Source organism: Rhinolophus sinicus, chromosome 2 (genome assembly GCF_057876585.1).
Source record: "Rhinolophus sinicus isolate RSI-liver-muscle chromosome 2, RSI-T2T, whole genome shotgun sequence".
Classification (NCBI taxonomy): domain Eukaryota; kingdom Metazoa; phylum Chordata; class Mammalia; order Chiroptera; family Rhinolophidae; genus Rhinolophus; species Rhinolophus sinicus.
Genome location: NC_142502.1, coordinates 107,253,763 through 107,325,851, shown reverse-complemented (window position 1 = coordinate 107,325,851; position 72,089 = coordinate 107,253,763). Strand labels below are relative to the sequence as shown.

Sequence of the window (72,089 nt, the reverse complement as noted above, 5' to 3'; positions counted from 1 at the left end):
TAATCCTTTCTATTTCTGAAAGGTCAGTAGTAATATTCCCTATTTTATTCTTGATTTTAGGAATTTGAGCTCTCTCTTTCTCTCTCTCTCTCTCTCTCTCTCTCTCTCTCTCTCTCTCTCTCTCTCTCCCTCTCTCGACTAGCCAAAGGTTTGTCAATATTATTAATCTTTTCAAAGAACAATCTTTTGGTTTCATTGGTTTTCTCCATTGTTTTTCTGTTTTCTATTTCATTAATTTTTATCCTAATCTTTACTATTTTTTCCCTCTGCTTACTTTTGGTTCAGCTTGCTCTTCTTTTTTCTAGTTTCTTAATGTGGGAGATTAAGTTATTAATTTCAGATCTTTCTTCTTTTCTAATATAGGCATTTATGTCTCTAAATTTCACTGTAACATTGCTTTAAATTGATACTATAAATTTTGATATGTTGTCATTTGTATTTCATTGAGTTAAAATATTTTAAGATATACATTGTGATTTACTATTTGACCAATGGACTATTTAGAAATGCATTATTATTATTATTATTATTATTATTATTTTAAGATTTTATTGGGGAAGGGGAACAGGACTTTATTGGGGAACAGTGTGTACTTCCAAGCCTTTTTCCCAAGTCAAGTTGTTCTCCTTTCAATCTCAGTTGTGGAGGGTGCTGTTCAGCTTCAAGTTGTTGTTCTTTCAGTCTTAGTTGTGGAGGGCACAGCTCAGCTCCAGGTCCAGTTGCCGTTGCTAGTTGCAGGGGGCACAGCCCACCATCCCTTGCAGGAGTCGAACCGGCAACCTTGTGGTTGAGAGGACGCGCTCCAACCAACTGAGCCATCCGGGAGCTCAGCGGCAGCTCAGCTCAAGGTGCCGTGTTCAAGCTTAGTTGCAGGGGGCGGAGCCCACCATCCCTTGCGGGAGTCGAGGAATTGAACTGGCAACCTTGTGGTGGCAACCTAGTGGTTGAGAGCCCACTGGCCCATGTGGGAATCGAACCGGCAGCCTTCAGAGTTAGGAGCATGGAGCTCTAACCGCCTGAGCCACTGGGCCGGCCCAGTATTGTTCTTTTTTCTTAAGATTGCTTTGGCTATTCGGGGTCTTTTTTGGTTCCAAACAAATCTGATGATTTTTTGTTCTATTTCTTTAAAATATGCCATTGGGATTTTGATGTCATTAAATCTGTATATTGCTTTGGGTAATATGGCCATTTTAACTATGTTGATTCTTCCAATCAATGGGCACGGAATGCCTTTCCATTTCTTTGTGTCTCCTTCAATTTCTTTCAAAAATGTCTTATAGTTTTCAGCATATAGGTCTTTCACATCCTTGATTAAGTTTATTCCTAGGTATTTTATTCTTTTTGCTGCAATTGCAAAAGGAATTGTTTTTTTAATTTCTTTTTCTGAGATTTCATTGTTAGTTTATAGGAATGCAATGGACTTTTGTATGTTGATTTTGTAGACAGCAAATTTACTGTATTCGTTGATTGTTTCTAATAGCTTTTTGGTGGAATCTTTAGGGTTTTCTATATATAGCATCATGTCATCTGCAAAGAGTGATAATTTAACTTCTTCATTCCCAATTTGGATGCCTTTTATTTCTTTCTCTTGCCTGATTGCTCTGGCGAGGACTTCCAACACTGTATTGAAAAGCAGAGGTGATAGGGGACAGCCCTGTCGTGTTCCTGAACGTAAAGCAAAGGGCTTCAGTTTTTCACCATTAATTATGAGATTAGCTGAGGGTTTGTCATATATGGCCTTTATTATGTTAAGGTATTTTCCTTTTATACTTATTTTATTAAGTGTTTTAATCATAAATGGATGTTGTATCTTGTCAAATGCTTTTTCTGCATCAATTGATATAATCATATGATTTTTGTCCTTTATTTTGTTTATGTGATGTATCACAATCATGGTTTTGCATATATTGAACCAGCCTGTGCCCCTGAGATGAACCCCACATGGTCGTGATGAATAATCTTTTTAATGCATTGTTGCATTCGATTTGCTAGAATATTTTTTAGGATTTTTGCATCTATATTCATCAGAGATATTGGTCTGTAGTTTTCTTTTTTTGTGTTGTCCTTACCAGGTTTTGGTATCAGGGTAATGCTGGCCTCATAAAATGAGTTAGGGAGTACTGTCTCTTCTTCAAGTTTTTGGAAGAGGTTGAGCAGGATTGGTATTAGATCCTCTTTGACAGTTTGGTAGAATTCACTAGTGAAGCCATCTGGTCCTGGACTTTTGCTTTTGGGAAGGTTTTGGATGACTGATTGAATTTTCTAACTAATGATTGGTCTATTTAGATTTTCCAATTCTTCATGATTCAGCCTAGAAAGGCTATATGTTTCTAAAAACGTGTCCATTTCTTCTAGGTTATTGAATTTGGTGGCATATAGTCCTTCATAGTATTCTTGGATGATCCTTTGTATTTCTGTGACATCCATGACAACTTCCCCTCTTTTATTTCTGATTTTGTTTATTAGTGTCTTTTCCTCTTTTTATCTTAGTAAATTAATTATTGATAGGTAAGGACTTAGTGTTACTATTTTGTTAATTGTTTTCTGCCTATTTTCTAGTTCCTTTGTTCTTTTAGTCCTCTCTATCTTCCAGTGTAATTTGATGATTTTATGTATTTCTATGCTTTGATTTACTTCTCTTCATCTTTTATATATCTGCTGTAAGTTTTTTGTTTTGTGGTTGCCATGAGGTTTACATAAAACTTCTGATAGTTATAACAGTCTATGTTAAACTGATAACAATATACCTTTGATCACATATAAAATCTCTAACTTTTTGCTTCCCTTCTCAACCTGGTATGTTTCTGAGGACATAATTTACTTCTTTTTATATAGTGTGTCTATTAACAAATTATTTTAGCTATAATTATTTTTAATACTTCTGTCTTTCAAACTTTATACTAGAGTTGAGTGACTTATTATATACCACAGTTACAGTATTAGAATATTGTGAATTTGACTATATACTTACCTTTACTAGAGTGTTTTATACCTTCATATGTTTTCATGTTATTAATTAGTATCACTTCAGCTAAGTACCTCCTTTCAGAATTTCTTGTAAGGCAGGCCTAGTGGTGATGCACTCCCTTAGCTCTTTTTTAAATTAAATTTATTGGGGTGACAATTGTTAGTAAAGTTACATAGATTTCAGGTGTACAATTCTGTACTACATCATCTATAAATCCCATTGTGCGTTCACCACCCAAAGTCAATTCTCTTTCTATCACTATATGTTTGATTCTCTTTACCCTCTTCTACCTCCCATCTCCCCCCTTACCCTCTGGTAACCACTAAACTGTTGTCTGTGTCTATGAGTGTTTGTTTCTTGTTCATTTGCTGCTTTCAGTTTTATATCCCACATATGTGTGAAATCATATGGTTCTCGACTCTCTCTGTCTGACTTATTTAACTTAGCATCATAATCTCAAGATCCATCTATGTTGCAAATGGCGGTATTTCATCTTTTCTTATGGCTGAGTAGTATTCCATTGTGTATATATATATCACATCTTCTTTATCCAGTCATCTATCAAAGGACACTTTGTTTCCATGTCTTGACTGTGAATAATGCTGCAATGAGCAAAGGGGTACATATATCTTCATGGATAAATGTTTTCAGATATTTTGGGTAGATATCCAGAAAGAGGTATTGCTGGGTCATATGGTAATTGTATTCTTAACTTTTTGAGGAAACGCCATACTGTTTTCTGTAATGGTTGTACCAGTTTACATTCCTACCAGCAGTGTACTTTTCTCCACAGCTTCTCCAACACTTGTTATTAATTGTCTTGATGATAGCCATTCTAACAGGTGTGAGGTAATATCTTATTGCGGTTTTGATTTATATTTCCCTAATAGCTAGTGAAGTTAAGCATCTTTTCACATCTGTTGGCCGTTTGTATGTCATCTTGGGAGAAGTGCCTATTCAGGTCCTCTGCCCATTTTTTAATTGGATTGCTTGTTTTTTGTTGTTGTTGGTGTTGAGTTGTATGAGTTCTTTACATATTTTTGATATTAGCCCTGTCTCAGAGGTATTGTTTGCAAATGTCTTCTCCCATTTTGTTGGTTGCTTCTTTGTTTTGTTGATGGTTTCTTTTGACGTGCAGAAGCTTTTTAGTTTGATATAGTCCCATTCATTTATTCTTGGTTTTTCTTCCCTTGCCTTTCAGGTCAAATTAATAAAATCTTCTTTAAACCCAAGGTCCATAAGTTTAGTACCTACACTTTCTTTTATACAATTTATTGTTTCAGGTCTTATGTTTAGGTCTTTGATGCATTTTGAGTTAATTTTGTTGTATGGTGAGAGCAGTCTAATTTCATCCTTTTGCACGTGGCTTTCCAATTTTTTCAGCACCATTTACTGAAGCGGCTTCCTTTTCTCCATTGTGTGTTTGTGGCTCCTTTGTCAAGAATTATCTGCCCATATATATGTAGGTTTATTTCTGGGTTCTCATTTCTGCTCCATTGATCTGTATGTCTGTTTTTCTGCCAATACCATGCTGTTTTGATTATTGTCGTTTTGTAGTATAAATTGAAGTCAGAAAGTGTGATACCTCCAGCCTTGTTCTTTTTTCTCAGGAGTGCTTTGGCTGTTCGGGGTCTTTTGTGATGCCATACAAATCTGATGATTTTTTGGTTCTATTTTCTTTAAAAATGCCATTGGGATTTTGAAGGGGATTGCATTATATCTGTATATTGCTCTGGGTAATATGGCCATTTTAACTATGTTGATTATTCCAATCCATGAACAAGGAATATCCATTTATTTTTCTCTTCTCCAATTTTTAAAAATAATGTCTTGTAGTTTTCAGTGTATAGGTACTTCACATCCTTTGTTAAATTTATTCCTAGGTATTTTATTCTTTTTGTTGAAATTGCAAAAGGAATTGTTTTTTTCATTTCTCTGAAATTTTATTGTCAGTATATAGGAACACAGTGGATTTTTGTACACTGATTTTGTATCCTGAAACTTTACTGTATTTGTTTATTGTTTTTAATAGTTTTTTTGTGGAATCTTTAGGGTTTTCCATATAAAGAATCATGTCATCTGCAAAAAGTGACAATTTGACTTCTTCATTCCCAATCTGGATGCCTTTTATTTCTATCTCTTGCCCGATGGCTCTGGTTAGGACTTCCAACACCATGTTGAATAACATTGGTGAGAGGGGCATCCCTGTCTTGTTCCTGATCTTAGAGGAAAAGTTTTCAGTTTTTCACTATTAAGTATGAATTTCATCATTAAGTATGATGTTAGCTGACGGTTTGTCATGTATGGCCTTTATTATGCTGAGGTGCTTTCCTCCTATACCCATTTTATTAAGTGTTTTAGTCATAAATCGGTGTTGTATCTTGTCAAATGCATTTTCTGCTTCTATTGATATAATCATATAATTTTTATCCTTTATTTTGTTCATTTGGATATCACATTGACCGATTTGTGTATGTTGAACCATACTTGTGCTAGTGGAATGAACTCCACTTGATTATGATGAATAATCTTTTAATGTATTGTTATATTTGATTTGCTAGTATTTTGCTTATGATTTTTGCATCTGTGTTCATCAGAGATATTGGTCTGTAGTTTTCTTTTTTTGTGTTTTATCCTTATCAGGTTTCCATATCAGGGTAATGTTGGCCTCATAAAATGAGTTCAGAAATGCTGCCTTGTCTTCAATTTTTGGAAGAGTGTGTGAAGGGCAGGTATTAAATCATCCCTGACTGTTTGGTAGAATTCTCTAGTGAAGCCTTCTGGTCTTTTGCTTTTCAGGAGGTTTGGATGATTGTTTCAATTTCCTTACTATTGATCGGTCTATTTAGATTTTCTAGATCTTCATGGTTCAGCGTAGGAAGGCTATATGTTTCTAAGAACTTGTCCATTTCTTCTAGGTTATTGAATTTGGTGGCAGGCCTATTGTCATTCATAGTTATGTTGTATGATCGTTTGTATTTCTGTGGTGTCCGTTGTAACTTCTTTCATTTCTGATTTTGTTTATTTATGTCTTTTCGTTTTTTCCTTAGTGAGTCTAGCCAGCGGTTTGTCAATTTTACTGATCTTTTCAAAGAACCAGCTGTTTGTTGCATTAATTTTTTCTATTGTCTTTCTGTTTCTATTTTATTTAGTTCTGCTCTGATTTTTATTATTTCCTTCCTTCTGCTGACTTTGAGTTTCATTTGTTCTTCTTTTTCTAGTTTTTAAGGTGTAATGTGAGGTTATTTATCTGGTATTTTTCTTCTTTCTTGAGATAGATCTGTAATGATATAAGTTTCCCTCTTAAAGCTGTTTTCACAGCATCCCCCAAATTTTGGTAGGATGTATTTTCATTCTCATTTGTTTCTATGTATCTTTGATCTCTCCTCTTATTTCTTCTTTGACCTTGTTGTTCTATTAAAAGTATGTTGTTTAATCTCCACACATTTGTGTTTTTTCCTGCTTTCTTTTTGCAGTTGATATCCAATTTCAAAGCCTTGTGATCAGAGAATATGCTTGGTATGATTTCAATCTTCTTAAATTTGCTGAGGCTAGTTTTATGTCCCAATATATGGTCTATCCTTGAGAATGTTACATGTACACTAGAAAAAAAAAATGTATAGTCTGATGTTCTAGGATGAAGTGCTCTATAAATGTCAATTATGTCCATTTCATCTATTGTGTCATTTAGGGCTGCTATCTCATTATTTATTTTCTGGTTGGATGATCTATCCATAGTTGTCAATGATGTATTTAGGTCCCCTGCTATTATTGTGTTTTGGTCAATTTCTCCCTTTAGTTCTGTTAGTAGTTGCTTGGTATATTTCGGTGCTCCCTGCTTGGAGGCATAAATATTGATAACTGTTATATCTTCTTGTTGTATAGTCCCCTTTACCTTTATGAAATGTCCATCTTTGTCTCTTGTTATCTTTTTCACCCTGAAGTCTGTTTCATCTGATATCATTATGGCTACACCTGATTTTCTCTGGGTACCATTTGCTTGGAGTGTCAATTTCCACCCTTTCACTTTGAGCCTATACTTGTCCTTGTAGCTGACATGTGTCTCTTGGAGGCAGCATTTGGTTGGGTTTAGTTTTTTGATCCAATCTGCTACTCTGTGCCTTTTTATTGGTGAGTTCAGTCCATTTACGTTTATGGTGATTATTGATAGGTGAGGATTTCCTATCATTCTATCTTTAGTTTTCTGGTAGGATGGTGTCTCCATTGTTTCTTTGCCTTTGTTGCTGTCTAGTATTTCAGTGTGGTGGTACTCTATGATTTCCCCTCTGTTTCTTCTTTATGCCTGTTCAGACATTTACTCTCTCCCTTTTTATGTTTTTGTTGTCACAAATTATCCTCATTTATGCTGTGAGTTGATTTCTGCAGTAGCAAGTTGTCTTTTTCCTTTCTTTTATTTCCCCAGTGTTTTTTTTTTCTTCTTTACCTTAGATGGCATAAGTGTATAGTGTCCTATTTGGTGTGGGGGTTGTCATTTTCTGATATTGTCTCTCAGTACATAATATTACTCATGGTCTTGTATGTTTTTGCTTTTTAGTTTCAGATCGAATAGCTTCCTTCAGTATTTCTTGTAGTGCAGGTTGTGTGTTAGAAAATTCCCTCAACTTCTATATATATGGAAGGGTCTTTACTCCTCCTTCATACCTAAAGGATATCTTTGCTATATATATTATTCTTGGCTCATAATTTCTCTTTCAATAGTTTGAATATTTGATTCCACTCCTTTCTGGCTTGTAGAGTCTCTGCTGAAAAATCTGATGATAATCTAATGGGCTTTCCTTTGTAGGTTACTGTCTTCTTTTCCCTGGCTGCCTTGAGGAGTCTTTCTTTGTCATTAATTTTTTTTTATTGGGGGAAGGGGAACAGGACTTTATTGGGGAACAGGGTGTACTTGCAGGATTTTTCCCAAGTCAAGTTGTTCTTTCAGTCTTAGTTGTGTAGGGCGCAGCTCAGCTCCAGGTCCAGTTGCTGTTGCTAGTTGCAGGGGGCGCAGCCCACCATCCCTTGCGGGAGTCGAACCGGCAACCTTGTGGTTGAGAGGACGCGCTCCAACCAACTGAGCCATCTGGGAGCTCAGCGGCAGCTCAGCTCAAGGTGCTGTGTTCAATCTTAGTTGCAGGGGGCGGAGCCCACCATCCTTTGGGGGACTTGAGGAGTTGAACCAGCAACCTTGTGGTTGAGAGCCCACTGGTCCATGTGGGAATCAAATCGGCAGCCTTCGGAATTAGGAGCACGGAGCTCCAACTGTCTGAGCCACCAGGCCGGCCCTCTTTGTCGTTAATTTTTGACAGCTTCAAAACTATGTGCCTTGTAGAAGGCCTGTTGGAATTGAGGTAATTAGGTGTTCTATTTGCGTCTTGGATTTGAAGATTCAGTTCTTTCCATAAGTCTGGGAAATTCTCGTCAACTATTTGTTTGAATATACTCTGTGTTCCCTTCTCCCTTTCCTCTCCTTCTGGTATGCCCATTATTCTTATACTGCTCTTTCTGATGGAGTCAGAAATTTTTTATAGAATTCTTTCATTTCTTTTAAGTCTCAAGTCTCGCTCTTCTTCATTTGTGTCACTTCCAGATTTCTGTCTTCAATGTCACTAATTCTTTCCTCCATCTGGTCAACTCTATTACCTAAGCTGTCTATTCATTCTTCATTTCTTTTATTGAGTTCTTCATCTCCAGATTTTCAATTTGGTTCCTTTTAAAAATTTCAATCTCTTAGGTAAAATGTTCATTTTGTTCTTTGAGTTCATTAAACTGTCTGTCTTTGTTTTCTTGCATCTTGCAGAGATTTTTTCAGAACAGCAATCTTAAATTCTCTGTCATTTAAGTCACATATCTCCATGTGTTTAAGTTCATTTTCTGGAGGCTTTTCATTTTCTTTCTTTGCTGCCTTGTTACCTTGGTTATGCATGGCAATTAATGAACTATTATTTCTGATTTTAGGCATCTACAGGAGTGGGTTCTGCAACAGGTTGGTAGGAAGAAGTCTTTCTTTTGCTTTTCAGGCAGTGTTGATGGAATGTTTTATATACTGTCCCACTGCAGCCTTTTATTCTCTCTCATGCTTTAATGTTATATTTTCTCCTCACTGTTCCAGCTTCTCACACAATGGGAGGATTCACTGGAAGGTGGGCTTCTCTCCTGTGACCAGGTCACCTGGGTCAGTGTACCACCTCTGTGGGGGGATGTGGAGAGCTTCTGAAGTTCTGAAGCTCTTCCTGGACCAGATTCAGGGCCGTGTGTTTCAGCAGCTGTTTTCCCCTGCAGGGATTCACCCAGATAGGTGGGGGCAGGGGTGGAGTAGTTTGTGAGAGGTGGTTCTGAGCAATGGCGGTGACCACCAGCACAGCCCGTCCTGCACCCAAAGCTCCCCCCCTTTGCTGGAGCTAATTGGGCTGCGAGTCCGTGGTTACAGGGCCACAGTTCTCAGAACTGCAAATATTCTGTTCTTTTGATCTGACACTGTTACTGTTCCGCTTCTAGCACTGGGCAGGTGGGCGCAGGGCGAGCTCTGGGAGGGTGGGGAGAGGTTGGCTAGGCTCTGTGCCTATGCCTTCCATTCTCTGCTTGGCAGTGAGGGCTTAAACTACTGCTCTCACCCTTCTTCCTTAAGTCTTTGCTCTGAGGTCTCTGCCATGAGCGTTGGGTTCAGTCGTGTTATATGCTGCTTCTTCAGGCGGGACTGTGGGCCATCAGGGGAGTGCTAGCAGTCAGAGTTCTTTCCTCCCATGGCTGTGGTAGCTTCGGAATGCAGGGAGCTCGGAGCTCCTGTCTGTGTCCTGCGCCAACGTGGCCCGTGTCTCTGCACTTCCCGCTTCCCTCCTCCTACCCTGCTTGCCCATTTGCCCACCTCTAGAAGATCTTAATTGCGCATCTCTTAGTCTTGCCTGTTTGCTGCACAGGGAGTCCTTTGTGCAATTATAGTTGTTCAATTTGTTGTAAGTTCCAGGGGAGATTTCAAGAGGCTCTCCTCATGCTGCCATTTCTATGATGTCCACAGGTTTTCATAACCAGAGTTTAGGGGGACTTCTCTCCCCAGAACTGGAACCCTGGTCTGGGACCCCTGGCTCCTCTGGGGGGACCTCGGTAGCCGAGATACTCCTCCTGATTTTTAACCACCACAGAGGGTTGTGGGACCAACCTATTCTGCATCTCTGCCCCTCCTCCCAGTCTCAAGGTGGCTTCTTCTGTATGTCCTTAGTAATATTTAGCGGCAGGACTTTGGTTTAGGTAGACTTCAGGCAATTCTCGATGATGGTTGTTCTGTAGGTTAGCTGTAGTTTTGATGTGATGTGACAGAAGGCCAGCACAATGTTTACCTACGGCCATCATGACTGGAAATTGACGTATCCACAATTATAGCTGGAGATTTCAACATCCCTCTCACAACAACTAGAGAAAATGAAAAAGGGTTTAAAAGAATTCAGCAACACTATCAACCAATAGGATCTAATCAATATTTATAGAACAATATTTATCGATCAATATTTATAAATAATCTATGGATCAATGTTGAAGTCTCAAAGGAAATTTAAAAAAATACACTGCCTGAATGAATATGTAAATACAACATATCGAAATTAGTGGATGTAGCAAAAACAGTGTTTAGAAGTAAATTTACAGTACTGTTTAATATAGAAGAGATGACAGATCTCAAATTAGTAAACTAAACTTTCATTCAAAGTAGCTAGAAAAATGGAAACAAAATAAACCCAAAGCATGCAGAAGAAGGAAGTAATACATATGTGAACTGAAATCAACGAAATTGAAAACAGATGAACAACAGAAAAATCTATAAGACAAAGAAGTGGTTTTTGGAAAAGATCAACAAAAATGGCAAAATCTTTAGTAAGTCTCATAAAGAAAATAAAATTTACCAATATTAGGAATAAAACAGGAGCTAACCACTGCAGATGTACAGACACCAAAAGGATAATAAGTAATACTACAAACAACTTTTCACACAAACTTTGATAACTTAGATAAAACGAACCAATTCCTCAACAAGATAAAGTATCAAAATTCTCCCAAGCTGAAATGAATAATCTGTACACCCCTATAACTATTTAAAAAGTTGAATTCTTTATATATAAATCTCAAGCAAAAGACATCTCCAGGCCCAGACGGTTTCATTGATAATTCTATATAACATTTAAAGAGAAATTACACTACCTCTCACAGAAAATTAAAAAGAAAACACGTTTCCAGACTAATATGAGGCCAGTATAATCCTGATGCTCAAACCAGGGAAAAATAGTACGAAGAAAAGTATAGGCCAATAACTCTCATGAATATAAACATAAAATCATTAACAAAATATTAGCAAACAGCATTCAACAATATATTTTAAAATTATATATCATGACCTTGTAGGGTTTATTCCAGATATCCAAGGCTGGTTACACACTCAAACTCTAATCTACCACACTAACAGGTTAAAAAAAAAAAAAAAGAAAAATCACACTATTAATGATTCATAAAAATTGACAAAATTCAACACCCATTCATTATTAAAAACAAAACAAAACAAAAAAACCCTCTCAATTCTGGGAATGGGTAGTGGGGACAGCTGCAGGACAGTGTTTTTACCAATGAGGTATAGATTGAAAACAGATTAAGATGGTCAGTTTTATGTTAAAAAAAAAAACAAAACTCTCAGAAAACTGGGATTAGAGGGGAATTTCCTCAACATGATAAAATATTCACAAAACACATGTAGCTATCATACTTAATGGTGAAAGATTGAATGCTTTTCCTTTAATACAAGGAACAGAGTAAAGGTACATGCTCTTACCACTTTTATTCAAACAGCACTGAAAGTCTTATCCATTACAATAAGGCAAGAGAGGGAAATAAAAATCATACAGTTTAAAGGAAGAAATAAAACTGTCTCTATTGTTAGTAAACACAATCATTTATGTAAAAAAATTCAAGAAATCTGAAAAAAATACTCAGACTAATAAGTAAGTTTAGCAGGTTCACAGGATACAGGATAAACATACAAAAACCAATTCTATTTCTGTGTATTTGCAATGAACACATTGGAGTCAAACTTAACAACATATTATGTACAATAGTTCAAAAACTAAATAATTAGGTATAAACCCTACAGACATATACAGGATTTGTGTGCTGAAAGTTACAAAATGCTTATGAAAGTAATCAAAGAAGATGTAAATAGTTGGAGAGACAAACTCTATCCACATATTGGAAGACTCAATGTAGAAAAGATGTCAGCATTTCCCAAAGTGATATGTAGGTTTAATGTAATTTCTATGAAAATCCTAGAATTTTTTTTATAGAAATAGAGAAGCTTATTCTAAACTTTATATGATAAGACTATGGATCTAAAATAGTTAAAACATTTTTGATAAAGAAGAATAAAATGAAAGATATCACTTAACCTAATTTTAAGTCTTCGTGTATAGCTGTAGTAATCAAGACTGTGTGGTTTTGTAGAGGGATGGACATATAGATCAATTTAACAACTTTTATGGAAGAGGATATATGAATGGCAAAAAACACATAAAAAGGTGTTTAATTGTTGCCTTACAGCTGCCAGACCGTTTGTCCCCCTCCCTGCTGCGCTCTTCCCAGGACTTCACAAGGGAGTGCCTCAGCAAACTGAGGCCTGATGGAGAGATATCGGAAAAGCTCCTTTGAGGGGAAGTCTCAGCAAACTGAGGCCCGATGGAATTATATCCGTCCCTCCCCTTCAATGGATTCCTTGGAGTTATGCATGTGTGAAGGCAAATTTCAGGCTGGAACACAATGGGAACTTTCAGAAAGACAGCCAGCAGGCTACCAACACACAGATATTGAGATTAACAATCATTACCTCTTTAGAAATTTACCCATAAAAACTACACGTTGGCTCAATTGGGGTTCAGTCCCTGAGACTGCTCCCCTTGGCCCGTGCTTGCACTCTATTCTTGGCTACTGTCTTTTCTTAACCCTGCGCCGCCCTTCTCCTTCCCCACAACCCATGTCGTGCTCGATGCGACATTTAATATCACTAAATAAAGGAATGCAAATTAAGACTGTGATGAGCAATCACTAAACTCATTAAAACAGCTAAAGTAAAAAAATCATGAAAATACAAAATGCTGGCAAAGATGTGATGAAAATAGATCTCTCATATGTGTCTGGTAGGAATGAAAAATTGTAGCGCCACTCTGGAGAATACATTGGCTATTTCTTAAAATACTAAATGTATACTTACCATATGTCTAGAAACTGCAGTCCAGAGCATTTACCCCAGAGAAATGAACGTCTGCATCCATACTAAAACCTATATATATATAAATGTTTATAGCAACTTTATAGTAATAGCCAAAAACTAGAAATGGCCATAATTTTCTAAATGGGTGAATGATTATGTAAATTGTAGTATATTCATAGCATGAAATAACTCAACAAGCAAAAAAGGAAGAAAATATTGATAGTGTATACAAAATCTTGAATGGATCTCAAGGGTATTTTTACTGAGTACAAATGCCAATACCAAAAGGTCATATACTGTATGATTTCAACTAGATAGCATTTTGAAATGATGAAATTTTAGAGATAGAAAATAGTGGCTGATGCTTGTTAGAGATGGTGTGTATGGGGGTTGGTGTGAGTATAAAGAAGTAAAATGAGGACAGCTTTGTAGTCATGAACTATAGCCCCGTAATTTGATCACAATGGTGGTTTCATGATTCTAAACATGTGATAAAAGAAAACTATACAAACACATTGTATCAATTTCCTGGTTTTGATATTAACTATAATTATATAAGGTGTAATTATAGGGGGAAACTGGATGAAATAAAAAAGACCTTTCTGTTTCACAATTTCCTGTGAATATGTCATTAGTTTAAAATTAACATTAAAAAAGTATGATGCCCAGAAGTGGAACTGCTAGGTCATGAGATAGTTCTATTATTAATTTTTTGAGGAAACTCCATACTGTTTTCCATAGTGGCTGCACCAAATTTGCAATCTCACCAAGAGTGCACGAGGGTTTCCTTTTATCCAATCCTCCACAAAACTTGTTGTTTGTTGATTTATTGATGATAAATCAGATGTGAGGTGATATCTCATTGTGGTTTTTATTTGCATTTCTCTGATAATTAGTGATGTTGAGCATCTTTTCATATGTCTATTGACCATCTGTATGTCCTCTTTGGAGAAATGTCTATTCATGTTCTCTGACCATTTTTTAATTGGATTTTTTTTTTGTGTGTGTTCAGTTGCATGAGTTCTTTATAAATTTTGGATATTAACCCCTTAACAGCTGTATCACTGGTGAATATCTTCTCTCATTCAGTGGGTTGTCTATTTGTCTTATTGATAGTTTCCTTTGCTTTGCAAAGAACTTTTTAGTATGATGTAGTCCCATTTGTTTATTTTTTTTGTTTCCCTTTCCCAAGGAGATATATCAGAAAAATATTATGAAGAGCAACGTCAGAGAATTTACTGCCTATGTTTTCTTCTAGGAGTTTTATGGTTTCAGGTCTTACATTTAATTCTTTATTTGTTGCAAAATGATCCCCACTGTTAGTCTAGTTGACATCACCACACAAAGCTATAAAGTTTTTTTTCTTGTGATGAGAACTTTTAAGATCTTCTCTCTTAGCTGTACATTACACCCTCATGACATTTATTTTATAGCTGGAAGCCTGTACCTTTTGGTCATTCATCCATTTCACCCACTAAATTTTAGTCATTTTTACTGCAGCATGATGAGTATTCTGTCACTAGAGATATAAAGGCACACGAACGACTGCTTATCAGAACTGGAGGACTGCTTATCCAGTAGTGGAGTGTGAAGTAATGCAGAACTTTAGATACATAGTTGTCCTTTAAAGTTCATTTGGTTTGGACAGTTGGCTCTATCACATTGTTAGTTTAAGTGAGATACAGAGGTACTTTCAAGACCCTCCATTCTATATAGATCACCATCTCTAGTCCCCTTTCTCTATGTGTGTTCTGGAGGTGCCACTAACTCAGCGACAGCAACAGGAGACAAACCTGGAAAACCCTTTCACTCAGGTCAATTTATTGACCAACTTTGAATACCCTTCAGTTGATCAGAGACCTCCCTTCCCGTGAGGAGGTGCAGACTACACTCTCCAATCCACAGCTGTAAGTCTGTCACATCATCAGTTACGAGGGGAGGCTGCTCCGCCAGGTGTCCACAGAATCACAGAATGTTCCACTATTGAAATACCTGAGAGACTGCAGTGCCTTCATTTAATCTGAGAGGTTAAGTATTTCCCCAAACCTACAGCACTAAGTTATGGTGCAATAAGGACCAGATTAAAGGTCTCCTGACTTGCAATCATCTTCCCTCCACCCTCTTAACTCCTAACACTCACTCATACATTTGTCAGAACAGCTCTGTCTTCAGGTGAGAGATGAACGCTCCTAAAAGGCTCGAGCTTGTGTGCACATCACGGACCAGCGCAGAGCTGGCTCACAACAGTAGGCCAATGCTTCAGATACAACTGGATCAAGCCTTTAACGCACTGAGCTTAAGCGATGCTTTTAATGCAGGGAATTCTAAGTTTCAGAAGAGGACCTTCCCACTGAATCTCTGACCAGCAACTGATGATGCTATTTGGTGCTGATTGGTTCTGCAACACTGAAGTTACTCAATTCAGGAACAGAGAAATGAGGGCCTTGGTTTCTATTATTTGGGGTGATGCTGGAGGAAGGCCACAGTCCCCTCTGACTGAGACTCGCCTGCTCCCTGTGCCCTGTCCTCTCCGTTAACCAGCATGGTGTGTCTGTGGTTCCCCGGCGGCTCCTGGACAGCAGCTCTGACCGTGATGCTGATGGGGCTGAGTCCTCCCCTGGCCTGGGCCAGGGACCCCCCACGTAAGTGCACAGCTTGGGGGGTGAGCTATTGGGTGGTGGGGGAAGGGAGGGAGTTAGCTTTGTCACTGTGTCCAGGCCACATCCCTTAGGAAACTGTGCACTTTCTTCAGTGACCACATATATTTATCATATGGATCCCCAGTTCGTTCCACAACCAAAGGAACCTGGCTGCTTGTCCTCTACCAGAACTGTGTTAGGGCCTGTGTGTGTGGGTGTGTTTCTCATCTCTCTTCCAATAAAACCTCTGTAGCCTTTCATCCCATTCCCTTGGGACCTTGAGAAGATTTAGCAACAATGATGTCAAGATAATTGCCCATCCAGTGATTCCCTTTATTATGCTGAGTTATGCCAGAAAAAAAGGAAAGTTTCTCTGCACATTTGATGGGAAGTCAAAAGGAATCAGAAGGGCTTCTCCTCGAAGATCCTGTGTTGTGGCCTCAGCAGGACTGTGACGTTGGTGCCTCTCCCTAATACGGGGGATGGGTCAAGAGGCCTCCCCAATATCTTTCCTTTCTCCCTGAACCCCAATGTTTACAAGGCCTGTGTCCCTTATAAGGGAGGCTCTCGGACAGAAGGTGGGGTTAGTGCCCTCTGTTCCTCCATGGAAAGCACCGTGCAGCGGAAGCAGAGACCCTTACGACGTGGGCTGAGCCTGTAGGTGAGGAGCATCTGGGGGCTGTCCTCTGAAGCCTTACAGGACTTCAGGCACCTTCTGAAAGCCTGGCAGGTTCGGGGTCATTAGGAATCTTTTGAACCTTTCTATACTATCAGTTTCTCCTACATCTCCCCATTCTCTTGCCTCAGCTCACAAGAAGGGATTAATAAAATAGGTTATATGAAATTATATTTTCACAAGCCAAAAAAAGTGAAACAGAAGCAATTTCATGTGGTTTAAACTCCACACCCTGAGCAGTAGTACAGAGAGAATGTGAAGTTTCCTTCCGTCCCACAGGCTGAAAGCCAGTAAGCAAGTCAAGGGACCTCATTGGCCATCTGGGGTCTTGGCCCCAAGTTCCATAGTTCACTTGTCCTGTCCTCTGTTTCCCTTAATTAGCCAAACTTGGTTACTTCTGCTTCCAGCTCCTCCCTATTCTTTCCCCAGCTATGTCCTCACCATTCCTGAGAATCCCTAAAGTTTGCACAGCTCTCAGCACTATAACAGGTATATTGGATAAGATGAAACTTAATGAAATTTTCTCTCTTTCTTAAAACATCATTTACTTACCTGTGATGTTTCTTTCAACTAGTAGGAGGAGAAAGAGGAAGTTTGTCTGAATTTCTCACAGGAAGTGGAAAGGATATAAAGTGTCATCAGAGTAAAGACGGTTGGGGCTTGAGCCCCTTCTCGCTTTCCAGGATCCCCACAATGACCAAGTCCCAGCACCCCAGGTTTACTCACGTGGACCACAGGTACCCATCTGAGCACAATTCTGTACTGGGCTGTTCTAGGCTCAGAGAATTCTATGTGAATAAGAGAGAAAAGTCCCCTATCATGGAAATTACCTAAAGTCAGAGAACATGTACCATAAACATTTAACAAAAATATTTCAGAGAATAATATGTGCTCTGAAAAAAAAATCAGGATGATGGGACAGAGAGAACTGGATTCACCTGACGTCAGTTCAAGTGGCTGGGGAGCTCTGCCTGAGAAAGTGACATTTAGAGACATTTGGCACATGAATGATGAGAAGCCAGCCAAGTGAAGACCTAAGGGACAAGTGTTCCAGAGAGAGGGACTAGGGGAAAGGGCAAAGTGTGGAAGATGTGTGCTGTGTCTAAGGGACAGGAAGGCTGAGGCGGCTGAAGGGGAGCGAGCCCGGTCTTCACTCCCCTGTTTCCACAACTTGGAATCCCCCACAGAAGCATCACTGTCAGTGCTCAGGATATACAGTGGTACCTCTGTTTTCAAACATAATCCGTTCTGGAAGACCATTCGAGTTCTGAAATGTTTGAAAACCAAGGCACAGTTTCCCCATAGAAAGTAATGCAAAATGGATTAATCCGTTCCAGACCTTTGAAATCAACCCCTAAGAAAGCAAATTTAGCATGAATTTTACTATCTAATGATACCATAAATGCATAAAATTTACAGCGTTCGTGAACCAAAATGTTCGTCAATGGAGACGTTAGAAAACCGAGGTACCACTGTATATATTTTGTCAGCAGCCTCTGCCTTATTTAGATTTTTAGCTGATAATGTTTTGAAGTTTGATATAATTTTTTCTCATAATGAAATGATAGTTTCCAAAGTCTTCATCTGCTAGGCCATTTGAAAAGATGGATATAGCCTAAAGTCTGTGCCAAACATTTGTTCAAGTTGATTTATTAATTGTTAGCTTCATAATAAACACTAGCAGCTGACCTCCTTCAGAAAGCCATGGATTTGTAGGCATCTATAAACCTCAGTAAGAACAGAGTTTAAAAGTTGTTTATAACTGCTTTTCATGGGATAAGAGTTTCCTTGGTTCTAAAATTTCAACACAGCTGTCATACCGGGGGAAATGAAAACCCAGAACTGTACTTGTTACAAGATGCTCATGAGAGCTGTATGTGGAGCAATTGTACGGGGACAGTCGCGTTTTACAGTTTTCTCACAGCCCAGCTCGCCTGCACTGAACATAAGCCACTGACACAGGCGGTTACTGAGCCAGCTAGAAAATATCTGTATGGTTATTCATGTTTCCTTCTTTGTACATAATGCACAGGTAAAATGCTTACCCCTTTCAGGTATCCTGGACTTGGGCTTTTTCCAGTCATGGCCCACTGTGTTTTGGGGGAGCCTGCAGCGTGAGCACAGTCAAGAACAGTCATCTTTTGGTTGGAATCAGAATAGCTTTCATACTCTCTTGTTAGGCACTGTGGGTGGTTTCGTAGGGTCTAGTCCCAGTGCAGAGCTATTTTTCCAGCAAAATGTATGTTCAGGACCAAGGTTTTTATCAGGTACAATATTGGCAAATTTTTCAATGTAATTCTCAGTTGCTTCATAATTAACAGCAGCTTTTTCAATCACAGATTTTTCAGATGGTGTAAGTCATAAGTTGTGAGCACCACGACTTTTTTTCAATAACATGTATCCATCTTCTTCAGGAATTCTACATTGTATTCTATTGATAAAGTCAGATGGTCCTATTTATTTGTCTCACTTTTAACCACAGAATTTTTTTTTTTATCACTTTCTGAAATCTTCTTAGTTCAATTGAACATAAATTGCGGAAGCACACGTGGCCAATTGACCAATAAGAGCTCTGAGATGTGTCTGACTCTCTTTACCTCATCAGGTCAGACTTACCACGTGAGGTTGGCACCCCAGATTGGAGTTTCTCAGATTTCTGGATTTGGAAATTCAAATAGGGGATTGTGGGCCTGTATTGTATCACGGTTCTAGTCTCCTTATAAGTCGTTAACCCCATCCCCTCTTACCAGCTGGTAACCACTAAACTATTGTCTGTGTCTGTGAGTTTTGTTTCTTCATTTGGTAGATGAGGGTAAAAGGGATCAAATATATGGTGATGGAAGGAGAACTGACAGTGGATGGTGAACACACAGTGTGATATACAGATGATGTATTACAGAATCGTACACCTGAAATCTATGTAACTTTGCTAAAGTTGTTGCCCCAATAAACTTTAATGAAAAAAAAAAAAAAAAAACGAAAAAAGAAAAAACACTCATCAGTAGCTTCCTGCTACATTCTGTGTCAAGTTACACCTAATGCCACCCACAGACTTTTCAGGGCCCATTCCTGCTTCTCCAGTCTAAGCTTTCCCCTCCTTCCTCCCACTGCCTGTGCTTCAGAGAACTGTTTTCTTCCCGTTTCTGGAGGAAGTTGATCAGTTCTTTCAGGCTTTTGCACATGGTATTACCTTTATCAGAAATGTGCCTCCCTTTTCCACACACACACACACACACACACACACACACACACACACACACGATTCTCCAGCTCACACCAATTTACCTGTTCATGTCACATCTTAAATGTCACTCAGGGACCCCTTCCTTGCACCCTAATGTAATTTAGATCGTCCTACTATTCTCTGTTCTAGAACTTTTCCTCTGACATTTCTCCCTCCTGTATGAATTCTGTGTGGTGGGTTTTGTTCCTCACTTGCACTGAATGTTAAGCTGCAGGAGTAGAGACGTCGGGTTTCCTCCCTCGGGTTCCCAGGAGCAGCACAGGCCTGTCACCAGGTCGGCGACAATGATATATTTACAGAACGAAGGAGGCGGTACATGTACAAGGACCCGGTGTGGGATGAGAGGAGGGTGCGGTGTGTTTACTGTGGAGGCTTCTAGAAGGAGGTGTCGCAGGAGGCGGTGATGGGACACATCCCTGCCCCGCTCCCCCATGGGCGTCAGCAGCGCAGCACGGAGCCAGTGGATCCCAAAGGCTCCGGGTCCGAGGGGTTTTCTCAGCCCCGCCGGCCCCCCTCCCGCACCGCGCACCGCGGGCGGATTAAAGATGAAGCGGCGGGTGCTGGTGTGGGGGCGCCGCGGGGCCAAAAACGGGGGCGTCCTCGTGTCCCCACCCGACCTGGGCGCCCCGCTTTGGGGGACGTCGTCGTCAGTGTGTAACCAGTGTGACCGGACCCTTCCTGTCCCCACAGCACATTTCTTGGAGTACGTTAAGTCCGAGTGTCATTTCACCGACGGGACGCAGCGGGTGCAGTTGGTGGTCAGATGGATCTCTAACGGAGAGGAGAACGTGCGCTTCGACAGCGACGTGGGGGAGTTCGTGGCGGTGACCGAGCTGGGGCGGCGGGACGCCGAGTATTGGAACAGCCAGAAGGACTTCCTGGAGCAGACGCGGGAGGCGGTGGACACGGTGTGCAGACGCAACTACGGGGTGTTAGATAACTTCTTGGTGCATCGGCGAGGTGAGCGCGGCGGGGGCGTGTGTGTGTGTGTGTGTGTGTGTGTGTGTGTGTGTGTGTGGTCACTGGGGTGAGTGTCGGGCTGTGAACCTGCACAAGTTCTGAGGGGACATGTGAGGGCGTGATGTCCAGGACAGTGAGTGTAATGTTGTCCGTGTGTGTGATTGTGAGGCGAGTGTGTGAGGGGTGCGTGTGCGCTGAGGTCGGACAGAGTGTGTGTGGTGGGGGGGTGGCCTGGGGTGCGAGGACCCGGAGGGAAGGTGGGGGGGGGTGAGGACCAGGGGGGTGAGTGGGGGTGCGAGGAACCGGAGGGAGGGTGGGGCTGTGATGGAGGGAGCCTTCAGGGGACCACGGTGGCCACTGTGGACAGGTGACAAGGGGGAGAGCGGCAGTGCGGGGACAGGAGGTGGAGGAAGCATTGATGGGGGGTCAGAGGTGAGGGAAGGGAAATTTACGGTGGTGTCTGTGGTTGGGTGGAGGTTTAGGGGAGCAGAGATGAGGAATGTGAAAGGTTGGGGGGAATGTGAGGCGGCGAGTCACCGTCTGTCTTGGATACACGCTTCTTAATTCTGAAACCGTTGGAATAGGGTGATGTGTTTGTGCATAAATGTTTCATTGAGAAAAAGTATTAGACTAGGGGCCGGCCTGGTGGCTCAGGTGGTTGGAGCTCCATGCTCCTGGCTCCGAGGGCTGCCGGTTCGGTTCCCACATGGGCAGGTGGGCTCTCAACCACAAGGTTGCCAGTTCAATTCCTCGAGTCCTGCAGGGGATGGTGGGCTCTGCCCCCTGCAGCTAAGATTGAACACGGCACCTTGAGCTGAGCTGCCGCTCAGCTCCTGGGTGGCTCAGTTGGTTGGAGCCTGTCCTCTCAACCACAAGGTTGCCGTTCGACTCCCGCAGGGGATGTTGGGCTGTGCCCCCTGCGGCTGGCGACGGCGGCTGGACCTGGGGCTGAGCTGCGCCCTCCACAACTAGGACTGAAAGGACAACAACTTGAAGCTGAACAGAACCCTCCACAACTAAGATTGAAAGGACAACAATTTGACCATTGTTCCCCAATAAAGTCCTGTTCCCCTTCCCCAATAAAAAAAAATCTTTAAAAAAAAAAAAAAAAAAAAAAAAGAAAATGTATTAGACTAATTTTGAGGGGTGGGGGGAACCTCTGAGCGATCTCTGATCTTTCTGAGGCTTCTTTTAGTTCTAAATTTCCTGGGGTTTTTTTCTTAGTGTATATATTTTTACACAGTTGAAATAATTGTGAAACCAGCTTTTTGAATTATAATTTTGTTATTTAACATACTGATATTACTATTTATATAATGCTAGTAGTTTTTAAATAGTTACATATTATTTCTTCATATAGTTGTAACAATTTACCTCACATTGCCTTTAGTTAGATCTTGTTTCAATGTTGCCACTCAGCTGAAAATTAACAGACTTTTTATTTTTAATTTATGTTTCTTTGATATCTAAAGTTCCTAAACATTTTGCACATATTTTTGGCTAATTGTTGTTATTGCCTTATGAATTATCTATTGTCTTTTATCTCTGACGTCCTCCTGTTTTTTTTGGCAATTTTATGGGTTTCCTATCCAGCAATGATTAACACTCTACTGATATTTGATTCACCATTTTGTCCAGTTTGTGATTTATATTTTGATTTGGTTCATTATTTTTCATGTTATGAATTTAAACATTTTTATTTAATGAAATATACTGCAATCTTGTTAGCAATGATTGACTACCAATCTAAATGTATCATTTCGTGGTACTGTAAAAATGTTTTTACCCAGGTTTATCCATCTTTTTTTATTTATTTTTTAATTAGTTTCAGGTGTACAAAAAAATGTAATAGACACTTATCATTTATATCCCTCTCACAGTGATAACCCCCTTCCCCCATCTACTAGCCCTCTGACATCTCATACAGCCATTACATTTCCACTGTCTCTGTTCCTAATGTTGTACTCCACTTCTTATAAGTGCATATATATATATATGTATATATGTGTGTATATATACATACACATACATATACATATACATACATGTATATAAAATTGTAGTTGACATTCATTATTATTCAGCTTCAGCTTCAGGTGTACAGTGCAGTGATCAGGCATCTACATCATCCCTGAGGTGGTCTCCCTAATAAGACAAGTGTCCATCGGATACCCTACAAAATCTTTACAACATTATTGATTACATTCCCAAAATTGACTTTCGTATCCCTGCGGCAATCTCATGGTTACCCACTGTTCTTTCTAATCCCTTCACCTTCTCCCCTTATCTCCACCCCTCCTCCCATCTAGCAACGCTCAGTTTTTCCTCTATGTCTCTGAGATTGTTTCTGATTAGTTCATTCATTTATTCTTTTCTTTAGATTCCGCATATAAGTGAGATCCTATGGTATTTGTCTTTCTCTGCCTGACTTATTTCACTTAACATAATGTTCTCTAGTTCCATCCATATTGTTGCAAATGGTAAGATTTCATTCTTCTTTATGGCTGCATAATACTCCATTGTATATATCCCTCTTTTTTATTAAAACAAATTGTATTTATTGAGGCTGGTAGTGCCAGGGATTGTCGAGGACACTAAGCACACATATTAATGAGTTCCAGGCTCTGTCCTGAACTCAAATGTTAGCTGAAAATGAGAGACAATTGTAAAATGATAACAATTTCAGTAATAGATCTGCTTGTTTGCAAAGAAGAGATTGATCAGCTGAGTGTAAATACAGGAACTTTTTAAATGAATGACTTCCCTTGCTCCTTTCCCTCTCCTCCAGGACTCAGGCTTTTTGGGCACTGAGCTCACAGAGAATCACCTGTGTCCTTCCTGCTTCCCAGGGTAGAACCATTTCTAGGAGTTCTAAAGTGTGCGTGTAGCATTCCCAGAATGTCATGTTCTATCTAACCATCTACCTGCAGCTGTCCCTGTTCATCCACATTGCTTTGACTGATATTTTCTCTCCAAATAAACCAGGATAATAAATAGCTAACATATATTGAAGGCTAAATTTCAGTTATTGCTTTACATATTTGGGGTGCATTGATTCTCACATAACCCTAAGCAGTAAGTTAGTATTAACCCCCTTTATAGGTGAGAAAGCTGAGGGAGAGAGGAATGTAAAAATTCTCCCAGGATCAGCCAGTAAGAGGCAGAGCCTGGATCTGGACCCAGGCAACCCTGCTCCAGAAAGCACTTGGAATTAATGCGTTATATACCTTGCAAAGATTTGTAAACACTTCAATTCAACAATGAATAACTACTTCACACTAGGAACAACATACCCACAAGTCCTCAACATCTCTCAAATCTAATGGCCCATGCTGTAAAGATTAGACCCAAGGCTCATGCTGACTCCTGGGGGCCACATGGCCAGCTGTGAGGGAGGCCTGCCTGACACCTGATCTGGGACTGGAGCCTGGAGGCCGGATGGCAGCCACCCAAGCAGACGTCCTCTGTCTTCCTCACGCACTCCCCCCACCCCTTTTCTCTCCCAGCAGAGCCTACAGTGACCGTGTATCCTGCAAAGACCCAGCGCCTGCAGCACCACAACCTCCTGGTCTGCTCCGTGAATGGTTTCTATCCAGGCCACATTGAAGTCAGCTGGTGGCGGAATGGCCAGCAAGAGGAGGCTGGGGTCGTCTCCACGGGCCTGATCCGTAATGGAGACTGGACCTTCCAGACCCTGGTGATGCTGGAAACAGTTCCTCAGCGTGGAGAGGTCTACACCTGCCAAGTGCAGCACCCAAGCCGGACGAGCCCCATCACAGTGGAATGGAGTGAGAAGCTTTCTGACCTCACAAGTGCCTCACCCACCATGAGGGGACTTTCTTATCCCTGGGTGTCAGGGTTCTCTTCTCCATCCACCATGTTTTCATTGGCTCATGTTCCCCTGTCCTTCAGTACAGGTCACAGGGTGTGTGGGGGGGCAGTGATAGTTTCTATAAATCCTGTAGTTCCTGGGGAGGCCCGATGGAAGGCCAGGGAGGACGTGGCCCCTGCTGAGTCCTCTCATGATGTCGCAGCTCATGGTTCTCCCTTGGCCCTGGGCACCCGTCCCTGCCTCAGGCTGGGGTGGCACTTCTGCTCTGTTGCTCTGAGTTGTTCACTGTGACCTGAGAAGAGGTGCATCCTCTACAACGTGGGGACCTTCCTGACACGAGGACAGTCCAGTCTCCGTGCTGCCTTCTATGAGCTCTGTCACGCTAGACCAGCGACTCAACCTCCCTGAGTCCCGGGCTCCTCGTCCCTCAGATGCTGCAGTAGTGACCCATGTTGGGGCTCATGTTTCAGTGAGTTCAGTGCCTGGTCCTTGTATCTGCTCAGTGATTTTTAAATCTCTTTCCCAGAAATGGCCAATTATTCTAGTTCTTCCAGGGCAGCCTTCTTCCCCATTCTCAAAGCTCCCAATCCCAGAAGTCTCAATGAGAGAAGTTGCATTTGGGATAAAAATCACTAAAAGGAGCTTCTTGTCTCAGGGGCACAGCCTGACTCTGCACAGAGCAAGATGCTGAGTGGCATCGGGGGCTTCGTGCTGGGGCTGCTCTTCCTCGGGGCGGGGCTGTTCACCTACTTCAGGAATCAGAAAGGTAAGGAACCTGTTGGCAGCTGACACTCCCCATCGGCTTTATGGGGGAGGAAATGGGACTTTGCTCAAGTTAGTTCTCTGTGTATCAGAGGCCTTGTATGAGGACTTTCTTCCCCCAATTGACCTCAGATTCCCTGGCAATTCAGAAATCAACAGCCCATGGTTGGTATATGGAAGCATAAGAAGTGATGGCCTGTAGAAATGAGAAAATGGTTAACATGCATGGAGCGCTTGGCTGAGGATACGGGGGCAAATGAAGGAAGAGCCGTTAGGCTGATGAATTACATGGGATCTGGGCTTGGGACAGAAACTCCATGGGCTCAGGCTCTCGTTTCTGCTCTCCTCTTTATTCTGGTATCAGGCAACGTGGGTTGTGATGTTGGACAAATTTTAGGAGGGGTTTCGGGGGCTGGGAACATTGTGTTTGGGGACAGATTTACCTTCATATCTTTTAAGTATATATTCTGCCTTCTCTTTCTCAGGACACTCTGGACTTCAGCCAACAGGTAACTCTGTTTAATCCTCTTTTAGAGACATAATCAGTTTCCCAAGAATAGAAGTTGGAGGTGGCAGACAGGAGACAGAAATTATGGGAGGCATTTGGATCTGACTTCTGGTCAGGCCGTTTACACTAAAGCATCTTCTCCACTTAGTAAAAGGCTCAGGGAGACCTAGGAATCTCCCCTCCTTGCTGCAGTGTTACAACACGAGGCCCTGAGAGGGGAAAGGGAGCTGCTTGTAGAGTTAAGTCTGAAAACGACACTGACCTCTGTCTGCAGGACTCCTGAGCTGAAGTGAAGGAGAGGACACAGAGAAGAGCCTTCTTTCTGGCCCCGCTTCTTTGCAGCATGAAAAGGTTTCCTGCTTGACTCTGATTCCACGAAGAGAGGGCTTCCTCACAGTCTGGTTTGCTCCTGGTTCAGTGACTCTGCAGAACACGTGCCCCCTCTCGGCTCCCTCAGTCCCCACCCTTGACCTGGACGTCCCCAGTACTGAGTGCAGTACCTTCTCCTCATTCTTTCCTGGTCCCCTTTGTATTCAGCCTCACTGTCCCCTGTGCATCTGATCTCTCCTTCCGCGCACATTACTTTAAACATTTTTCTGAAATAAATATGGAGTGAAAATCACCTGCTTCATACAGCTTTAAGGATAAGAAGTACAAAGGAACAAACAAAGGATTTCATCACAATTCAGTAATGGTTTTCATTTGTATTCCTGAATTTTGGTCACGTGATACGGAAGTTTTCTTTGCTTCCCCGTTTTTTCTTGGGGTTTTGCCTCCTGTAATTAGGCATATTGAGCTGAGCTGGGAGAAAGCCCTTAATGACCCCATATCATGGTGGCCTCTGTCTTTGCATTCTCAAAGCCAAACACACAGGTCCATTGTCCCATGGGATAAGAAATGCAGGTAACTTGTAAGGATGTGATGCCTTCAAATTTTTATAATCACGTTCTTTTGTCTCTGTTCCTGATTTTTAAAAAAGTGTATCCCTGAGTACTTCTTGAACACCCTTTTGTTAGATTAAGGGTGGGTTTCAACCTTTCAATCTTTTTTCTGTCTCTCAGATGAAAATCAGTAATTAGGTGTTCTGTATGCTTCTTGGATTTGAGGATCCAGTTCTTTCCATATGTTTGGGAAATTCTTTCTTTTCCCCCGCTTTTTCCAGCTTCCCCCCCCAACTCAGGTTCCAGCCGTTGTTTCTCAGTCTAGTTGTGTAGGACACAGCTCCCTGGCCCATGCTCATGTTATGAGTCTTGCGCTCCCTGCAGACTGGTTGCCAGTCGACGGCCGGCCGCTCACAGCAGCCCGCGGCAGCTCTCACAGGCTGGCTGCCGGCCGCTCACACTGGCTGCCGGCCACTCATGGCAGCACATGACAGCTTATGCTAACCTCCGGCTGCTCACGGCAGCTCAGCTCCAGGGAGAGCTGTTGTTCACAATTTTAATTGTAGAGGGTGCAACTCACTGGACCATGTGGGAATCGATCCAGTGACCTCAGCATTAGGAGCACTGTGCTCCAACCACCTGAACCACTGGCTCGGCCCAGGAAATTCTTGTTGACTCTTTGAATGGGATCACTGTCCCCTTCTCCCTCTCTTCTCCTTCTCGTATATCCATTATTCTTTATTTTTTTCAAATTAATTTTTTTATTAGTTTCAAGTGCACAAAACAATGTAATAGTTAGACATTTATCATTTATATCCCTCACAAAGTGATAACGTCCCTCCCCCAATCTACCAACCCTTTGACTTTGCACACAGCCATTACATTTCCACTATCTCTATTCCAAATTCTGTACTCCACTTCTTGTGACCATATATATAAAATTATACTTGGCATTCATTATTGTTCAGCTTCAGCTTCAGGTGTACAGTGCAGTGACCAGGCATCTACACCATCCCTGAAGTGGTCTCCCTAATAAGACAAGTGTCCATTGGATACCCTACAAAATTTTTACAACGTTATTGGTTATATTCCCCAAGGTTACTTTCATATCCCGGTGGCAATCTTGTGATTACTGATTGTGCTTTCTAATCCCCTCACCTTCTCCATCGTCCCCAACCCCCCTTTCATCTAGCAACCCTCAGTTTTTCCTCTATGTCTCTGAGGCTGTTTCTGATTAGTTCGTTCATTTATTCTTTTCTTAGATTCCACAAATAAATGAGATCATATGATATTTGTCTTTCTCTGTCTGACTTATTTCACTTAGCATGATGTTCTCTAGGTTCATCCATATTGTTTCAAATGGTAAGATTTCATTCTTCTTAATGGCTGTGTAATGCTCCATTGTATAAATGTACCACAATTTCTTAATCCAGTCATCTACCGATGGGCATTTCAGTTGTTTCCATGTCTTGGCTATTGTGTATTGTGCTGCAATAAACATAGGGGTGCATAAATTTTTGCGAATTAGACTTTTGGATTTCTCTGGATAGATACCTAGGAGTGGAATTGCTGGGTCATAAGCCAGTTCCATTTTCAGTTTTTTGAGATACCTCTATACTGATTTCCATAGGGGCTGCACCAATCTGCACTCCCACCAACAGTGCACAAGGGTTCCCTTTTCTCCACATCCTCATCAATACTTGTTGTTTGTTGATTTATTGATGATAGCCATTTTGACTGGGGTGAGCTGGTATCTCAATGTGGTTTTTATTTGCATTTCTCTAATGATTAGTGAGTTTGAACATTTCTTTCATGTGTCTGTTTGCCATCTGTATGTCCTCTCTACAAAAATGTCTCTTCATGTCCTCTGCCCATTTTTTAATTGGATTGTTTGCTTTTTTGGAGTTGAGTTAAGTGAATTTTTTATAAATTTTGAATGTTAATCCCTTATCGGATATCATTGACAAATATCTTCTACCACTCAGTAGGATCCCTTTTTGTTTTATTAATGGTTTCCTTTGCTGTGAAATACCTTTTAGTTTGACGTAATCCCCATGTTTAGTTTTTCTCTTACTTCCCTCGCACGCGAGGGGATATATCAGTAAAAATCTTACTCTGGGTAATGTCTGTAAACTTTCTTCCTATATTTTCTTCTAGCAGTTTTATGGTTTCAGGTCTTACATTTAAGTCTTTAATCCATTTTGAATTTATTCTTGTATATGGTGTAAGGAGGTGGTCCAGCTTCATTTTTTTGCATGTGTCTGTCCAGGTTTCCCAGCACCATTTATTGAATAGACTATCTTTACCCCACTGTACATTCTTGCTTCCATTGTCATAGATTAAATGGCCATATAGGTATGGATTTATTTCTGGGCTCTCTATTCTGTTCCATTGATCTATGTGTCTGTTTTTATGCCAGTACCATGCTGTTTGATTACTGTAGACTTGTAGAATAATTTGATGTCAGATATCGTTATACTTCCCACTTTGTTCTTATTTCTCAAGATTGCCGAAGCTATCTGGGGTCTTTTATGGTGTCATATAAATTTTAGGATTATATGTTCTATTTCTGTGAAAAATGTTCTTGGTAGCTTGATAGGAATTGCGTTGAACATGTATATTGCCTTAGGCAGTATGGACATTTTAATGATATTAATTCTTCCTATCCATGAACATGGTATGTGTTTCCATCTATTTCTATCTTCTTTAATTTCTCTCCTCAGTGTCTTATCATTTTCTGAGTACAGATCTTTCACTTCTTTGGTGAAATTTATTCCTACGTATTTTATAGTCTTTGAATCATTTGTAAATAGGACTGTTTTCTTAATTTCTCCTTCTGATATTTTATTATTGGCATATACAAATGCAACTGATTTCTGAATATTAATTTTGTATCCTGCTACTTTACTAAATTCATTTATCAGTTCTAATAGTTTTTTTGGTGGAGTCTTTAGGGTTCTCTCTATATAGTATCATGTCATCTGCATATAATGACAATTTTACCTCCTCCTTACCAATTTAGATACCTTTTATTTCTTTTCCTTGCCTGATTGCTGTGGCTAGAACTTCCAGAACTATGTTGAATAGAAGTGGTGAAAGAGGGCCACTTTGCCTTTTTCCTGATCTTAAGGGGAATGGTTTTAGCTTTTCCCTATTGAGTATGATGTTTGCCGTTGGGCTTATCATATATGGCCTTTATTATGTTGAGATATGGTCCTTCTATTCCCACTTTCTTAAGGGTTTCTATCATAAATTGTTGCTGGATTTTGTCAAATGCTTTTTCTGCATCTATTGATATGATCATATGATTTTTATTTTTCATTTTGTTAATGTGGTGTATCACATTAATTGATTGTAGATGTTGAACCACCTTTGCATACCAAGAATGAATCCCACTTGATCATGGTGTATGCTCTTTTTAATGTATTGCTGAATTCTGTTCGCTAATATTTTGTTGAGATTTTTGCATCTGTGTTCATTAGGGATATCAGCCTGTAGCTTTCTTTTTTTGTGATGTCTTTGTCTGATTTTGGGATCAGGGTGATAGTGGCCTTGTAAAAAGTGTTTGGGAGGCTTCCCTCTTTCTGGATTTTTTGGAATAGTTTGAGGAGAATGGGTGATAATTCTTTTTTGAATGTTTTATAAAATTCACCTATAAAGCCATCTGGTCCAGGGCTTTTGTTTGTTGGGAGCTTCTTGAGCTTCTTGATTACTGATTCAATTTCCCTGGTGGTAATCAGTCTATTCAGGTTTTCTGTTTCTTCTCAAGTTAGCCTTGGAAGGTTGTATGCTTCTAGAAAATTGTCCATTTCTTCCAGATTGTCTAATTTGTTGGCATATAGTTGCTCATAGCAGTTTCTTAAAATTTTTTGTATTTCTGTGATGTCTGTTGTCACTTCTCCTCTTTCATTTCTGATTTTATTAATTTGTGTCCTCTCTTTTTTTTGGTGAGTCTGACTAAAGGTTTGTTGATTTTGTTTATCTTCTCTAAAATCCAACTCTTGGATTCATTGATCTTTTGTATTGTTGTTTTTTTTTGGGGGGGTCTCTATTTCATTTATTTCCGCTCTGGTCTTTATTATCTCCTTCCTTGTACTCCCTTTCAGCTTATTTTGCTATTCTTTTTCCAGACCCCTTAAGTGTAAGGATAAACTGTTGATTTGTGATTTTTGTTGTTTCTTTAGGTAAGCCTGCATTGCTATGAATTTCACTCTTAGGACTGCTTTTGTTGCATCCCATAGATTTTGGGTCATCATGTTTTCATTTTCGTTTGTCTCAAGATATCTTTTGATTTCTTTCTTGATCTCATTGTTGACCCATTCATTATTTAGTAACATGTTGTTTATCCTCCATGTATTTGTTTGTCTTCAAGTTTTTTCCTGTAGTTGATTTCTAATTTCATAGCTCTGTGGTCAGAGAAGACAATTGGTATGATTTCAATTTTCTTAAATTTATCAAGACTTGTTTTGTGGCCTATCTTGGAAAATGTTCCATGTGCGCTTGAGAAGAACGTGTATTCTGCAGCTTTGGGGTGAAATGCTCTGAAATGTGGCATTTAAGGCTGTTGTTTACATATTGATTTTCTGTCTGGAAGACCTGTCCCTTGTTGTCAAAGGTGTGTTGAAGTCCCCTACTATAATAGTGTTACTGTTGATCTCTGTCCTTATGTCAGTCAATATCTGCTTTATATATTTAGGTGCTCCTATGTTGGGTGCATAGATGTTTACTAGGGTTATGTCCTCTTGTTGGATCAATCCCTTTATTATTATATAGTGCCCATCTTTGTCTTTTAATATTTTCTTCATTTTAAAGTCTATTTGTCAGATATAAGTATTGCAACACCAGCTTTTTTCTCATTTCCATTTGCGTGAAATATCTTACTCCAACCCTTCACTTTCAGCCTGTGTGTGTCTTTTGATCTGAGGTGAGTCTCTTGTATACAGCATATACAAGGGTCTTGCTTTCTTATCCACTCAGACACCATATGTCTTTTGATTGGAGCATTTACATTTCAAGTGATTATTGATAGGTACATAGTTATTGCCATTTTTTTATTTGTAGTTAGACTGTTTTCATCTTTCTTCTTTTTACAGAAGCCCTTTCAATATTTCCTGCAATACTGGCTTGGTGGAATTTAGCATATTCTTTTCTGGGAAGCTCTTTATCTCTCCTTCAATTTTAAAGGATAGCCTTGCTAGATAAAGCTATCTAGGTTGTAGGCCTTTGTTTTTCATCACTTTGAGTATCTCCTGTCACTCCCTCCTGGCCTTCAATGTTTCTGTAGAAAAGTCATTTGATAGTCTTATGGGAGTTCCCTTGTATGTAACCAGCTGTCTTTCTCTTGCTACTGTTAGGATTCTCTCTTTAACTTTAACCTTTGCTGTTTTAACTATAACGTGTCTTGGTGTGGGCCTGTTTGGGTTCATCCTGGTTGGAACTCTCTGCACTTCCTGGGCTTGTATGTTGGTTTCCTTCACCAGGTTAGTGAAGTTTTCGGGCATTATTACTTCAAATATGTTCTTGATCATTTGCTCCCTCTGTTCACCTTCTGGTATTCCTATGACGTGCATGTTGTTGCGCTTTATGTTATCCCAGAGGTCTCTTAAACCATCTTCATTGTTTTTTATTCTTTTTTCTTTCTGTTGTTCTGTTTGGGTGATCTCTGCTAACTTGTCTTCTAAGTCGCTGATTCGATCCTCTGCTTCATCTAACCTGCTGTTAATTCCTTCAAGTGAGTTCTTTATTTCGGTAATTGTGTTCTTTAGTTCTAATTGGTTGTTCATTATGATTTCTCTATCCTTCTTTATGTCATCACTAAGCTCCTTAAACATTCTTTTTTTTTTTTTTAATAAGATTTTTTTTTTTTTTTTTAGATTTTATTGGGGAAGGGGAACAGGACTTTATTGGGGAACAATGGTCGAATTGTTGTCCTTTCAATCTTAGTTGTAGAGGGTTCTGTTCAGCTTCAAGTTGTTGTTCTTTCAGTCTTAGTTGTGGAGGGCGCAGCTCAGCTCCAGGTCCAGTTGCCGTTGCTAGCTGCAGGGGGCACAGCCCACCATCCCTTGCGGGAGTCGAACCGGCAACCTTGTGGTTGAGAGGACAAGCTCCAACCAACTGAGCCATCTGGGAGCTCAGCGGCAGCTCAGCTCAAGGTGCCGTGTTCAATTTTAGTTGCAGGGGGCGCTGCCCACCATCCCTTGCGGGACTCAAGGAATTGAACTGGCAACCTTGTGGTTGAGAGCCTGCGCTCCAACCAACAACTGAGCCATCCGGGAGGCAGCTCAGCTCAAGGTGCTGTGTTCAATCTTAGTTGCAGGGGGCAGAGCCCACCATCCCTTGCGGGACTCGAGGAATTGAACTGGCAACCTTGTGGTTGAGAGCCCACTGGCCCATGTGGGAATCGAACCGGCAGCCTTCGGAGTCAGGAGCACGGAGCTCTAACCGCCTGAGCCACCGGGCCGGCCCCCAAACATTCTTATTATCAGTGTTCTGAACTCTGTCTCTGATAGGTTGGTTACCTCTATTTCATTTTGTTCCAATTCTGAAAGTTTCTTCTGTTCTTTTATTTGGGACATGTTTCTTTGTGTCCCCATACTGGCTGACTCTCTGTGTTTGCTTCGATGTATTAGGTAGATCCCCTAGGGTTCTTCGTTTTGCTTGGTTATCTTATGTAGTATGTATCCTTTATATTTGACTTGCACCACTTCCCTCCTCTGCGTGTGCTCCAAAGGTGACCCTTGTGTTGTGTATATTGTCCTGTTAAAGTTGAACTTTAATTGCTTTTGGCTTGTCAGTAGGTGGGATTGACTCCTAGGCTGACTAGTTGTGAGACTTGGCTCTACCTGCAGTGGATGATGTGCTGCATGAAGGTTGACCGCTCCCTATGGGGTCTTGTGCCTGTAGAGAATTCCCTCTGGGTGTGTCACTTGTAGGTCAAACCCGATAATACTCTGGTTTGGTCTGGAGTTGGTGTCTCGGTGTGTTGAATCTTGTGCCTCTTGGGCTGGGCCCTGGTGTAGGGCAATTTCAGAACAAAGCAAATCACCAAGCACAACAACAACAACAAAGAAAAAGTCAAATACACTCACATGTAAAAACAATTGATAACCCTTACTCAACACAGGCAAGAATATAAAAAATACAAAAAAAAAAAAAAAAAAAAAAAAAAAAAAGCAGTGCCAGTCTTGGCTTAAGCCCACCAAGTAATCTCCAGGTTGTCCTCTGCTGTACCAAAGAGTTCTCTGTGTATTGTTCAGGCAGAGCTGGTCACCTGGTGCCCAGAGTGACCCTGGGACTGCAGTTCTAGATGAGTGGGGCTATGGGGTCTGGATGGTAGTTTCTACAAAGTCAGTGCAGTTTCTGTTCTTGCCTGCATATATGCGCACTGAGAGTAACACAGGAAGCCCTGTGCCCAGGTCTCCTGAGTCTTAGGCCACTTCTTTCGTGTGTGTGCGCGCGTGCGTGCGCGTGTGTTTGTGTGGAGGGCGTGAGATTTCTGAGCTGCTGAAAGCCCCGAGCTGCCTCTACCACTTGCTGCTTACCTCTGGGTGTGTCACCGCAGTTATAATTAATTGCTCTGCCCCAGGCAGGCCAGGAAAGGTGGGGGCTGGAGATGGAGGAGTCTTCTCTCTCCCAGCCCAGCAGTGCCACACTCTTCCCAGCCGCTTTCCTGGGTCAAGCTGGGTCTTCCCAGATCCTGGGCCCTATGGCTCCTCTGTAATCTGACACTACTCCTCAGTTCAGGGGCCAGCTTGAGTTTCTGGAAGGGCAAGCATAGGAGGGAGGGGCCCAGGTATGGTGTTTACTTCCTTTGTCTGACCTAGGGCCCAGCTGGAGGTCTCAGCTGAGGTTACTGCCTCAAATGCTAGACATGCGGCTCTCTTGGGAGGAGAGATCAGCTGTGGGACACAGGGAAAGAGCCCACCTCCTGGCTCTTGTGGTCTCTGTTCTGTTCTGGGACCACCTGCACCTCTGCAGTCACAATTGTGGGCCACGTCTCCCATCCCACTTCCCCTGCTCGCCCAGTTCGCCCACCTTCAAGTAATCCTCTTATGAGTCTCGTAGCTGTTCTGTGTGATGAGCAGAGAGTCCTTTGATGGGTTATAGATGTTCAATTCGTGGTAAGTTCCGGAGGAGAACTCAAGAAGACCACCTCGCTGTTGCCATTCCTATGACCCCATTATTCTTATATTGCTCTTTCTGATGGAGTCACAGAGTTCTTGTAGATTTCTTCATTTCTTTTTATTTTCAAGTCTCTCTTCCATTTGTGTCATCCAGATTTCTATCTTCAATGTTCTAATTCTTTTCTCCATCTGGTCAGCTTTATTTCCTAAGCTCGCTACTTCATTCTTCATCTCTTTTATTGAGTTCTTCACCTTCAGAATTTCTATTTGGTTCTTTTTTAAAATTTCAATTTCTTCAATAAAGTGTTCATTTAGTTTGTTGATTTTTATTCCTGAATTCATTGAGCTGCCTATGTGAGTTTTCTTGCATGTTGTTTTTTCATAACTGCAATCTTGAATTCTCTGTCATTTAAGTCACATATTTCCGTGTCTTTAAGTTTATCTTCTGGAGAGTTTTCGTTTTGTTTCTGAGCTGCCTTGTTACCTTGGTAATGCATAGTAATTGATGGATTATTTCTCTTTCTGGGCATACATGGGAATGAATTTTGCAGCAGGTTGATATGAAGAGGTCTTTCTTTTGTTTTACCGTAGGTAGTACTGGAGCGTTTTATTTTCTCTTGCGTTGCTCTGGCTGGCTTTTTGAATCTCTGCTGGGTGGTAGTAGTTACCTTGTATTCCCTGAGGAGGTAGTGGCTCTGCTGTAGCCAGGTCACCTTGGTCTCAGGGCACCAATCCCATGGGAGAATGTGGCTGGTGATGGGGTTCTGAGTCCCTGAAATCCCAGTGCTGCCCCTGCAGCCAATGCAGTTCTGTACTGCCTGAGCTGCCCCACGTACCCCTGCTGGGATCAGGTGGAAAGGGTTGGCGCAGGGTAGGCTGGGAGAGGTAGCGGGTGTGTTTGTGGCTTTGTTCTCTTCCCAGTAAAGCTAGACCTCAGCTGCCTCACCTCTGTATCTCTACCCTTGTCACTGGGAGTAACCGCAGGGTGCATCTGCCTCTCAGGAACTGTCTCTCCATTTCTCAGGGCTGTAGCTATTCTGCTTTGTAACTAGATCCTTATTGCCACAGTTTCTTCTGGGGCCTGCTACCTGCTCTGGGAGGGTATGAGCAGGTGACTGTGGGAGGGTGGGAGGAGGCAGCCAGGCTCCGTGGCTTTATCTTCTGCTTGGCATGGCGGCTGGTAGAACACAACTGTCGCATTTCTTTATTTGGTCTCTGCCCCAAAGTCTATGCCCTGAGCGCTGGGTTCAGCCATATTTTATGCTGATCACTCAGGCCGGCATGCTTGGGACCACAATGAGTGCACCTGCAGCCTTTGTCTTCCCCTCTCCCAGACCTCCTCAGGGCTGCATCCAGGGCACCCATCTCTGCTCTTCTTCCCTGCGTCCTCCCGTTTGTCCTGATTTGCCCACCTTCAGATGTTGCGTTGCGTGGTTATCTCAGACCTGTTTGTGTGTTGTGCAGGGAATCCTTTGTTGAATTAGAGCTGTCTAATTTGTTGTAACTTCAAGGGGCGAGACCAAGTGGACCCCTCACACCACCATGCTTCTGACATCATTTCCCTTAGCTTTTGTTTGGCTTTATTTCTTCTTCATTTCTAAAGAACAGAATTGCCGGATAAAATATTTTTGGTTGGCATTTTTTCTTTCTTTCAGCACTTTGACTATATCATCCTAGTCTCTCCTGGCCTGCAAAGTTCCTGCACAAAAATCCTCTGATAGCCTTATGGGGTGGGGGGTGGGGGGCGGTTCCCTCGTATGTGAAGAGTTTCTTTCCTCTTGCTGCTTTCAAAGTTCTCTTTGTTTTTGATTTTAGACAGTTGTATTATGATGTGGCTGGGAGCAGATCTCTTTGAGTTGAATCTATTTGGGGAGTTATAAGTGTCACGTACTTGGATGCCATCATCTCTCCCCAGATTTGTGCAGTTTTCAGCTATTATTTCTTTCATGTAATCTTTCTGTCACTTTTTCTCTCTCATCTCCTCCTGGGACTCCCATAATGTATACATTATTTTGCTGATAGTATATTATCATTCCTGTAGGCTTTTTTCCACTCTCACAGTCTTTTTTATTTATTCTCCTCTTACTGTATAAGTTCAAATGACTCATCTTCAAGTTCATAGATTCTTTCTTGTGCTTGATTCATTGTGTTGTTTTTGTTCTCTTTTGCATTAAAAAAAATTTCATTCTTTATATTCCTCAGGTCTAGAACTTTTTTTTTCTAAATGATTTCTCTTTGTTTAGCTTCTTGTTTTGTTTTTCTGATTTCATGGAGTTGTCTGTCTGTGTTATCTTGTAATTTGCTGAGCTTCCATAAGACACTTATTATTTTAAAATTTTCAGGGTTGACATATAGTATTATATTAGTTTCAGGTGTATAACACCCTGTTTCCCCAAAAATAAGACCTACCTGGACAATCAGCTCTAATGCGTCTTTTGGAGCAAAAATCAATATAAGACCCAATCTTATTTTAATATAATACAATATAATATAATATAACAATATAATACCAATCTTACATTAATTTTTATTCCAAAAGACACATTAGAGCTGATTGTCTGGCTAGGTCTTATTTTTTTGGAAACACAGTAGTGATTAGATATTTATACAACTTACAAAGTGATCACCCTAATAAGTCTAGTACCCATCTGACACCATATCTAGTTATTACAATATTATTGACTCTATTCCCTATATTGTACTTTACATCCCTGTGATTGTTTTTATAACTGGCAATTTGTGCATCTTATTCCCTTCCCATTTTTCACACATCACCCAACCCAATCATTAAAACATTCACAAGGAGGGCCGGTCCGATGGCTCAGGCAGTTAGAGCTCTATGCTCCTAACTCCGAAGGCTGTCGGTTCGATTCCCACATGGGCCAGTGGGCTCTCAACCACAAGGTTGCTGGTTCAACTTCTCGAGTCCCTCAAGGGATGGTGGGTTCCGCCCCCTGCAACTAAGATTGAACACGGCACCTTGAGCTGAGCTGCCTCCTGGATGGCTCAGTTGGTTGGAGTGCGTCCTCTCAACCACAAGGTTGCCGGTTCGACTCCCGCAAGGGATGGTGGGCTGTGCCCCCTGAAACTAGCAACGGCAACTGGACCTGGAGCTGAGCTGCGCCCTCCACAGCTAAGACTGACAGGACAACAACTTGAAGCTGAACAGCACCCTCCACAACTAAGATTGAAAGGACAACTTGACTTGGAAAACAAGGCCTGGAAGTACACACTGTTCCCCAATAAAGTCCTGACCCCTTCCCCAATAAAATCTTAAAAAAAAAAAAAAAAGAAAGATATTGCCTGGATAAAAATCACCAATGGATAAGAAAATCATAAGGCAAAAAGTTTAAAAAAAAATTTTAATATCACAAATGCAGTATGATCTGTATATGTATTTTATGAATATACTGCGTATCTGCCTATGGACTTTATGAATATCTATGATTTGTACATAAAGAGAATATAATGTTTTGACTCTCAAGACCCAATTTTGCCTCCTGGTGTGCAACATGGCTCCTGTTGAGAATGCATGATTTAGTGGAAAAAAGGATGGCTTATTTTACAAAAGCTGCTGCTGAGAGATTTGATCTGTATTTGAAAGATAAGAAAACTAAGTCCCTAATTTATACCATAAACAAATGGATTAAGTGAGTGTGAAAGAGAAATAAAATTTTTAGAAAAAGACGCAATACACATACCACAGTAGTGGTGGAGACCCTTTCGAAAGCCCAGAAGCTATCAAAGATAAGGTAGACACGTGTGACTAAATGTAATAAAGTTAATCATAGTAAAAGATCTTTATTTTATTTCATTTTACTTAACAGGTATTTGTTGAGCATCTCCTCTGTGTGAGACACGTTCTAAGCACTGGAGATTCAGCAGTGAACAAAACAAAGTCCCTGGCTTCTTACAGTGTATATTCTAGTGGGGCAGAAAGTCAATAAACAATCAAATATTTTAGCTGAAATCTTACAGAATTGTGGAAATGAGTTGTGTGAATATTTGAGGGCGAGTGTTCCAGGCAGATTCTCAAGTAGGAACATGCTGGGCAGGTGTGAAGAACAATAGGCCACCACAGTGACTGTGGCAATGGGAGGGACCCAGGAGGGGAGAGGAGGCCTGCGGGGGAGCAGAAGCTGGACCCTGGAAGGCCTGAAGTCCACAAGACTCTGGGTTTTTACAGGGGACTGGGAAGCCTTTGGAGGGTCTCGAGTAGAGAAGTAACATGATCTAATTTACATGATAAAAGTATGGTTCTGACTGCAGTGGGGGAAATAGGCTGGTAGTGGGGAGTGGAGTCAAGAAGTTCAGTGTGGAGGCTGTCAGAGCAGTATAGGTGAGAGACGCTGAAGGCTTGGATTACCCAGTGAGGGAGCTGAGACGCAGTCAGGTTCAAGATATAATTGTAGGGACAGGTTGAACGAATTGGGTGCAGAGAAAGGACAAGGCGATTGGGAGAACATTTTTTCAACACAAATGGCAGATAGAACATTAACATACAAAAAACACCTACAAACTGATTAAGAAAAGGACAAACCACCAGTTTGAAAAACAAGTAATTCACAGAAGTCCAAAAGCCTAATAAAGCTGCTGAATAAAGGCTCAGTCTCACCAGTATTCAGAAAAATTCAATTAAAGCGAGAATTAGGTACCACTTTTCTCATTAAATAGGTAGCAATTAAAAATAGCTGTTTGCAGCGTCAGTGAGATAATGTGTAGAAAGATGAACTCTCACACGTTCCTGGTTAGAATGTGAATTTTTACAAATTTTGGGGAAAGTTAATACCTATTAACATTAAAAATACATATTTCCATTGACCTGGCAACTCCACCTTTGGAAATCTAGAGAAATAAAATTTTCATCGTGTACAAACATGTTTATTCCAGCACCATTTGGCAATTGTAGCACCATATAGCCAATGACAAAAAGTCGGAACAAGCCAAACGTCCATCTTTAAGGAAATGAATACGCATTCATTCATTCACAATACTGGACGCTACGCTATGACAATAATGCTTTGGAGTGACGTCTGTTGACCTGGAGTGATGTATATGATATATTGTCAGGTGAAGAAATCAAGTTGCGGAATAATGTAGGTAGTTTGACCCTATTTGCATGTATGTTTATATTGCATGGATTTAAAATAGGAGAGATTCATGGGAAGTTGACACTGATAACATTGTGAGTTTTTAATTTTTGAAGAGAAATTTAATAAAGATTTAAATACTTTCGAGACCTAGGTTACACGTGTATAATCCATTACAATGTGGCATCTCTTAGGTTTGACTTCCCAGTCTTGGCAGACGCTTTCGCTTCGGACAATGATGGATACAAGCATCTTTAGTTCTTAAACACTAGAAAATTGGGCTTTTATTTCTTCAAAACCTAATTGGAACCTCCCAGCTACAGAGTAGGAACACTGGTGGTATTTCCTATTCTCAACTGTTTTGTATTGGAATTTCATCAAATATAAAACTGAATATTCTGATCCGTTTTTCAGTTTATCCTTTTATCCCTTTGGATTCTGTTTTTAAGTTCTGTACTTGTTTTCCTTTTACCAACTCCCTGCATTCACTTCCTAGATATGCCAATTAAAACCGAGGGTGAGAGCTATTTGGAGGAAATGGGAAATCACATTTTTAATGCAATACTAACCCAGGGACTCTTTAATAGGAGCCACACTTGCTGATTTTACATAAAGTGTTTATTTCCCAATATCTTTGCATTTCTTATTCAACTTCATTATCTTTAAATTCACTTTCCTGCTTTTATGTCCTTAGGCTTTTCTCCTAAACATAAAGTAACAAATGGGAGGCTTCCACTAATTCTTTTTTTCTTTCCATTTTAATTAAGGCATAATTGACAAAAATTGTATATATTTAAGGTAAGACTTGATTCCCCCAGTTTTATTGATATAATCAACACACAACACAGTGTAGGTTTAAGGTGTACAATATAATGATATATACATGTATTGTGAAATGATCACAAGTTTAGCTAATGTCTGTCATCTCACCGAGTTACACATTTTCTTTTTTTCCTTGTGATGAGATCTCTTACGATCTGTTTTCTTAGCAACTGACTTGAAGTGTTGATGTATGTGTCTGCTTATTCTTGTGAGCAGGGCATTTGGCATCTGTATTAGCTTATTTGTAAAATAAAATTTACCACCCACCGTTGATTTTCTGTTAAGTCCCACATTCCTACCTTTATAGCTAACCTATCTTGAAAGTACATATACTTATTCATTTTCCTAATATTTGTATCATTTTGCTAAACATGGTGTCATTTTAATAGCCCACCCCTTTTCCTTCCTCTTTCTGGGGTCCTTTAAGAGTTCCATACCTGTATCTTTAAGGATTAACAATTGTTTTTAGCTGGCCGGTGTTTGGTGGCCTACAGAGAGCGGTTCACACAGTTTTCACTGTCGTAGTTTCCTCTGATGTGACTTGACTTACCCTCAATGGCCTCGTGGGATTGAAAATGTTTTTACTGCGAGTTTGAAGTTATGGTGAAGACCCAGGGTGGTTTCTATAGATGGACCAGAGAGAGCCATAGAAAAATGACATGAGGCTCATGAAAACCTGAATGTTTGTAACTATATTAAAAGGCTTCTGGTCATATTTCCCCTATAACAGCATAATATTTACAACAGGTAAGTCAACTAAGCTGATCAAATCTCTAGATATATATGCTCCAGAGGCATAGAAGTAATTTACAACATAAAATTTCATGTTCCACGTTTTTCCTATCTCCTCCCCGCCTTTTAACTTGCAATTCAGTCTTACTAAATTGATGGTTCATTGACGGCCTCAGGGTTTTGTGACTTCTCAACTGTGTCTCCTACGCTTGTAGCAGGGCTGTGAGCACATGGTAGGGGTCCACACCGCGGTTTGGATTGTGCTAGATGCTGTGGAGCTGCTCTCTTCAGCTTGTGGTTAGTTAGGTAGCATGAACCATTTACAAAACGTTTTATACTTTGGGCACGGACAAAAGTAGGGATTGTCTCTCTCTGTCAAACCTTCTAAAGAATTCTAGCATATTAGATTAGTTTGAAAAGGTTCCTTGGAAGATACCTAGTTAGTCCAAAAGAATTCATGCTTTGAATTATAGATTCATATTTGGAAGGAACCATAAAGATAATCTGCTCCAACCATCCACTGGTTCCTAAGACTCTCCTCTGGATCATTCCCACCAAATGATCACGCAGCCTTACACTCTTGCGTAAACTCTTCCAGGCGTCCACTTCCCCTTATGTTGAGATAAAGATCTGTTACCTCAAACCTTTCATTCACTGGTGTTATTTACTTGGGCTTATACAAAATATTCTAATTCATGATGAACCTTCTATATTTGAAAATAATTCTTATTGTCTCCTTATTATGTTTTTTCCCCCAGGTGAAACTGGAACTTCCTACTTGCAATGATTTGGCTCTCCTTACCATTATAATGTGTCTCTTGTCAAGGTTTATCCACATCTCATGACAGAACTGAATGTAATATTCAGAGTATGGGCTAACCAGCACAGAATGAGTAGTATAAACATAAAATTCCTAACATCTATACTTTTAAAGCAGACTAAAATTGACTTTATTGGAAGGCATGTCCGGCAACTCCTTACCGCGCTTCTATTTTCTGCTGGCTTAAATTCCTCTCCTGGCTGCCTCTCTTTGGAAAGTGCTCTTTACCAATGCAACTATTCATATAATGGGCTCTTCTCAAAGTCTCGGCTATCCTCTAATCATCTTTTCTTTTTGAAGCTCTAATTTTCCTTAGTTATCAGAATATTCATTATACAGGTTTTCCTTGTATCTTCCCATATCTTAATTTTCTTCTTCAAGCTGTTACATGCCACAGGCTCAGTTCTTTTACCTCTGTTTCTGCTAGCTCTGTATTTTTCCCTTTGGGGAGCTCATTTACTCTTCTGGCTTCAATTGTTACCTCTATTGGACTGACTCCAAGACCTCTGAAATGATGTGTTACTATCTGTCCCTTTAAACTCAACAACTTAGTTTATCCCTGTCTGATAAACTAGCTCCTAGTTTATTACTGATTTCCTGTCACCCAGGTTCAGAAGTTATGAAGTCATTTTTTTTCCCTTTTCCTTCCTTATATGTCATCAGTCATCATGAAGTAATGATTCTTCTTTGAAATAAAATCTCAGATCTAATCCTTCTATTTATTACTTCCATCACTTACTATTCCAAGCACCCCTTAACTAGATTTACTACCTATGATGTTTCCCTCTTCAATCTATTTTGCACAATCACAAAATTAACATTTTTTTTTTTTGTAATGCTACTTTATTCCATTTACTCTCCTTCACAAATACTCCGGAAAGCTTCCTGTTGCCTGCTGAGTATAATATCAATTCCACGTTTGTGTTTCCAATCCCTTCAGCGTCTTCTAGCCCTCCTTTGCAAAATCATACCCCAGAATCCTTCTCATGAACCTGCAGCAACAAAAAAATTGCCTGCTTCCTGGAGAGCATGACACTGGCTGTCTCTAATCCCTTTGCCTTTCTTCTGCTCTTTCTACTGCATCAGCATATCTGCAACTTACCTGTCTTTCTAGACATGTCACATTCCCTTCCCCATGAAGCCATCCCCTTTATCTTCTTATCCCAAGAGGTTGCTAACTCCTATTATACTGTCCCTGTAAAGTACATTTTGACACTTAGATGTCATTTTTTTAAAAAATTGTCATATCACTATATATGTTACATGCTACTTGATTGCAGGGACTGACTTATATTTTTCTGACTTATGTTATTGCTAGAACAGTGCCTTGTGAACATTAGGCCACTATGTAAAGTTATTCGTTGGTTAGTTGGTTGGGCTATCACGGAGACATTTGTCAAAAGAAATTACTATACGTTTATTTAATCAAAATGTTTTATTTTAGAAAGTATTCAGTGTTTCTTGACTAAGTAATATAAGTATCAACTTATAAAACAGTTGGAAGCTGAGGTTTGGGGCTGAGAGGTCTAAAATGATGCAACTTCTAAAGAGCAGAAACTGCAGATTAACGGGATTCTATGATTGTGATCCGTTATGCAACGTCTGAACAGGACTTGGATTTGGGGCATGGGAATCGTAATAATCAGTCGTCTCATGGGCTTTCCTTTCATTTACCCTCACTCTTCCACCGTTTGTTGTATTTCCTTCCTTTACTTGCCTCTGCCCCTTTTTGAAGATTCTTTTTTACCCTTGGCTTCTGGTTCTTTCTTTCCTTTAACTTTGTCCTGTCCTTCATCACCTTTCTTGTTTTTGGTGTCATTTTGTTTTGTACCTTTTTTCTTCTCAGCATCTCCCTTTTCTTCGTCCTGCTTTCCTTCATCTTCAAAACTCTCCTTTTTCACTTGGGCTTCCTGGCCTTGCGGTATCCCGGCCTCACTCTTCCTCACCCGGGCTTCCTGCGTTTTCAGTATTCCCGTGTCACTCTCCTTTTCTCCGACCTCCGTTCTTGTCTTGCCTTTCTCCAACGCAATGCCTTTCGCTTTGCTTTTGGACTCCGTTTTGCGCATCGATGTCAAGGACTCGTCAGAACCCGTGAATAAGATTTCCTTCTTCAGTGCTTGCTTGTCTTCTCCACTTCCCTTAGACCTTGTCGCGCCTCCACTTTTCAGGACCGGGCCTTTGGGAACTGGTTTCTTTGCCAGTTCTCCATCTGTATAACCTGGAAATATAACTGAGCACACAACAAAAGCGCACGGTTCAGATATCAAGTACTTTCTGTTTATTTCTACTTTTCCCCCTGTTACTGGTTTCTTTCTCTTTTCTTTTTCTCTTAAAACTGACAAATTGGAGATAACTTGAGTTTTTCCTGAAAATATAAAATGGTGGAATGCTACACATAAAATTATAGTAAGTATTGATTGATAACATTCCAGACTCTTTTTAATAAGTTGGAAGATTATTGAAAGAAAAGGTAAAATGTACTATAAATGAACTGGCATTTGTTCAATATATTAAGGCTAATGAAAAATGCTTAATACCTAAAGAAGGATGTATTCTGAAAAGAAATAGAATTTATTTTTAGAAAAAATTATGGAAAGAAGCAATAATTCTTAAAATAGAAAATGGAAACTCAAAATATGTTTTTCATATCGAATAAAAGCACATCTTATTATGCAAAAGTAATAATAGTACTAGCTGATAATTGTTAAGTGCTTACCACACACTAGACACTCACTGTTCTGAGCACTTTATATGTATTAATTCATTTAACCTTCACAACAACCATATAGGGTAAGTACTCTTATCACTCCCATTTTACAGATGAAGAAACTGAGGCACAGAAAGTTTAAATTAATGTGAATATGGTCATGAAGTTAGTAGGCAGTGGAGTTGGATTTGAACCTGAGGAGTCATACTCTAGAGTTCAGTTTTAACCACTCCCTACACTGTTTCTTGCAATATCTGCTAACTCTGTTCGCAAAAAGTTCAGGTCCCTTTTATCATGCATAAGTAAGTCAGCTCTGCTGTGCTTCATTTCTGTGTTATCTGATAAACTTGAATTTGTTAGCTTCTATTTTTTTCATTTTTATTTTATTATTATTATCTTTTAGTGATTTGATTCCCTGAATTAAGAAAAATAAGAATATCTGTGATACCAAGGAGAATTGTATGGATTCTTGGTATGGAGCAGAGGTATGTCTTGCTTTGAAAAGAAATCTAACATTTACTATTCATGTAGTAGAAAGAATAGTGAATTTAAAAACTGAATCAAAACATCTGGGTTTACTATTCCTGCTAGCAGGGTTTATTTGGGCAGATCAGTTAACCCCCAAAGTCTCAGTCCTCATCTTTAGTCAGCTATGCCCCCTTTGTAGAATTATTTAATGATTCTAGTCAAATAGTTTAAGGAGCATGGCCTTTAGAGACAAACTGGTTCAAATCTTGGCTCTACACCTAACTAGCTGGGTGACTTTGGGCAACCTTCACTTTTTTATCTGTAAAATGTTAGTAGCTACTTCACAGAAGTGTTATGAGGATTAAATAATATCACCGAAGGAAAGCACTCAGTACAGCACATGGAATATAGTACTTTGTCAGTAAGTATTGGCTGTTACAATGACCAAGGAGATAGCACAGGCAACAATTCTCTCTCAACTATCAAGACAGGACATTCTTAGCTCTAAACAAATAATTTAGAAGAATGGTTAATTGCATTACAGGAAGATTTCTTGCATAAAAATTATTTGACTTCTTTAAATATTGAAAGCTTTTTGTTACATTAGAGTTTAACGTTAAAAAAACTGATGTACACATAACTGAATTTTATCAGTTGCAAAAGGTGAGAGATACCTGTATTAGGTAAGAAGGTAACTATAAATCAAAATAGATGTTGTAGTTCAGTGTTTTCTGATGTTGTCTCTTTGGTATTTTAAACTTTTGATACCAAAATAAAAATAACATTAGATACCTTGCATTAATGCTTTCTGAACCCCTTTGTGTCTTTTCTTCCTTCGTGCTTGTTCAATAAGACGGGTGCTGACATTTTATTCTAGACAAACCCATTTCCAATTTTTTAATGAAAATCAGTGGTAATATAGCCTAAGTACTTCTGTATTGAGAGAAACAGTCCAGAATATATTGATATCTGCCAGTACTACCGGTGGACACAAATTTTGTTTGGGGTATGGTGTGGTGTGGAGAAGAGTATGTTTTTCCACTGAAGCTTCAAATTTTAATTCTATGGAATGTACTCCTAACCAAGCTGACTTTCTTAATATATGAATAATTTTTAGTTTTACCATCTTTTGTGGGTAATTTGTTTCATGTTTACTACCTGATCCATTTTTAACCTAAATTTACCTCCTAAATTGTATAGATTTTGTTAATCAAAACTAATTATTGTAAGATTTAAGGAAACAATCAGTATTTATTCTAGCTACAGTTTTCCTTATTTTATAGAAATTTGAAGAATTTTATTCTTTTCCCTTTTGAAAAATACCTCTAGTCACTTTTAAATAGTATCTTCATACCTATGATTGTTTTAATAATTTTGCTGTATATTTACATCTTGAATTTAATCAAGATAATTAGATTTTCTAGGATTTATTTTTTCAGGAAACTAGTTATCCCGCAAATTAAGATTCACTTTATTTCAACTTTGCATTGCAGAAGTAAGTCACAAATTCTAAGTTCTCTCCCTTCTCCCAGATTTCTAGATGGTGCATACGTATTTTCTTTACCTGGATGTCATAAGCTCCATAATGTAAATATTTGTAAACCCTGGGTGATGTCCATTTATTGCAGGCAGTAGCCTATACAACCAAATTTTAATACAATAGAAAGATTTAATCAAGATCTTGGTGATCATTGTAATGTATTTGGGCTGATTAAAAAGTTTAAATTGGATTCATTTTTGTTAAAGCTGAAAGATATCAAGAAATAGCTATTACATTAATAATTCTAATTTTACGATACTTAAAATAATGTAGAAAACAGACCACGGGCTTTATTAGAAAACGAATCTTAGGTTCTTAATCCAGTGGCTGTCAGGGAGAGCACAGACATGTCTAGACTCTACATGATCTGTTAAGCAATAGAGAGGTGAATCATTAGGGTTCTCAGGCCACGAATCAACATTTTAAAAGGTCATATACTTATTAGCTACATGTGAAGGTGAGAACATAAGGGACTCAACTTGACAGATAATGAAGTCTGATGGGCTGATTTGTCTTAAATTTCTTTTTGAACAATGGATTAAACCTTACCCTCTTTTACTAAAACTATCAGCGGGGAAGAATCTGTTTGAAACATTGTCATACGATCTTTTAAAAGAAAAAAGTTAAAAGACTAAACTGATTTTTTTCCAGCAACTGAAAAAACCCCATATTCATTAAAAACTAATTCATCTTCAGGAAGGGACTTGACCTTCTTACGGCCCTCCTTCCTTTGTAAGGAGAACACGGCCTGTCACCTTCCCGTCTGGGTGGGGAAGGGCATTTGAGGTACAGACACATCATGGCTGCTCTGAATGTGTATTGTCTCTTGTACTGTGAATCAAAAGAAAATAACTGTCCTATTCAACTTTACCTCCTCCCCCAATCACAAAGCCACCTTTGTTCTAGTGTAAACTGAGAAAGAAGAGTAAGGCTTAAACATGACTAAATATAAGGACATATATTGCATTTGTCAGTGTTTGGAATGTTTGAGATGCTTGAAATGCATCTCACTACATTTAAGTCTTACTTCTTATGGTCATATATTTACAGAGTTTTAAAAATTATTCTTGTATTTTGTTTTATGTCATTTCCTTGAAGAACTGAGCCATGCCTTAAGTAATCCTGACATAGAGAAATCTGAATTTAGAAAACAGTTAAAAGCCAAACATTACTATAAATGGGATGTCTTCTATTTTTAACTTTTTCGTGTGCTTTTAATTTACAGCTTCTCTAGTAGGTGCATTTATGCATTTACAAACACTTGATTTATAGAAAAGATTTCAGGACCAATCATAAAAAGGCATCTATTGTTCAGTATAGAATGCAGTGTGTTGGCCTGGGAGGCGTGTTTACTTCAGGAAGTAAACCATGCTGTTTACCAGCTCTTTAATCCTGGGCCAATGTGTGAGCCAGTCTCCTGATCTATAAGGTGGGGAATGATAACAGTCACCAGGCAGGGCCATGGTAAGAATAACATACTGTTTTTGAAAATGCCTCACACAGTGCTCAGTATATAGTAGGTGCTCAATACTGACGATCCCTCAAAGGTAAAGTTATTTAGAAGGCAACAGAAAGTAGTTAAGATTTTGTTCTTAACTAGTTTTTTTTGTATTAATATGATTCAGTGGGGCTTCACTTACAACTAAAAAAAGACTTCTAAATTATCAGCAAAGAACTAATGGAATTCAAAAACCAATTTTTCTTTCATTATATTTTGCTGGGAGTCAGTGCCGAGACTGTTTCAAAGCTCAGAAGATGGCCAGCGGTTATGACACCCTTTTGTGGTAACTTCATCTCCTCTACAGTAATCTGTCCAAAAATAGTTACTTAAAATATTGCTTGATTCTGGCGAATGGGGACATTTAAAATGACCGTAGAAGCACAACAGCCAGGTCAGAAAATAACTATAAACAGTATAAAATATCACAATTAAGAACAGATAAGGAGCTTACCCACAGGAGATAATGCTAAAAATAAAACACAAAAGAAAGATCAGTGAAAATTTTCTAACTTAAGGAAAACCAGACCCCAGTGATACCAATGGTAGGTGAATGCAGAAACAGGACCTCCAGGGAGTGTAAAACCATCTGTCTCAGGAGTGTGACTGGCCAAAGGTCTACACCCTATTCCACAGAGAAGGTTATCTTTAGGGGGCCATTTAGTTACTGTGGGGGATTGAATTGTTGGGTGACAATTAAGTTCATGAACTTACCACCGTGCTTACATTGGTAACACTGTACAAACAGCTCGGTAAGGTTTCATAACCCTGGTATATCAGTGTCTCACAGCTGTGTTTGTGTCGATGTGTGGCGGTGTCTTGCTGAGTGGCATTCATTATTGTTTGGGCATGTTTTTGTGTGCAGTCGTGAGAATGTCTGCGCTTGAATTAGAGCAACGAACAAACATTAAATTTCTTGTTAAATTTGGCAAGAGTAGAAGTGAAATCAGGGACATGTTAGTCCAAGTTTATGGGGATAATGCCATGAAGAAAATGGCAGTGCATAAATGGATTAAATATTTTTATCAGGGGAGACAACGTGTCACTGATGAAGAGAGGTCAGGGCAGCCAGTAACAAGCAGAACTGATGAAAACATTGTAAAAATTTGTCGAATTGTGCATCAAAATCGTCAGCTGACTGTGAGAAGCATAGCAGACCAAGTAAACATCAATAGGGAAATAATTAGGAAAGTCTTAGCTGAAAATCTTGGTATGAGAAAGGTGTATGCAAAAATGGTCCTGAAGGAGTTCACCAATGAACAAAAGCAAAGGAGAGTCGAAGTTTGCTGAGACCTTTTGGAGAGGCAAGATGATGTTTTGGGCCATGTTATCACTGGTGATGAAAGATGGGTGTACCAATACAACCCTGAAACAAAATGTCAAAGTGCACGATGGAAGTCAGCCAATTCTCTGCGACCAAAAATGTTCCATCAGTCCAATCAAGAGTCAAAATGATGTTGCTAAACGTTTTTTGATATCAGAGGGATTATTCATTACGAATTTGTACCAACTGGACAAACAGTTAACCAAGTTTACTATTTGGAAGTGCTGAAAAGGCTGTGTGCAAAGGTTAGATGAAAATGACCTGAACTTTTTTCCAACAGTTCATGGCTTTTGCATCACGATAATGCACCAGCTCACATGGCACTGTCTGTAAGGGAGTTTTTAGCCAGTAAATAAATAACTATTGGAACACCCTCCCTACTCACCTGATCTGGCCCCCAATGACTTCTTTCTTTACCCGAAGATAAAGGAAGTATTGAAAGGAAGACATTTTGATGACATTCAGGGCATTAAGTGTAATACGATGACAGCTCTAATGGTCATTCCAGAAAAAGAGTTCCAAAATGGCTTTGAAGGGTGGACTAGGTGCTGGCATCAGTGCATAGCTTTCCTAGGGGAGTACTTCGAAGGTGACTGTAGTGATATTCAGCAATGAGGTATGTAGCACTTTTTCTAGGATGAGTTCATGAACTTAATTGGCAAACCTTGTATCTATTTTACCAAAATTCAAACTGTTGCATTGCCTACTTTCACAGTTTTTTTATGTCAGTTTTTTACCCACTCTCCTTCAGATCCATTTGAAAAATGTGTATTGTCGGTCAATTATCAAAATCATTACCTTGTCCTGATACTTACTCTTTACATTGATTTTAGGGGGTTTTCTTTTTTAGTAAAAATTATCCATCACAATATTATAATGAGGAAAACAGGCTGTCTTGGGACTATATGCTACCAATAATCTTTGGTAGTAAATGACTAGAATCAAATACAAGACCATTATATTTTGTTACAAAAGGAAAATAGATAATTGAGAAAGTACAAGAAAATCACTTACTTAAGAAACATTGACTACTCTAAAGTAGAAGAATATGGAATACAAAAAAATTTAGGAACAAAAACTGAAAGGTGCTAGACACAGAAATAGTAAGGTAAGGAAATGATCCAAACTTACTGATTTTTCCGGAACTGTCAACTGCAAGAGACAAAGACAAACACATCAGTAGGTACTGGGCTTTCCTTTCTTCTCCAACCCCAAGCCTCTGCACTGGATGGAATCTGTGTTATAAACAACTAAGTTCCATTTGTTTAAATGTGGGAAACTTCTACTTTTCATCCCCCTTCTCTTGGCCTGTTGTAGTTTAAAAAGAATTTGTGATTAGGTACTTTATTTAAAAAGTTTTTATTGAAATATATTTGACATATAGCATTGTACAAATTTAAGGTGTATAACTGATTAATTTGATACATTTATATATTGTAATATGATTTTCAGTGTAGAGATAATTAGCATCTCTATCATATTATATAATGATCCTTTCTTTTTAGTGGTTGGAGTAATAAATTGTAGTTTCTTAGCAGGTTTGATGATTTCATTCAATATTGTTGTCTATATTCATTATACTATGCATTAGATCTCCAGGGCTTATTTACTACTCATTGCAAGTTTGTACCTGTAAACAACATTTGTCCTATCCCACCTCCCAAACCACTGAAACCACCAATATACTTTCTGTTTTTATAAGTTCGGCTTTTTTAGATTCCAAATGTAAATGATACCACACAGTACTTGTATTCCTCTGTCCGATTTGTTCATTTAGCATAATATGCTCAAGGTCCATCCATGTTGTTGCAAATTGCAGGATGTTCCCCTTTCTCATAGCTGAATAATATTCCATCATATATATGTCTATATCTCTATCTCTGTCTCTATCTCTATATCTACCTTATTGATTCATTCATCGGTTGATATGGACGTTTAGGTTGTTTCCATATCTTGGCTATTGTGAATAATGCTGTAATATACAAGGGAGTACAGATACCTCTCTGATATCCTGTTTTCATTTCCTTTGGGTATACACCCAGAACGAAATTGCTGCATCATTTGGTAGATCTATTTTTAATTTTTGAAGAACCTCAATATTGTTTTCTATAGTAGCTGAACCAATTTACATTCCCACGAACAGTGTACAAGTGTTCTCTTTTCTGCACCGCTTCTCCAACACTTGTCATCCCTGTTCTTGATAGTCCATCTAACTGGTGTGATGTGATATTATAATATCTCACTGTGGTTTTGATTTGCGTTTCCCTCATGATTAGTGATGTTGAGCATCTTTTCATGTATCTATTGGCCACTTGGATGTCTTCTTTGGAAAAATGTCTCTTCAGTTCTTCTCTTCCCATTTTTTAATCAGATTGTTTGTTTTTTGTTATTGAGTTGTATGAGTTATGTTATTCATATATTTTGGATATTAACCCGTTATCTGATATTGGTTTGTAAAAAATTCCCCCCATTCCAAAGGTTGCCTTTTCTGTGCTAAAGCTCTTAAGTTTGATATAATCCCACTTATTTAATTTTGCTTTTATTGTTTGTGCTTTTGATGTCATATCCAGAAAATCAATGCCAAGACCAATGTTGAAGAGCTTCTCCTCTACATTTTCTCCTAGGAGTTTTTTGGTTTCAGGTCTTATGTTTAAGTCTTTGATCCATTTTGAGTTAATTTTTGTGAGTGGTATAAGATAGGAGTTCAATTTTATTGTTTTGCATGTATTTATCCAGTTATCCCAGAACCTTTTGTTGAAGAGACTTTTCCCATTGGGTGTTCTTGGCTCCCCCTTCTGGAATATTAGTTGACCATATATGTGGAGGATTAATTCTGGGCTCTCTATTCTGTTCCATTGGTCTCTGTGTCTATTTTTTTTATGCTAGTACCATATTATTTTGATTACTACAGCTTTGTAGCATAGATTGAAATCAGGAAGTGTGATACTTTTGGCTTTGTTCTTGTTCCTCTGGATTGCTTTGGATATTCAGGTTCTTTAGTGGTTCCACACAAATTTTAGGACTATTTTTTTTCTTCTATTTCTTTGAAATGCCATTGGTATTTTAATGGGGATTGCATAGAATCTATAGATGGCTTTGAGTGGTACGGACATTTTAACAATATTAATTCTTCCAATTCATGAACGTGGGGTGTCTTTCCATTTGTTTGTATCATCTTTGATTTCTTTCAGCAAAGTCTTGTAGTTTTCATTGTACATATCTTTCACTTCTTTGGTTAACTTTATTCCTTTATTTTATTGTTTTTGTTGCTATTGTGAATGCGATAGTTTTCTTTATTTTTTTCCCAGATATTTCATTATTAGTGTATAGGAATGCAACTGATTTCTCTATGTTGATTTTATATCCTGCAACTTTACTGAAATTTTTGATTAGTTCTAATAGTTTTTTGGTTGAATCTTTGGGATTTTCTATATATAAAATCATATTACCTGCACAAGTGACAATTTTACTTCTTCCTTTCTGATTTGGATGCCTGTTACTCCTTTGTTTTGCATAATTGCTCTAGCTAGTGCTTTCAGCACTGCTGAAGAAGAGTGGTGAGAATAGGCATCATTTTCTTGTTCCTGATCTCAGATGAAAATCTTCCAATTTTTCTCAAGTATAATCTTAGCTGTGTTTATGTTGTATACGACCTTTATTATATTTAGGTGTATTCCTTATATACCCAAACTGTCCAGGTTTCTTATCACGAAATGATGTTGTGTTTTGTCACGTGCAATTTATGCATCTATTGAGATGATCATACAATTTTTTAATCTTTTATTCTATAAAGTGATGTATTGCATTGATTTACACATGTTAACCAGTCTTTAATCCCAGGGATAAATCCTGCTTGGTCATGGTGTATAATCATTTTAATGTGTTCTTGCCTTCAGTTTGCTAATATTTTATTCAGAATTTTTATTACCTTATTTATTAGGGATATCAGTTTTGTTTTCTTGTAGTGTCCTTGTCTGGTTTTGTCATTAAGGTAATGCTGGCCTCATAGAATGAGTTTGGAAGTGTTCACTTTTCAAATGTTTGGAAGAGTTTGTGAGGGATTGGCATTAATTCTTTAAACATTCGGTAGAATTTACCAGTGAAGCCGTCTGGTCCAGAGGTTTTTCTGTGTTGGGAGATTTTAGGTTACTGAGTCAATTTCTTTACTCATCATTGGTCTGTACAGATTTCCTATTTCAGTCTCAGTAGGTTTTATGTTTCCAGGAATGTTTTAATTTCTTCTAGGTTATCTAATTTGTTGGCATTCAGTTGTCCTAGGTATTTCTGTAGTATGAGTTGTAATGTCTCCTCTTTCATTTCTAGTTTTATTTATTTGAGTCTTCTCTCTCTCTTTTTCTTAGTTTAGCTAAATGTTTGTCAGTTTTTTTTGTCTTTTAAAAAAACCACCTGTTAGTTTTGTTAATGCTGTCTATTGTGTTTCTTGTCTCTATTTCATTTGACTCCAATCCTTTATTCTGCTAACTTTGGACTTGTTTTTCTTTTTCTAGTTTCTTGTGCTATAGTTAGGCTGTTTACTTGAGATCTTTCTAATTTCTTCATATATGCATTTTCACCATAAATTTTCCTCTCAGAATGGCTTTTGCTATATTCCATAAGTTTTGATATGTTGTATTTCTGCTTCCATTTGTTTCAAGGTAATTGTTTAGTTTTATTTTTTTTGATTTCTTCTTTGACCCATTGGTTGTTCAGCAGTGTGTTATTTAGTGTCCACATATTTGTAGATTTTTCAGCTTTCCTCTTTTTGTTGATATTTCCATTACCATTAAGTTTCATACCATTAAGGTCAAAAAAGATAGTTGGTATGATTTCAATCTTCTTAAATTTGCTAAGATTTATTTTATGTCCTATAATATGATCTGTCTTGGAGAATGTTCCATGTGCACTTGAGAAGAATGTGTATTCTACTGCTGTTGCATGGAATATTCTATATATGTGTGTTATGTCCATTTGGTCGAAAGTATGGTTTAATTCCCATGTTACCTTGCTGTTTTCTGTCTGGATAATCTATCCATTGCTGATAGTGGGGTATTGGAGTCCCCTAATATTATTGCCTTATCTATTTCTCCCTCCAGATCTGTTAGTATTTGCAACACACACACACACACACACACACACACACACACACACACACACACACACATATATATGCTCCAATGTTGGGTGTGATTGTTATATAAATGATTATTATATTTTGTATTGATCCCTTCATCATTATATAATGACCTTCTTTTTCTCTTGCTACGGTTTTTAGCTTAAAGTTTATTTTATCTGGTATTAGTATGACTATTTTCACTTTCTTTTGGTTTCCACTTGCCTGGGGTATCTTCTTCTATCCCTCCACTTTGAGTCTCTGTGTCTTTACAGCTGAAATGAGTCTCCTGTGGGCAGCATACAGTTGAGTCTTGTGCCACTCTATGTCTTTGGGTTGATGAATTCAATCCACTTATATTTAAAGTGATTATTGATGTGTAAGGACTTACTACTGCCATCTTACTGTTTTCCTTCAGGTTTTTTTTTTGGTCTCACTATTATTTCTTTTTCCATCTGTTTCTTTCTACCTTTGTTAGTTGATGGTTTACTGTGGTGATATGCTCAGTGTCTCCTTTTTCTTTTTTGCAAATCTTCTCTAGATTTTTGCCTCGTGGTTACCATGAGGCTTACATAAAACATATCTCGTGCATAAAACAGTCTATTTAAGGCTGATAGCAACTATTTTCATTCACCTATCAAGGCTCCACCCTTTACTCCTTCTCTTTTATATTTTTGGTATCACAATTTATCTCTTTTTATGCTGTGAATGTGTGAACAAATTATAGTAGCAATAGTTGTTTTAAATGCTCTTTTACTTTAACTTTTACAGTATAGTTATGTGGGTAACGCATCATTCTAATATAGAGTTACTGTTTTCTAATTCTGACTTAATTTTTCACTTTTACCACAATGTTGTGCGTGTTCATGTTTTGATGTTGCTGATTAGTATCTTTTCATTTCAGCTTGAAGCACTCCTTTCAGCACTTCTTATAAGGCAGGTCTAGTGGTGGTGAACTCCCTCAGTTTTTCTGGGAAAGCCTTTATTTTCCCTTCATATTTGAAGGATAACTGCTGGATAAAGTATTCGTGGCTGGCAACTCTTTGTATATATCATTTCCCTTTCTCCTGGCTTGTAAAATTTCTGCTGAGAAATCTGCGGATTGTCTGCCTAATGGGAGTTAATTTGTAGTTTAATTAATTAATTCCCTCATTCTGCTGTCTTTAAGATTATCTCTTTATCATTTGTTTTTAACAGTTTCATTATAATGTGTCTTGGAATGGTCTTTTGCATTGAGGTAGTAGGGTGTCCTATTAGCTTCACGGACTCATATGTCCAATTCCTTCCCAAGGTTTGGGACGTTCTCGGCTATTATTTCTTTAAATGAACTCTCTGCCCTCTTCTTCCTCTCTTTTCCTTCTGGCACACCAATTATTCTTTCTGATCAAATCTGAAATTTCATGGGGTTTCTTCACTTTTTTAAGATCTAAGTTCTGTATCCTTTTGTTACTGAATTATTTTTATATTTCTATCTTCCAAGTCATTTATTCTTTCTTCCATCTGGTCTCCCCTTTACCTATGTACTCTATTGCATCCTTCATCTCAATTCTTCAGCTCTAGAATTCATGTGGTTCTTTTTTCTATTTTCAGTCTCTTAGGTGAAGTACTCCCTCTGTCAATTTTATTACTGAATTAATTGAATTGTCTTTCTGAATTTTCTTGTAGCTCATTGAATTTGTTTATAACAAATACTTGAATTTTTTATCAGTTAAAACACAATATTCTGTGCCTTAGACTTTGGTTGCTGGAGAATTATCATTCTTTTTGTGATACCTATTTCCTTGATTTTTCAGAGTATTTGATGATATATGCTTCTGCTTTTTCATTTGACATAGCAGATACATCTTTAGTTAAAAATTTATATTTACTTTGTTACAATTCAGTCTGGCAGTTAGAAACCTTTTTTTTTAAATTCCAGAAGGTGGCACTGTAACGGGTTTGTGATTTCTCCTCCAGGACCTCGCTTTGAAAGCTGCAATTGGGGGCACACAGATAGAGCTGTCAGAGCCGGGGGAGATATGGCTTAGCACCTGTGGCTTTGGGGGTGCCCGCAGGCTGGTAGGGGGATCCTTGATTGGGGTACTCCCAGAGGTCCATGGGCAGACCTGCTGATATCCGAAGCAGACAACAGAAAATGCATTCCTTCAATGCTCTTTGATATTCTGCCTCTTTCCCTTTCTTGTCATTCCTCCAAGTCATGGAGGTCCCTCCTCTGATATTCAGGTGCTGCTGTACAGAAATGGGTCCCTCCAGGTGCAACCTACACAACGGGGCAGCCAGTTGATCACTCACCACTTTCACTTTCCACCTTCTCTGTGGAAGGGATTGCTACTGCACTGCCCAAATCCCAGTGCCTTGCAGTGTGGCCATGGGGAGGTGCGGCGAGTTCACCCTCTGCTCTGCCTCAAAACTCATCTCTTTCCAACTCCAATGGCATGCTGGATTCCCCTGACAGGCAGGGTGGACCTCGACAAATTCTCTATTGGCTGTGGGTATCTGCCCAGTTTTGCACTCTCCGGGTTTCATTTTTCCTGATAACAGGGAGTGGGGATGGGGCAGGTTCACTGACTCCCTTGGATCTGCCCCCACCCAAGTCCCATCAGCCCACTTTCAGAGAGCAGGAGGGTAGAAGCTCCCGGATATCCTGTTAATGTGTAGAGGCACTTAAGTTCCTTATGATGTCTAATCAAAGGGCGGAAAAAAAAGAAACAACTCACCCTGTCTTAATTCTGATGTCACTGTGATTAGCTATTTAAAATTATCTTTTCATTATTCATCAGAAATTTTGTCCAGAGTTTCAAGATTACAATTTATAAAATAGGGGATATACGCATAGAATGGTCTTGCTTAGGAAATGTGTGCTAACACTAGTCACTGACATTGTTTTATAAAATGAGGTACATTTGTGACTGGGTACTGAAATATGGGTATATCTCTTATGTTGATGTCACTTGGTACATCTATCATTAAAAAGCACAAAATGATAAGAAAGCATGAAATTGTGAGAAACGTAATACCCAGGATTATGTTTACCTGGCATAAAAATGGGTATTTAAACTCTAGAGCAGGGGTTGACGAAGTATAGCCCACAGAACAAATCCAGCCTGCCTCCTGTTTCTGAATGTCCTGTGAGGTAAGGATGAATAACACATTCTTAAATGGTTGAAAAGAAATAAGAATATTTTGTAATATGTGAAAATTATATGAAATTCAAATTTTAATGTCTACAAATAATGTCTTATTGGGATACACTCATTCTCTTTCTTTTACATACTGTCTACGACTGCTTTTGTGTTACAACAGCAGAGTTGAGTAGTCGTGACAGAGACATTGTGGCTTGCAAAGCTTAAAATATTTATTATCTGGCCCCTGCAGAAAAGTTTGCATACATCTGCCCTAGAAAGAAACTGAAGTACTCGAAACAGATTAGGAACTTACTAGTCAGTATTTCCCTACTCTCATTTCCCTAATTCTTTCTTCTAAGGTATCATCAAGACCCCTAGCAGAATGCAGTGGTATAGTGGGGCAGCAGACCCCTCACTTGTTATAAGAACCTGCTGCTTCTCACCACCTGTATGACTCTCACTGTGATCAAAGTTACTGTTATGTGTAATTGCTCTCTGTATTTTAACCCTTGCCTTCCAATCAATCCCAATGCAGCAGCCGCAGGAATCCTTTTAAAGTTTCTGGTGAGATCAGGTCAATCCCCTGCTTAAGATCCATCACCGACTCCCCATGTCTTGCTTGAGCCAACGTCAGTCATTACAGCACCTTTCAAAGGAAGATCCTGGAAGATCTGTCCTTCCATAACTCTGATAGTTTCTCTTCATCTTATTTTTCATTCTGCTGCAGCCTCACTTGCTTTCTTGCTTTCCCTCAAACAGTCTTGAAAATGTTCCTGCTCCAGAGTGATTTACTCATTGTCCTCTTTGCCCAAAATATTCTCCCCTTAAATATCTGCATGGCTGATTATTTAACCACTTTCATGTTCTATCTCGTAGTTCCATCAATTGCTGAGAATGGGGTGTTGAATTTCCCAGCTATAATTGTGAGTTTTTCTATTTCTCTTTTCAGTTCTACTAGTTTTCTTTCCTATGAATTTTGAAGCTCTATTGTTTGGTACATACACGTTTGGGATTTCTGAGTCTTCTTGGTGTATTGATTTTTTTTTGTTTTGTTTTTTGAATCATTATGTAATGTCTCTCTCTTTATGCCTGGTAAATTTTTGCTCTGAGGTCTACTTTATGTAATATTAATATAGCCACTCCTCTTTTTTTTCCCAAATTAATGCTTTCATGGTTTTTATTTTCTATCCTTTTATTGAGAAATTTGAGGTGAGTTTCTTATAGATAGTATATAATTAGGTCATGTCTTTCTAAGCTACTCTGCTAAGTTTTTAACAGGCATTCCTTTTGTAGGTTCACAGAAATATTAGGAAGGTACAGAGGTTTCCCATGTACCCCCTGCCGTCACACATGTATGGCCCCTCTAGTTATCAATTCCCCCCACCCCTCTCTGCTCTGGGTACGTTTGTTACCATTGATGAACCCATAGTGGCACATCAGTCACCAAAGTCCATAGTTTTACATTATCATTCATTCTTGGTGCTGTACATTCTCTGGGTTTGAACACATGTATAATGACATGTATCCATCATTATCATATCATACAGAGTATTTTCACTGGCTTGAAAATCATTTGTGCTCTGCTTATTCCTTCCTCCTTACCCCCCCCCCCCACTGCACCCCTGTAACCACTGATCTGTTTACTGTCTCCATAGTTTTGAGAATGTCACATAGTTGGAATCATACAGTGTGCAGGCTTTTCAGGTTGGCTTCTTTCACTTAGTCATATGCATTTAAGTTCCTCCTTGTCTTTTTATGACTTGATAGCTCATTTCTTTTAGCACGGAATAACACTCCATTGTCTGGATGTACCACAGTTTATTTACCCATTTACCTACTGAAGGCAACTTGGTAACTTCTAAGTTTTGGTAGTTATGAGTAAAGCTACTATAATCATCTATCTAACAACACCTGCTTTTGGTGGTGTCCATGTTCTGGATTTTGGCCATTTTCATAGGTGTGTAGTAGTATCTAATTTTTGTTTTAATTTATGAGATATATATATATTTCCTTAATGACATATAATGTAGAGTATTGTTTCATATGCTGCTTTGCCATCAATATCATCTTCTTTGGTGAGGTGTCTGTTAAGGTCTTGGGCCCATTTTTTAGTTGTCTAGCAGTTTCCTTATTGTTGACTTTTAAGAGTTATCTATATATTTTGGTTATAGTCCTGTAGTAAATGTGTCTTTTACAAATATTTTCTCCCAGTCTGTGACTTATCATCTAATTCTCTTAATAGTGTCTTTTGCAGAGCAAAAGTTTTTAATTTTAATGAAGTCAAGCTTGCAATTATTTCTTTGATGAATCATGCCCTTGGTGTTATAGCTAAAAAGTCATTGACATACCCAAGGTCTTCTAGATTTTCTCTTACGTTATATTCTAGGAGTGTTATAGTCTTGGGTTTCATAGGTCTGTGATCTATTCTGAGTTATTTTTTTGTGAAAGCTGTAAGGTCTGGGTCTATATTAATTGTTTTGCATGTGGATGTCCGGTTGTTTCAGCACCATTTGTTGTAATGACTGTCTTTGCTCCATTGTTGAAAAGACTATTTTGCTCCATTGCATTACCTTTGTCCCTTTGTCTGAGATTAATTAACTATATTTGTGTGGGACTTTCTGGGCTAACTATTCTGTTCCAGTGATCTATTTGTCTATTCTTTCACCAATACTACACTGTCTAGATTATTCTAGCTTTATAGGTAAGTCTTGAGGTTGGGTTATGGCAGTCTGCCAACTTTGTTCTTCTCCTTCAACATTGTATTGGCTCTTCTGGGTCTTTTGACTCTCCATATGAGCTTTGAAATCAGTGTCAATCTCTACAAAATACCTTGTTGGGATTTTGTTGGGATTGCGTTGAATCTCTGTATTAAGTTGGGAAGAAATGACATCATGACAATTTTGAGTCTTCCTATTCATGAACATGGAATATCTTTCCATTTATTTAGTTCTTTGATTTCATTAATCAGAATTTTGTAATACTATTTGTTTTTTAATTGGTGCATTTAGATCAACAGTTTTATAAAAAAAAAAAAAAAAAAGAAAGAAAACACAAATACATTTTTGTAGTTTGCCCAAGTATTATGAAAGGCAGGTCCCAATTCAATTCATTGAAGGAAGTCAGAAAAGGCTTCCTAGATACAGCTCCTTATTCTCTGAGCAGCACTGGTGGTCCAGGTTTAGATATGATAAAGTTTATGAAGGAGAGGGCGAAGGTCAACTTCTTTTATCTTCACCTGTACTTTAGTATTTTCTTTGTTTACATTGTGCAGTCTGTCCCTCCTTATACTTGCGCTTATACTCTCATCTTCTCATTTTATTTTTTCTATTTTTATCTTCTGGAATTTTGTTTTGTGATCCTATAACTTTAGACTGAAAAGCAAATTTTTAGTGTGTTATTTCCATGGTCTTTCCTGTGATCTGACCCAAACTTTTTTTCCAGCATTTTTTCCCTTCTGTAACTTAATTCTCTAAAAAAATGAGCAACTTTTTTTCCTCTGTCCTTGCCACATGGTTTCCTGTTTCTGTGGGGCTTTGATTTACCAAAACCAAAACCAAAAATAAACCAACAGCAACAAAAAACCCCCCAAATCCTCAAACTATTGTAATTTAAAGGAATACCAGAAAACATGGAGGAAAAGAGATGGAAAATAATCTGACTCTCCGAGTTTAGAGTTGTCAGATATCAAAAGTATAGTGCAAATAAAGGAACCCAGATGTAAAGAGGACCAGAAGAAACTGAGAAAAACAATTGGAACTTACCAGCTGCTACTGGACCAATTGCTAAAATAAAATAAAATAAAACAAATTATTATTTTTCTAAGTTATATAGTCACTTCTCATTGAAAAATCCACTTAGAACATCAGAAATGGGACTTTTGGAAACATTCACTCCTGTACAAATATGTTATCCTTTATTAATTCAATATTAACCCTGATTTAATAACCTAAAAACCTAGGCCATTTTGGAAAGCCTGTGTGAGGGGTTATATGAGTAAAACTCACTTTTTCTAATGATTTTTAAAAAAACCTTCTTAACTAGGGTAAGGGTCAAAACCTTTCAGGAGACTGGTAACTAGTCAAAGGTTACTAACTTAAGTTCCCTCTTTATCTTCTTTTCTGTCCTTCAATATTCTCTTTCCCTTTCAAACCTCTACCACTATGTCAGCTCTCTTTTTGCAGCACAGAAAGTATATTTATAATTATCAATTTAAAAACGTATGTCATAATTTTTCTTTTTTTTCTTTCTGATAATCTCTGGGATTTAACTAGGATTCTAAATTTGGCTTTAAAAATAGCACGTGTAAAACATGTAACGCATGCAAGACAAGTGTTCTTGCACATCTTTCAGGGGTTTAGAATAGGGCAGAGCAAGGATCAGTTATAATGACACATGAGAAATCCCAAGAGCTTCAATTTCCTGACCTTCTTTTATAGTCCTAAATCTTTCATAGTAGATATTTTTATTTTTTATTTATTTATTTTTAAGATTTTAATTAAATACAGCTAACATACAGTATTATATTAGTTTCAGGTGTATATCATAGCTATTCGACATTTGTATACCTAAAGTAATCCCTATGATAAGTCCAGCAACTATCTTACACCATACAATGCTATCACAATATTATTGACTATATTCCTTATACTGTATATTACATCCCCAAGACTTATATGTTTTATGCATGGAAATTTGAACCTCTTTTATCCCTTCACCTCCCCCCCTTTTACAATTTTCAATTACAGTTGACATTCAATATTACTTTATATTAATTACTTTATACAACATTGTGGTTAGACATTTATATAAGAAGTGATCCCCCTGACTAGTGTAGTACCCACCTGGCACTATACATAGTTATTATCATGGTAGATTTTTTTAGAGTGGGCAAAATGGAGTTGAGTTTAGTCCATCTTCCTTTTCTTTTCAATTTTTATGAGAATTTAAAACTCTTCAAGAGCTATCAATATTTAAGTTTTGCTTTTATTTTTCTTCCTATTTTAATTTCTAATCTTATGATTCTTCACTTTCCGTTATATTATTTTTCTAGGTCGATCACTTATTAATAGTTTACTTATTCCCACCTTAATTCAAAATATCTCAGCTAAAGTTTTTATTACTTTACAAAATTTGTTTTTAATAACAAGTCCATATTACGTCTGTCCACTTTATCCTTTGCATCAATAGAGTTTTTTCACTTAAAATTAATAATTTTAGGAAATACAGAAAAATCTAAAAGCAAAAGAGATAGGAAAATATGCCACTTAGGTTTTGTATTAATAGACGTGATTACAGCCAGTCACAGCATGGGACCCCCAACCCTGTGGGAGGCCAAAGGGCATTAGAATTGCCAACCAAAGAGCACGTTGAGTTTAAAAAAGAGCTCTAATCAACCTAACACAAAATTCAAGCTTCCAAAAATTCAGTTACTTTATAGTGGGAGGGAAAAAGAATTTCTGAGACCATTGCCCCTCCTAAGAATGAAGCTGCAATGAAATATGATAAATCAACCCCTATGTTGGTTTTGTCCAATAGCCTCAGCTTCGAGGGCAAAGCTGGAGATGTCAGTGTAAGTATACCCACGACTTCATATAAACTGCAGGTAAGAGGGGTGGTGGGGGATGGCATGCAGTGATTGTTATTGTTTGGATATTAGGAGTTAATATCTAGATATTAGTTTCATTAGTATCAAATATTAATTTCACATAATTATTATAGGTAAGCATTATTGATGAATTATAAGCTAATAGTGACTATAAAGACTGTTATTACAGTAAGATGAAGATTTAGTCTTTGCTCACAGGTCATTTAGAAAAGAGTTAAACTATAGTCATTAGATAAAAATGTTTGGCCTTGTATGTGGGGTGAAGGGAATATGCAAAGCTGCTGAAAGGTCGGCAGCTGGTGAATTTACACAGAAAATCTCATTCAAGTCGAGGTCATACCCCCACCTAGTGTCTAGAATAGAATTTGTCTTAATGCTAGTGCTGCTAAAAATGGTAAGAATGGACGTTTAATCATCTGACAAAAATACTCGGCTCTCTCACACTTACAGTGATTGACTAGTTAATGTTAACTTAGAAGAAGCTCTTTGTGACTGTCAAATAAAGACCTAAACTGCTAGAGGTACTTCAGAATCCCGTATCAAAAACATAAAAATGGATCCTCTCGGGGGTGTTGCTTTGAAAGAATAACAAATATGGTCTCTGACTAATAAAGTTGGTGAGGTTCTCAACCTATGGTAATGAGACAGGTTAGCTAGCATGTCGCTAGGTAGACAGGGAGGTCCCTGGTGGAATAAACAAAGACAGTCACATCCTAAAATTCCAGGTTTTGAAATCACTCCTTCACTCCAGGACAAAATGTAACAAGGCCTTGAGGTTAATCATAAAATTCCTTTTGGCCTGACAAATGGAGCAGATCTGATAGATAAGAGTGGGTTACTTTGCTAATTCCTCCAGGATGGGCACACAGAACAAACCTGGCAGACGAATTTCACTAGAAGGCGCCAGTTCCCTTATTCAAACAGCTCCCCTTCCCCAAACAGGCAAGGAAAGTATAAAAGTAAGAGCTTTTGCCTCAGTCACCGTGCACTCCATTCGGGACCCCCCCTCCTGCTAGGGAGCTCTGACTCTTTGCTTTCAATAAACTATCCTCTTTTTTTTTTTTTTAAAGATTTTTATTGGGGAAGGGGAATAGGACTTTATTGGGGAACAGTGTATACTCCCAGGCCTTTTTAGCAAGTCAAGTTGTTGTCCTTTCAGTCATAGTTGTGGAGGTTGTGCAGGGCGCAGCTCAGCTCCAGGTCCCGTTGCCATTTTTTCTAGGTGCAGGGGGCACAGCCCACCAACCGTTGGGGGAATCCAACCAGAAACCTTGTGGTTGAGAGCCCACTGGCCCATGTGGGAATCGAACCAGCAACTTCGGAGTTAGGAGCATGGAGCTCTAACCACCTGAGCCACCGGGCCGGCGGGCTGGCCCTAAACTATCCTCTTTTTAAACCTCTTTGACTCTCCTGGGTCCCTGTATCCATTCTTCGGCTTCATGAGACACGATCCCGGCCCACACCCAGAAACTGCAGGCAGAGCCAACATCATTTACATCAGTAACTAAAACATGAAAAATTTAAGTCTATTTTAGGAGAGACAGGTAAGGAGGGGGACAGTATGTATATATGTTTCTTAGGAAATTGGGAAAAAAATAATTCCATATTCATTGGTAATTTTTGAAAAAGTGGCTATTAGAAATCCTCCACTGAAAAACATGCTAAAGTAGACTCTTGAAGCCTAGTAAGAGGAAGGAATCAGATGTTGCCACATTCGAATTCAGCTTTCATAAATTTCCTGTCTTCCCTCTTTTGGCTGAGAGACCTGATTTCTCTGCTCTCCCTCTCTCTTTGTCTTCAGATTTCCCTGGTGGAAACCCTTGTTTCCCCTTCTCAATTTAGTTTTCTTTACCAGTAGGCGTTTATGCTTTCCACTAATTTATAAATAACTTCATCGTTTCAGTAATGTTAGAATAAGGAGAATGAGAGCATCAGATTTGAAAGGAAACGATTAGCGGTACTACCAAATAGAGATAATACAAGTGAAATTTTTACAGAGATTAAATAATATACTCAAAGCCACATATCTGGCATTTTAGCTGGGATTTGAATCTCGAGCCGTCTGATTTTTTTTTGTAATCACTGCAATATATTACCTTTGCATCTTTTTTTTAAACCAGTTCACATCATGCAAGTGGTTTTATTCCATATTTAGAATTATTCCTTAGGGTGTATCTCTGGAAATGGAATTATAAGTTTAAAAGATATTATATTCTATGTATATTGTAAATTTGCTTCCTAAAAGTGTTATATTAATTTCAATGGGGTCAGTGATGTCTGAATATATAATTGTTACCAAAGCATCACCAGCATCGCTTATTATATTTAAGTTTTTCTCTTCGTTAGGTGAAAAATACTACCTCAGGCCCTTAATTGTTTATCATTTATTTAAATTTTTTTTTTTTTTTTTTTTTTTTTACCAGTCATTGGGCATATTATAGTTCTAAATCTTTAGTAACTTAAGGGTACTAGAGAATAGGAAGGCCAAGGGGGTTGGAAAATGTGAATGTGAAATCTTTTACTTCAGGGAAAATTTGCTAAAGGACACCGGAATTAAGAAATAGATGAATAATAACTTACCAATAGGTACTGTAGTAACTGGCAGAAAAACAAGAAACAAAAATATATTAGCTGAGTTTTTGGATCAAGAATAAGTTCCCTTCCTTGTTAGGAGATTTTTGGAAGACACCAAACCTCCCCCAGAAAAACATGCATAATGGAATCAGAGGGATTAGCATTTCTTTTGTGGTCAAGGAATAGTCCCAGTCTGATGTGACTGGCTTCAGCATATTTTAACATAGTGAGACAGGTTAGTTTTTATGGTTCCTAGGTAGACAGTGGGGGTCCCTGGAGGAATAAACAAAAAATACAGACAAATCCAGGCCCTGGAATGTCTCCTTGACTCCAGGACAGAGACATGAGACTATACCTTGAGGTTAATAGATAATCTCAAATCCCTTCTGGCCAGACAAAGGAGCGGATCTGATAGATAGGAATGCGTTGGTTCGTTAATCCCTTCAGGATGAGCAAACAGGAAAAAACCTAGTAGATGAATTCTATTAGAAGGCTCCAGCCCCCTTCCCCAAGCAGGCAAGGGAAGGTATAAAAGTAAGAGCTTTTGCCTCAGTCACTGGGCATCCTCATTCAGGATCCCCTCCCACTCAGGAGCTGCAACCTCTTCTCCTGCCTCTAATAAACTATCTTTCTTTACAACTCTTTGCCTCTCCCTGGTCCCTGTGTCCATTCTTTGGCTTCGTGAGACATGATCCCGGCCCACACCCAGAAACTGCCGGCAGATCCAACATTTACTTCATTTGGGGACTCACAGGAAAATATTCCTACTTCAGTAGTAGTAGAAAGGAAGCGAGAGCTAGTGCAGGTATGCTTAGGTCATGTTTTTCTTCCTTATCTAGTAGGGAAGATTTAAATTCTGCGCAGTAGTTTAAAACAATTATAAATTTGAATGCTAATTGCCACTATTCTCTTTCATCTTCCTGGTTTTTCCTTTTCTTCATTGCTATCTTCACATTTGTTATATCCCACCCTGTATATCTTTCCTTTTTGCAGAATAGAAAGTTTTATTTGTTATTAAAAGCGATTTGACAATTTTTAAAAAGAAAACAAAGTGTTTCTTTTAAATTTAGTCTCTTTGTCAAATGTTTATTTCCACTGAATAATTAACAACCCATCAGGTTGCTGAGTAAGAAGGGAAAGGGAATATTTGTAAATGAAAGCATTTAATGGAATTGGTCAGAATTAGAAAAAAATTTCTCCTCATTTTGGGATCCCAATTTGTACCAGATTTATGAAAAGAAAAGGAACTTACTGATAGGAACTGCTGCATGTGCTAAAACCCAAACACAAATTATTAGTATGGGTTGACACTGATGACAGAGCTGACACTGGTACTAGAATTTTTACTGACACTGTTTTTAGACAGGAATTTCTGGAATGAAAAGGAAGAACGAGCTGCAAAGCCTTTTACAATACGAGTTACTCTAGTCTCTTTTTTTCCCCCAGTAACGTAGTCATTTTGAAAGGGTGGGAAAGAGGTGAGTTTTTTTCCATTTATCACCCAGTTTTTCTTGGGTGAAATATTTCAGGATTGGAAAAAGCCTCATTTCCTTTAAGTTTTGCTTCTGTTTTCACTCTACTCCCTTCTCTTATTGCTTACTCTTTCATGAGTTTTCCCACTTTTCTGTCATTTCTGCCATATATTTAGTTGAAAATGTAGTCTTTTGTTGAAAAGTCAGTAGAGCCCCAATCCTAAGAGATTTTCATTCCACTCTTAATTATTTCTGTTTATCAGTTTCGTTTCCCAGATATTACTCAGTAATCCAAGAGAGAAGTTGGTTGATGTGTATGGGACTGTCAGTGAACAGGAGTGGTTCCAGCACAGTCAGAAATGAGGAGAGACTTCCCTTGTCCTGACTCCCTCCTCAGGCAATCGTATATAATCTCTTATGTCCTTACGCAAATATTTTAAAATATGCAGTCTTGTTTGTTTTCAGTAGGGTATTTTAACTTACTAGGGAAAAAATATCAATCATTTATTTTTCCAACAATCTTTGTGGTCACTGCTTCATATAAATTCATAAATATTCTATCAGGATTTTGAGGAGAGGGCGTGAGAAATATGTCATTCTTTTCCTTGAAATGGGAACAGCATGCTTGTCAGATGCCACAGCTCCATTTCCAGCAGAGGGACAAATGAACTACTTTTTCTTCCTAGTCTCTACTTCTGTGGGTGAGAAACGTGTCGGGAATGTTTAAATTCACATATAAGCTCTGGAGGGCAGTATCTTCTGCTTTGGTCTTTGCTGAATTCCCAGCTCCCAGCACACGGCAGGCCCTCAGTAAATGTATTTTTAAAAATAAGATATCCATTAATTTAGTGTTGCCAATTCAATATTATTTCTGTCATCCCCTACATTTTTATTTCCTACCAAAACCATTTATAAACTCTAATAATAAAAAAATATTAACAGCTACCATATTTTTCCATCGGTGACAATTTACAAAAATGTTCAAAAGCATTATTTCTAATTCCAGGTCACCTTAAGCCATCTCATTATTTGACTTTCCATCCCTGTGTTTTTTACTTTCTAAAATATTCACCAGTAACTTTAGAGGAAGTCACTCAATATAAAAACAAGAGAGAGTGAAAAAGTTGAATGTCAAAATGTTACATGTTCAGAAAAGCATATTAATACAGGGACCAACCCCAGAATTCAGGAATAGATACAGAACTTACTTGGCTCCTCTTGTTTTACTGTGAAAAATAAATCAAATAAATAAATGAATGAGAGGTTTCTGGATGAAGAACAGTTCCTTCTCAAACTCTTGATACTGGAAGTTTTAAAAACAGGACTTTGAGAGACCAACAAACTATTTAGAATCAGTTAAATATAGTAGGAGAATAAACATCTTCAGATTATTCTATTCAAGTCCCTCTTAATTTGACGCCTTTTTAGAAATTGGGAGAAGCTATTTCTTCCTTCTGATTTCTCTCGACTAATTCAAACTTTCGAAAACCATTGACTGGTGAGATTTTTATGTCACTTACACTTCATTGCCTCCTTATTGTTATTCCTCTTGTTCCCACCACTTCTTTGGAACGACTGTTGATTTGTCCTGAGCATTACTATGGTTCTTGTTTGCTAATTAGTGTTCTTCAGGTTAATTTTAGAAGTTTCTCTTTTCCCCATAGGAATAAATACCTGAGGGTTGGGAGGCCATATTTCTCACCATTTGATTGGGATGGAGGCACTCTTGACTTTAGACTCAGGTAAATAGACCTGAATCTGAATCCCAGCCTCTGCTGCCCATAATTGTGGGATCGTGGGCAAGTTACCTAGTCTCGTTACTTCCTTCTCTTTATAATAACAATACTCATCTGCTATAATGCATACAAAGCCCTGGCACCTTGTAAGTGCTAAATAAACATTGTTATTATAGTGCCACCTTTAGCACCGATTTCTTTCAATGAGAGCCTCCAAATGGACATTGATAGTTGATAACGGAGCTGGCTACTGAAAGTAGGAAGAGGGAAACGAAGCTAGAAGGAAAGGAATGCTGAAAAAGTTAATAAGCCACAGGGTCAGAAATATGTCTTAAGTCTTAGTACATTCACAGAAAAAATAGGGCACTAGATACCATCAGAAAACAATGATAATAGAATTAACAGAAACATGAGACTTACTTTTATATTTCCCAGGTCTTGCTTCAATAAAAAAGACAAACAAATAAATTAGTGTTGTTGGATCATGAAACAGAAACACATTTTCACGATGTCATTCCAGGATGAGCATCGCACACTGAAAAGCAGTGGACAGAAGGAGGATTAAGCGGGGGGCCACTGTGCCTGGTTATGGCAGGAGGGTCCTCAGCTAGCGGCAGAGCGCACCCTCACCTTTCCCATCTAGGTCTCTGCAAGTGTGAAGTCAGGGAGTGTGTGCCACCCCTACCTATTTCAGTGGAGCTGCTTTCTTGGTCCTCCTTTGCCCTTTTTCTCTCGCAGTCCCCACCAACATTCGAGATCTCTGCAACCCTCATCATTGTTCGCCACTTGCTTTGCCCGGGCTGTCACCCCCTTCTCTGAGATCAGCTTCAGTGTTCTCTTCATTAATCCAGCACTTAGCATGGTCTCTTGAGACCAGGCACTTAACAAATGTTTGCTGAATCAATGAAGAAATTCTCCATACTGTAGCCAGCAACAGAATACCCTTCCTCTCCCTCTGGTGTCCTCATGCACCCCTGTCAGGACGATTTTGTGCCTTAGGGTGAAACAGGTATCGGGCATCTGAAGACAGCAGTGATCCCTGCAGTGCGATGCATGAGGGTGCCCAAGAGATTGCTGGGTGTGTGAGTGTGTGTGTGAGTGTGTGTGTGTGTGTGGTCATATGGCATTTTGTGCCTAAGCCCTGGCAGAATTTTAGCTGTAAGATTTTTTGATGAGGTTGGAATAATATCTTCAAAATTATTAATATAAAGAATTTTCTACTTGCAAGAGGAGAAATAATCAGTACACTTTTGGAGTAACTTGTTCTTTAGTTCTAGGAAATTACTGGAAATGGCCAGGTATAGAGAAGCAAAGCAAAAATCATGTGAAAAGTAAGATTTGAAAAGGAAATAGTTGATACGCTATGACTCTGAGTAACCAAACTGCTCCATGTAAGAATGAGAAAACCTACACAGAAGAAAACTTGTTTTCTAAGGATGAATTTGGGTTGAACTAATGTTGACAACTGTTCATTGAGTGTGTAAGAGTGTGTGTGTATGTGTTCTTGTTCACCGACCACTAAGCAGCAGTTTTATTGCAATACCTTAGGAGCCTGAACTCAAGCTGTGCTATTTTGGGGCTCACGGAGCAAGTATCAGTGGGGGGAAGGACTCCTCACTCCTCATGGACCCGCCCCATTAGCGCTCTGTGCATCAGTGGCTTTTTCAGCCTCAGAAGGCGGCGCCCTTGACCAAGAAGAACGCTAGCCGTGGAAGGAAGTGGGCTCCTTCAAATAGCCTCATGGACAATGGTTAAAATAAAGGAAACCAGAGAAGGCTTGTTCTGACAGACAGGTGGGTGGGGAGGTATAGCCTCTCCCTTAGAGAGTCCCAGAGCTGGAAGGGACAAAATGCCTGGCAGGTGGGCTGGGTCTTTTGCAGGAGGACAAACTGGTGATCCACAGCCAAATTTGCCACAATGGCCTACTTCCTTAGGGTTTCACAGTATATTTGTTTTATTTGCTTTGTTTTCATTTTGAGATATTAAAACATACTCAAATAATAATATCTCAGGAATCAAGTCATACTGCCTATAATGTAACATTTGTCATATATGTTCCCAATTTCTTCTAAGAAAAAAAAATATTACGGAGATGGTTAAAATCCCTTTTTAATCACCAATCCCAGGTTCATTTCCTTCCCTTTGCTCTTTGCAGGCAGCAGCCATTATGAGTTCAGTGTGTCCCCAAGAACTTTTAAAAGTACTTTCATAAATATGTGGATTCCTAAGCAACATGGTGGGCTTAAATGGTTTTTGTTGTTGTTTTAATTTGCATATGTTAAATTTAATTTGCATCATCTTTTAATACTATTTTATATCTACAAATACCATTTTGCATCTGGCGTGTTTCATTCAGCCCTATGGTTTGAGATGTTTCCTTGGCTATATACACAGGCACACATATAGTTATTCATTTTAAACTGCTGTAGTATTCTGTCTTATGGGTATACATTATATTAATTTATTTCTGATTTTTTATTATTAAAAATGCCACAATAAGCATCTTGGTACATGTTCTCTTGTGTACATATGTAAGACTTTTCTCTAGTGTTTATAACCAGACGTAGAATTCATGGGTATGCTTATATTTAGTTGAGATACTGACAAATTGCTTTTCAGAGAATGAGAGTTCCCAC

The 72,089-nt window shown here is 38.9% G+C and overlaps 2 protein-coding genes across 3 annotated transcripts; one reads left to right on the top strand and one right to left on the bottom strand.

Moving 5' to 3' along the window:
- The first annotated feature begins 15,652 nt into the window (after nt 1-15,652).
- LOC109436804 (DLA class II histocompatibility antigen, DR-1 beta chain-like) lies at nt 15,653-26,448 on the top strand. 2 transcript variants are annotated; one of them, XM_088795862.1, is made up of 6 exons: nt 15,653-15,847; nt 20,455-20,724; nt 24,234-24,512; nt 25,212-25,322; nt 25,804-25,827; nt 26,101-26,448. In XM_088795862.1, exons 1-6 carry the CDS (start codon nt 15,748-15,750, stop codon nt 26,112-26,114), a joined length of 798 nt encoding a protein of 265 aa, XP_088651988.1. In that variant the 5' UTR covers nt 15,653-15,747; the 3' UTR covers nt 26,115-26,448. The 2 variants fall into 2 exon arrangements, with proteins under 2 accessions (XP_088651988.1, XP_074188839.2); XM_074332738.2 differs by having other exon boundaries at nt 15,655-15,847; nt 24,231-24,512.
- Nucleotides 26,449-43,716: 17,268 nt separating this feature from the next.
- Nucleotides 43,717-70,229, bottom strand: TSBP1 (testis expressed basic protein 1). The gene is made up of 2 exons (XM_088796337.1): nt 70,139-70,229; nt 43,717-44,524 (listed from the first exon to the last, which is right to left on the bottom strand). Exons 1-2 carry the CDS (start codon nt 70,227-70,229, stop codon nt 44,004-44,006), a joined length of 612 nt encoding a protein of 203 aa, XP_088652463.1. The 3' UTR covers nt 43,717-44,003.
- Nucleotides 70,230-72,089: the final 1,860 nt, after the last annotated feature.

Excerpts from the sequence above, each read along its gene's own strand:
- LOC109436804 (XM_074332738.2), top strand. The coding sequence starts at position 15,748 with ATGGTGTGTCTGTGGTTCCCCGGCGGCTCCTGGACAGCAGCTCTGACC. Across the intron at positions 24,513-25,211 it reads CCCCATCACAGTGGAATGGA|GGGCACAGCCTGACTCTGCA; the intron begins GTGAGAAGCTTT and ends TTCTTGTCTCAG. Across the intron at positions 25,323-25,803 it reads CTACTTCAGGAATCAGAAAG|GACACTCTGGACTTCAGCCA; the intron begins GTAAGGAACCTG and ends TCTCTTTCTCAG.
- TSBP1 (XM_088796337.1), bottom strand. The coding sequence starts at position 70,229 with ATGATGAGGGTTGCAGAGATCTCGAATGTTGGTGGGGACTGCGAGAGA. Across the intron at positions 44,525-70,138 it reads AAGCAGCTCCACTGAAATAG|TTATATTTCCAGGTTATACA; the intron begins GTAGGGGTGGCA and ends TTGTGTGCTCAG.